At 47.9% G+C, this 62,060-nt stretch overlaps 1 protein-coding gene and 1 long non-coding RNA gene across 3 annotated transcripts; one reads left to right on the top strand and one right to left on the bottom strand.

The window, feature by feature from the left end:
• Positions 1-1,589: 1,589 nt before the first annotated feature.
• Positions 1,590-13,531, bottom strand: LOC134732617 (uncharacterized). The gene is made up of 5 exons (XR_010115945.1): positions 13,350-13,531; positions 11,448-11,614; positions 10,499-10,588; positions 3,593-4,210; positions 1,590-3,403 (listed from the first exon to the last, which is right to left on the bottom strand). It is a non-coding gene; the product is annotated as an uncharacterized lncRNA (long non-coding RNA).
• Positions 13,532-13,743: 212 nt separating this feature from the next.
• On the top strand, positions 13,744-28,123 carry LOC129463991 (lymphocyte-specific protein 1-like). 2 transcript variants are annotated; one of them, XM_055244772.2, is made up of 9 exons: positions 13,744-13,799; positions 19,425-19,549; positions 20,600-20,764; positions 22,537-22,675; positions 23,052-23,144; positions 23,400-23,443; positions 23,611-23,692; positions 25,896-26,030; positions 26,401-28,123. In XM_055244772.2, exons 2-9 carry the CDS (start codon positions 19,443-19,445, stop codon positions 26,551-26,553), a joined length of 918 nt encoding a protein of 305 aa, XP_055100747.2. In that variant the 5' UTR covers positions 13,744-13,799; positions 19,425-19,442; the 3' UTR covers positions 26,554-28,123. The 2 variants fall into 2 exon arrangements, with proteins under 2 accessions (XP_055100747.2, XP_063474915.1); XM_063618845.1 differs by lacking the exon at positions 20,600-20,764.
• The last annotated feature ends 33,937 nt before the right edge of the window (positions 28,124-62,060 follow it).

Here is a 62,060-nt window from a genome sequence, read left to right as displayed (position 1 = left end):
ATGGAACCAAAAATGAGCCCACATCGCCAAGTTAATCCTAAGCCAAAAGAACAAAGCTGGAGGCATCATGCTACCTGACTTCAAACTATACTACAAGGCTACAGTAACCAAAACAGCATGGTACTGGTACCACAACAGAGACATAGATCAATGGAACAGAACAGAGCCCTCAGAAATAATGCCACATATCTACAACTATCTGCTCTTTGACAAACCTGACAAAAACAAGCAATGGGGAAAGGAGTTCCTATTTAATAAATGTGCTGGGAAAACTGGCTAACCATATGTAGAAAGCTGAAACTGGATCCCTTCCTTACACCTTATACAAAAATTAATTCAAGATGGATTAAAGACTTACATGTTAGAGCTAAAACCATAAAAACCCTAGAAGAAAACCTAGGCAATACCATTCAGGACACAGGCATGGGCAAGGACTTCATGTCTAAAACACCAAAGGCAATGGCAACAAAAGCCAAAATTGACAAATGGGATCTCATTAAACTAAAGAGCTTCTGCACAGCAAAAGAAACTACCATCAGAGTGAACAGGCAACCTACAGAATGGGAGAAAATTTTTGCAACCTACTCATCTAACAAAGGGCTAATATCCAGAATCTACAATGAACTCAAACAAATTTACAAGAAAAAAACAAACAACTCCATCAAAAAGTGGGCGAAGGATATGAACAGACACTTCTCAAAAGAAGACATTTATGCAGCCAAAAAACACATAAAAAAGTGCTCATCATCACTGGCCATCAGAGAAATGCAAATCAAAACCACAATGAGATACCATCTCACACCAGTTAGAATGGCCATCATTAAAAAGTCAGGAAACAACAGGTGCTGGAGATGATGTGGAGAAATAGGAACACTGTTACACTGTTGGTGGGACTGTAAACTAATTCAACCATTCTGGAAGTCAGTGTGGCAATTCCTCAGGGATCTAGAACTAGAAATACCATTTGACCCAGCCATCCCATTACTGGGTATATACCCAAAGGACTATAAATCATGCTGCTATAAAGACACATGCACACGTATGTTTATTGCGGCACTATTCACAATAGCAAAGACTTGGAACCAACCCAAATGTCCAACAACGATAGACTAGATTAAGAAAATGTGGCACATATACACCATGGAATACTATGCAGCCATAAAAAATGGTGAGTTCATGTCCTTTGTAGGGACATGGATGAAACTGGAAACCATCATTCTCAGTTAATTATCACAAGGACAAAAAACCAAACACCATATGTTCTCACTCATAGGTGGGAATTGAACAATGAGAACACATGGACACAGGAAGGGGAACTTCACACTCCGGTGACTGTTGTGGGGTGGGGGGAGAGGGGCGGGACAGCATTAGGAGATATACCTAATGCTACAATGACGAGGTAATGGGTGCAGCACACCAACATGGCACATGGAAACATATGTAACAAACCTGCATATTGTGCACATGTACCCTAAAACTTAAAGTATAATAATAAAAAAAAAACCCAGCAGCAGTGTTCTGGAATCCTTTGTGAGTGACAAACACTCAGAACCCTGCCAATTTGTTATGGAATCCTATCTGAGGGACAAACATTCAGACACTCACGGTATCATTTCATCTCATCTCATTTCAATTTTATTTCAATTTCATTTCATTATTTCATTTCATCTCATTATTTCATTTCATTTCATCTCATCATTTCATCTCATCATTCATCTCATCATTTCATATCATTTTATCTCACCATTTCATTTCATCTCATCTCATTTCATCTCATCATTACATCTTACTTCATCTCATTTTATGTCATTTCATGTCATCATTTCATCACATCTCGTCTCATCTCATCATTTCATCTCATCTCATCATTTCAACTCATTGCATCTCATCTCATTTCCATTTCATTATTCCATTTCTTTATTCCATTTCATCATTTCATTTCATTATGTCATTTCATCTCATCACATTTCATCTCATCTCATTTCTTCTCATCTCATCATTTCATCTCATTATTTCATCTGATTTCATGTCATCATATCATGTCATGTCATCATTTCATCTCATGATTTCATCACATCTCATCTCATTTAATCTCATCATTTAATCTCATTTCATCTCATCATTTCGTCTCATCTCGTAGCTTCTCAATTTCATTTCTTCATTATTTCATCTCATTTCATTATTTCATGTCATGTCATCTCATGTCATCATTTCATCTAATCACATCTCATCATTTCATCATTTTATTTTATCATTTCATCTTATTTCATCTCATCATTTCATCTCATCTGATTTCAATTTATTTCAATTTCATTTCATTATTTCATTTCATCTCATTATTTCATTTCATTTCATTTCATCTCATCATTTCATCTCATCATTCACCTCATTTCGTATCATCATTTTATCTCACCATTCCATTTCATCTCATCTCATTTCATCATTACACCTTATTTCATCTCATTTTATGTCATCATTTCATCACATCTCGTCTCATCTCATCATTTCATCTCATTTCATCTCATCATTTCAACTCATTGCATCTCATCTCATCATTTCCATTTCATTTCCATTTCATTATTCCATTTCATCATTTCATTTCATTATGTCATTTCATCTCATCACATTGCATCTCATTTCTTCTCATCTCATCATTTAATCTCATTATTTCATCTGATTTCATGTCATCATATCATGTCATCATTTCATCTCATCATTTCATCACATCTCATCTCATCATTTAATCTCATCATTTAATCTCATTTCATCTCATCATTTCATCACATCTCATCTCATCATTTCATCTCATCATTTAATCTCATTTCATCTCATCATTTCATCTCATTTCATCATTTCATCTCATCATTTCTTCTCATCTCATCATTTCCATTTCATTTCCATTTCATTATTTCATCATTTCATTATTTCATTTCATCTCATTTCATTATTTCATTTCATTAGGTCATTTCATTTCATCATGTCATTTCATTTCATCTCATTTCATGACATCTCAGTTCATTTCATCTCATTTCATTTCATCTCACCATTTCATCTCATCATTTCATCTTATCTCATCATCTCATTTCATCTCATCATTTCATCTCATTTCATCTCATCTCATTACATCATTTCATCTCATTGCATCTCATCTCATTTCAATTTCATCATTACATTTCATAATTTCCTTTCATCATTTCATTTAATTTAATCTCATTTCATTATTTCATTTCATCTCATTTTTCATCTCATTTCATCTCATCATTTCATCTTATCATCTCATCTCATCATTTCATCTCATCGTTCACCTCATTTCATCTCATCATTTTATCTCATTATTTCATGTCATCTCATCTCATTTCAATTTCATTATTTCATATCATTTCATTATTTCATTTCATTTCATCTCATTTCATCTCGTTTCATCTCATCATTTCATCCATCATCTCATCATTTAATCTCATCTCATCTCCTTTCAATTTCTTTTCAATTTTGTCATTTTGTCTCATCATTTCATCTCATCATTTCTACTCATCATTTCGTCTCAAAATTTCATCTCATCATTTCATCTCATCTCATCATTTTGTCATTTCACCTCATCATTTCATCTCATCTCAAGTCATCTTATCATTTCATCTAAGTGAAATGATGTAATGGAATCATGAAATGAAATGGATAGGATGCCCTCAGTGATGTTAAATTTAAAAATTGTTTTCATGTATTCATTTTTATATTTATATGTATTTACGTTTATATTTACTTATATTTCTTTTTACTTATTTTTATTTATATTTTTACTTATTTCTTTATTTATAGACAAGGTCCTGTTCTGTGGCCTAGGCTGGAATGCGGTGGTGCATTCACAGTTCACTGCAGCCTCGAGCAAACCTCCCACCTTAGCCTCCCAGGTAGCTGGGACCCCAGGTGCGCACCACCGCACCTGGTTAATATTTTATTATTTGTAGAGAGGGACGCTTGCTATGCTGCCCAGGCTGGTCTCAAACTCCTGGGCTCAAGCAATCCTCCTGCCTTGGCAACCCAAAATGCTGGGATTACAGACATGAGCCACAGTGCCCAACCTATTTATTTATTTATTTAATAAAGACAAGGTCTCACTATGTTGCCCAGGCTGGTCAACTCCTGGCCTCAAATGATTCTCCAAACTTGGCCTCTCAAAATGTTGGGATTACAGGTAGGAGCCACCATGCCTGGCCTAAAAATAGTATTATATTTTTGTATTATATAATTTTCAATTAGGTAATATGAATATTCTGTACAGGAAATATGCCCTTAATTACATAGGAATAAACATTTGTTACACAGAGAAAAATCTAATAGAGCTAAAAATAAAAATTAATTTGGAAAGGTCATTAGATACTCATACATTCTTATGTTTATACATTCTTTCATATATTCATATATTCTTTTAACAGTATCAATGGTTTGGAGTTATTTGTACAAAACCATGACCTATATGTAATACAACTAACAGGCACTTACAATTCAAGGCATATATATTATATACAAAGCTTCAACTTCTCATTATTTTTTTTGTTTCTTTTTCTTTCTGTTTTGGCAGATACTATGAACACAACATTCAACTCACAGACACTATGGAGCCCTTACTAAGCATAAAGTACTGTGAAAGGCCAGGGCTAGGACAGAACTGAGACAGGGCCAGGGATACGACAGAACTGGGGCAGGGTCATGGCCAGAGAAAAACCAGGGGCAGGGTCACAGCCAGGGACACGACAGGACCAAGGCCAGGGCCAGAAGCAGGGCAGAACCAGGGCCAGGGCAGGGACATGGCAGGGCCAGGGCCATGGCAGGATCAGGGCCAGCAGAAGGCCAGGCCAGGGCTAGGGTAGCACAGGGCCAAGGCAGGGCAGGGTCAGTGTAGAGCAAGGAACGGTCCAGGGTACGGCAGGGCAGGGACAGGGAGGTCCAACGCCAGAGTCAGGTCCAGGACATGGACAGGGCAGGGCCAGAAACACGGCAGGACCAGAAAGGGGACAGGGCAAGGGCAAGGCCAGAGAAGGACCATGGAAAAAACATGGCTAGGGAGGGTCCAGGGCAAGGGCAAGGCCAGGGCAGAACCAGAACCAGGGCAGGCCAAAGGCAGGGCCAGGGCAGGGCAAGGCCAGGGTAGGGCAGGGCCAGTGTAGGGTGAGGGTAGGACCAGGGCAAGTTCAGGGCCAGGGCAGGACTAAGATAGCACAGGGCCAAGGCAGGGCCAGGGCAAGGCCAAAGGAGGGGCCAGGGCCAAGCATGGCCAGTGTGGGGCCTGGGGATTGTCAGGGCCAGGGCCAGGGTCAAGTCTGGGCCAGGGACAGGGCCAGAGCAAGGGAAGGGTCAGGGAGAAGGCAGAACCAGAGAGGATCCAGAACAAGGGCAGGGCCAGGGAAGGACAAGGCAAAGCCAAGGCCAGGGCAGGGCAAGACCAGGGAAGGGCAAGGCCAGGGCAGGGCAAGACCAGGGAAGGGCAGGGCCAGGGTAGGAGAAGGCCATGTTAGGGCCAAGCCGAAGGCAGGGCAGGACTAGGGTAGTACAGGGCATGGCCCAAAACAGGGCAGGGCCATAGCAGTGGCAGGACTAGCAACAGAGCCAGGACCAGAGCATGGTGGGGACAATAGAGGGCCAGGACAGACGATGGCAAGGCAGGTCCAGGGCCATTTCATGGACTCGGTAGCCCTGGGGTCAGGCCAGGGCAGGGCAAGGGCAAGGCCAGGGAGAAGGCAGGGCCGGGGCCAAGGCAGTGCCAGGGCAGGGCAGGACCAGTGCAGGGCCAATGCAGGGTGAGGGCATGGCCAGGCATGGAAGGGCAGGGCAGGACCAAGGAAGGGCCAGGAGAGGGCCACGGCAGGGTCAGGGCCAGAACAAGGGTACAGCTGGGGCCAGGAATATGGTAGCATAAGGGCTGGGCCCAGGCTGGGACACGCAGGGCAGAGCATCGCTCGTGCAAGGCAGGGCCAGAGCCAGGCCATAGAGATGGGAGGGCAACACCAAGGCAGGGTCAGGGCAGGTCCAGAGTCGAGGCAGAGCTAGGGCCCAGGCAGGGCCATGGAAGCGCCAGGGCAGAGGAGGGCAGGGCAATGCAGGACTGGGCCATGGCAGTGCCTGGTCAACTCCAGGGCAGGGCCAGAAGCAGGACAGGGCCAGGGCCAATGCTCAGGCCAGGGACATGGCATGACAGGAAGTGCCAGAGCAGGGCTGGGCCAACATTGGGGCAGGGTAAATCAGGCCAGGACACCTCCAAGTCCAGCTCTGGCCCTGCCTTGGCCCTGGCCCCTTCCTGGCCTGACCTTGTCCCTGGCCCTGCCCTATCCATGCCCTGTGTGTTTGACCAGTGTTTTATAACACCAGAATCCTACAAGAAACTTAAATCAGCTCTTTTTGTGCATTTTTAGTAGAGATGGGGTTTTACAATGTAGCCCAGGCTGGTTCCAAACTCCTCAGCTCAAGCCATCTGCCTGCCTTGGCCTCCCAAAGTGCCGGGATTATAGGAGTAATCTGGCCAAGTATTTAACTTCTGTATGCCTGTTTCCTAAATTTGGAAAATGGGGATGCTTTAAGTACCTAGCACATAGAATTATTGTGAGAATCAATGCCTCACATATTTACATATTGATAAAATTATACTCATAGAACACTACTGGAAGCAAAGATAGTATTAGTTAAAATTTAGTGATTATTTACTGCAAATATTATTACTATTACAAACAACATAGTATAGACATTATTAATGCTACTATAGTTATCTTAAAAATCTAAAATAAAAAGTTTTACATAATAGCCTAATGTAATCTCTCCTGCTCTGCCCTGGCTCAGCCCTAGTGCCAGCTCTGCCCCTAGTCCTACCATATCCCTGGCCCTGACCCTTCCCTGGTCCTGCCACTGCCCTGGCCCTTCCCATCTTCAGGCCTTACCATGGCCCTACCCTGGTCCTGACCCTGCCCTGGTCTGGTCCTGACCCTGGCCCTACCCCAGAGAAGGGGTATGGCAGAGCCAGGGAAGGGCCGGGGCAAATAAGGGACAGGACACATCCAAATCCAGGAAAGGGCCAGGGCCATGACAGAGCCAGGGCGAGTCCTTGGCAGGGCCAGGTTCCAGGCCAGGGCCAGGAAAGGGTCATGGCAGGGTCACTGTATGGCCAAGGTCCAGGCCAAAGCCAAGGCAGGGGCAGGGTCAGGCCTGCATAAGGGCAGGACCAGAGCCAGTGATATGGCAGGGCCAGGGCCAGGGCCAGGGCTGTGCCAGGACAGAACAACAGCAGAGCAGGGCAGGAGCAGAGCCAGGCCATAGAGAGAGTAGGGCAAATGCCAAGGCAAGGCCAGGGTAGTGCCAGGGCTGAGGCAAGGTCAGGGAAGGTCCAGGACTGAGTCAAGGCTAGAACCAAGACAGGGGCAAAGGCCGGGGCAGATCTAGGGCACAAGCAGGGCAGGCTAGGGCAGGGCAATGGCAAGACCAGGCCATGGCAGGGCCAGTCCAGGATAGAACAGGGCACAGGCAGGGCAGGGCCAGGGCCACGGCTGGGGCAGGACAAGGACCAGGACCAGGGTCCAGGCCAGGGCAAGGGTATGGCCAGGGCAGAGGTAGGGCCAGAGCCAGGGTCTGGGCAGGACCAAGGCAGGTCCATTGCAGGGCCAGGGTTCAGACCAGGGCCAGAGCAGGGCCGGGGCAGGGCCAGGGCCAGGACAAGGAAAGGGCAATGTCAGGACAAGGGCCATGGCAGGAACAGCAACGGGGCTAGGGCCAGGACAGGGACAGGGACAAGGTCAGGGCTAGGGCCAGAATAGCATGCCAGGGTAGAGCCAGGCCAAATTAGGGCCAGGACAGGGTCAGGACCAGGGCTGGGACAGGGAATGGCCTTAAGTAGCGAAGGGCCGGGGCCAGGGTCCATGCCAGTGCCAGTGCCAGTCCAGGGCAGAGGCAGGGCCATGGCCAGGTCTAGGACAAGGCTGGGGCAGGGCCAAGGTCTGGGTCAGGGTCAGCACAAGACCAGGGCAGAGCCAGGGGAGGGGCAGAGCCAGGGGAGGGAAAAGGCCATGGTAGGGCCAGGTTAAATCAGGGACAAGACACCTGCAAATCCACTTCAGGGCCAGGGTCAGGGCAGGGCCAGTTCAGGGCCAGGGCCAAGACAGGGCCAGGGCCAGGGCTGTCAGGATCATCGGCAGGGCCAGGGCCATGGCAGGACCAGGGTCAGGAGCAGGGGTCAATGCCAGGCCAAGGACAAAGATAGGACCAGGTCTGTGCTAGGGCCAGTGTGAGGGCCAAGGCGGGGTCAGGGCAGGGCAAAAGGGAGGGCAGGGCCAGGGCAGGGTGGAGCAGGCCCAGGGTAGCACATGGTTAAGGTAGGGCACGACCAACCAGGGCAGGTCTATGGCTGGGGCTGGGGCAGAGCCAGGGCCGGGGCAGGGCCAAGACAGTGGCAGCTCCAGGGCAGGGCCAGGGTTAGGACCATGGACATGTCCAAGGCCAGTGCCAGGGCAAGGGCAAGGGCAAGGGCAGGGGCAGGGCCAGGGTCATCTAAGAACCAGGGACAAAGCCAGGCCCAGAGCAGGGCCAGAACAGGTACCTGGCAGGGCTAGGGTCTGGGACAGGGCCATGGCAGGGCCAGGGCCACAACCAGGTCTGTGCTGTGGCCAGGTCCAACACGGTGCCCAGGTGAGGCTAGGGTGAAGGCCAAGGTAGGGCCAGGGCAGGGTCAAAGCCAGGATAGGGCCAAGGCAGGGCCAGGGCAGGCAAGGCAGGGCCAGGAAAGCATAGGGCCAAGACAGGGCAGGGCCAGGCCAGTGCCAAGACCTGGGCAGGGCCAGGGAACAGCCAGGGCAGGGCCAGGGCCAGGGCAGGACCAGGTTTGGGGCAGGAGCAAAACAAAGGCAAGGACAGTGCAGGATCTTGGCACAGCCAGGGTCCAGGACAGTGTCAGGGCAGGGCCAAAGCAGGGTCTGGGCCATGGTAAGACCAGCAACAGGTCTGGGGCTAGGCCAGTGACAGGACCAGAGTCAGGGCAAGGGCCAGAGCAGTGCAAGGCCAGGGTGGGGCCAGGCATTTCAGGGTCAGGGCCAGGGGAGAACCAGGGCAAGGTCTCAAGCAGGGAAGGGCCAGGGCCATGACAGGGCCAGGGGCTGTGTTAGGGCAAGGGCAGAGCCAGAGCAAGGTAAGGGTCAGGGCCAAGGCCAGGGTAGGGACAGGGAAAGAAATATGGCAGGACCAGGGGCAATGCCAAGGCCAAGGCTGGGCCAGGGCTGAGCCAGGGATGAGTCAGGGCAGGGCAGGGCAGGGCAGGAAGGCGCTGGTAGGGGCAGGGCAGGGACAGGCCAATGGAGAGCCATGTCACGCCGGGGCCAGGACACCTCCAAGTCCACTTCAGGGCCAGGGCTATGGCAGGACCAAGACCAGGGCCAGGGTTAGGGCCAGGTCTGGGCTAGGGCCAGCTCCAGAGCAGGGCCTAGCGAAGACTAGGGTGAGGGCCAAGGTAAGGCCAGGGCAGGGTCAAAGGCAGAGTAGGGCCAGGGCAGGGTGATGACACATCCAGAGCACAGCACGGCAGGCTGATGGCAAGACCAGGGGCAGACCGCTGCCAGCTCAGGGCCAGGAAAAGGCCAGGGAAGAGCCAGGAAAGGGTCTGGGTCAGGGCCAGGACCAAGGCAGAACAGGGCCAGGGCCATGGCAGAGTCAGGGCAGGTCCTTGACAGGACCAGGTTCCAGGCCAGGGCCAGGGCAGCAGCAGGGGCAGGGCCTGGATAAGGGCAGGGCCAGGGATATGGCAGGACCAGGGCTAGAGCCAGGGCCAGGCCATAGTGAAGGCAGGGCAAAAGCCAAGGCAGGGTCAGGGCAGGTCCAGGAAGCGGCTAGCACCAAGCAGGGCCAAGGCACAACCAGCGCAGGGTAAGGCAGGGCAATGGCACCACTGGGCCATGACAGGGCAAGGTCAGTGCCAGGAGAGGGCAGAACAGGCAGGCCCATGGTGGGGCCAGGGTAGGGATGGCCAAAGCAGGGCCAGAATATGTCCAAGGCCAGGTCAGGGCCAGAACAGGAACAGGACCATGACCATTGGCAGGGCCAGTGCCATGACAGGACCAGGGTCAGGACAAGGGGCAGGGCCAGAGCCAGGGCCAGAGCCAAGCCCAGGCCAGTGCAGGTTCAGGGCAGGGCCAGTGCCAAGGCAAGACCAGGGCAGGGACAGGGTAGCACAGGGCCAAGACAGGGTCAGGATGGGACCAGAGCAGGACAGAGCTGAGACAGTCCAAGTAACAGTAGGGCAGGTACAGGGCAAGGCAGGGCAGTACAGGGCCAGATCCATGGCAGGGGCAAGGCAAGGCCAGGCCCACTGCCAATGCACCAGCCCTCCCTACAAGGCTCCTACACCTGGCCACTGCTGCAGCCCATCCATCGCTGTAAGCCTGACCCCCAACCCTGGCTGCAGCCGCCTGCCCTCCTAGCGCGGCCGCTCTCCTACCGCTCTGGCACACTTACAGTCTCCGTCGCTGCCACCCACCCGCAGCGAGGCGAGCCGTGGTGTCGCAGGCTCTAGGTGTCTTCTCCTCCTCCTGGCATGGAGCAGCTGGGTGGGCAAAGCCAGAAAAGCCTAGAGGAAGATGTGAGGGGTGGGAGGGTTAGAGCCTCAACTTGTCATGCCAGCCACTGGGTGGCAGGGGCCAGTTTCAGCAAAGGCACTCACACCCACCCTCCAAAGTCCAGCCTCTCCTTTTGGCCCAAGCTAGCCGGGAACTGGGGTCTGGGGTGGGTGCTGGAGTCACCACAGCACCCAGCTCCCCACTCCACAGGAAACATTGGGCCCACTGGGGCTGCAATCCTTGGGGAGCAGGAGAAGCAGAAAAATTCAGACCCAGCCAGCCCTCCGCACCCAGGTGCCAATTCCTGTTCCAGACGCCTCCACGCACAGGGCCCTGTCCCCCGTGGTGTCCCCAGGGGTGCCTGGCAGCCTCTGAGGCACAGACTCAGAGTGCACAGGCCCAGGAACAGGTGGGTGTGGGGGCTCTGCCATGCTCAGGATTCCCATGCAAACACTGCACGCTTGCACTCCAGTATGACCAAGAGTAGGTCGCCCTCTGGAGTGTGGAGTCACGGAGAGGAGAACCACTCCTTCTGTGGATGCCAACTCTGCTGACCACCACCAGCGGTGCAGCCCCTGATAGCATCGAACTCGCTCCCCCTCCACGGCTAGTCCTGCCCTCGATAGCTCCCCCTACCTCCATCCTCCAATGCCGCCAGTAGCGTATACCCGATAGTGCCCTAACCTGTCCTCCTCCATGGGCATTGCAGCCCCAGAAAGCGCCCATAAACCCACCCTCCCTGCCTTGGGCAGTGCAGCCCTGTACAGTGCTACCAACCAGTACCCCTAATGCAGGCAATGACACCCTGGATAGTGCCCCCAACCCACCCCACACTGCGAAAGGTGCAGCCCTGGATAGCCCCTGTCCTACCACTCTGGTCGTGCTGCAGTCTTTGTCACCGCCACCACCAACCACAGTGAGGCAAGCCAGTGGGCCGCAGGCTCTAGCACCCAGCAGCCAGGCACGGAGCAGCTCTCGCTGATGGCTGGCTCCTACCACTCTGACCACACTGCTGTCTCCGTGGCCATCTTCTTTGACTACAAAGGAATAAAACTAGGTATCAGTAAGAAAAGTAATTTTGGAAACAATACAATCACATGGAAGTTAAACACTACCCTCCTGAATAAATGACTAGTGGGTCAATGAAGATACTAAGACAGAAATTAAAAAATTTCATGAAACAAAGGGTAATGAAAACACAGCATACCAAAACTTTTTACGCAGAAAGCAGTACAAAGGCAGAGATTTATAGCTATAAGTGCCTACCATCCAAACAAAAGAAAAACTTCAAATAAACAATACATCTTATAGAACTAGTAAAGTAAGAACAAACTAAACCGAAAATAAGAAAAGAAATAAGATCGTAGCAGAAATAAAATTGAAATAAAAAACACACAAGATTAAATGAAAAGTTGGTTTTCTGGAAAGCTGAACAAAATCGACAAACTTTTAACCAGGCTAACTAAGAAAAAAGAGACAAGACTCAAATAAATAAAATCAACAGATTAAAAAAAAAGGAGACATTACAACTAATACTTCAGAAATTCAAAGGATCATAACTGGCTATTATATGCCAATAAATTGGAAAGCCTAGTAGAAATTGGCAAATTCCTAGATGCATACAACCTACTTAGGCTGAACAATGAAAACATCCAAGACCAGAACAGATTGGTAACAAGTAATGAGATCGAACCCATCAGAAAAAGTCTCCCAGTAAAGAAAAGCCCAGGAACTGATGTCTTCACTGCTGATGGCTTCACACCAAACAATTTAAAGACCTAGTACGAATCCTACTCAAACTATTTTGAAAAACAGGAGGGAATACTTCCAAACTTATTCCATGAGACCATTATTACTGTGATACCAAAATCAGACAAAGCCATCAAAGAAGGAAACTACAGGCCAGTATCTCTAATATTGATGCAAAAATCCTCAACAAAATACCAGTGAATCAAATTCAGTAATACATTAAAAAGAAAATTCATCATGATCAAGTGGGATGTATCCCTGGGATGCAAGGGTCACTCAACATACAATGTGATACATCATATCAACCAAATAAATGACAAAAACTGTACGATCATGTCAACTGAAATTGAAAAAGCATTTGATGAAATTCAACATCCCTTCATGCTATAAATCCTCAAAGAAACGGGTACAGAAGAAACATACCGCAACGTAATAAAAACTTCAGGAAAGACACCCACAGCTAGGATCATATGGAATGGGGAAAAATGGAAAGCTTTTCCTCTAAGATCTCGAACATGATAAGGATGCCCACTGTCACCACTGTTGTTTAACATAGTACTGGAAATCCCAGCTAAAGCAATCAGCGCAGCCCCTGATATGGCCCCCAACCCACCCTGCCCCCTACCACCAGCAGTGTCGCCCCCCCCCCACAATAGCACACCCAACACACCCAAACCGCCCCGCCTCCCCACACCATGGGTATTGCAGCACCCCATAGCGCCCTCAACCCAAAACCGCCACCCCCCCCCCCCCCCACAGCCACGCAGTGCAGCCCCGGATAGCACACTTAGCCCACCTCACTGTTGCCAGCAATATAGTCTGGGATAGTGCCCCCAACCGGCTCCCCGCCAAGCGCAGTGCAGCCCCCGTTTGGGCCCCCAAACCGCCCCCCCCGACCCCGTGCAGGCAGCACAGCCCCAGATAGCACACCCAACCAGCCACCCAAGGCGGGCAGTGACGCCTGAGATAGGGCCCCCAACCCGTCCCAGGCCACCCGCAGTGCAGCCTGGATAGCGCACTTACCCCGACGCCTTTCTACGCTCTGGCTGGCTGCAGTGCAGGAAGAATTTTATTCACCGTCGATGCGGCCCCGAGTTGTCCCAAAGCGAGGCAGTGCCCCAAGGTCTGTGCTGAGCAGAATGCAGCTCCGCCCTCGCGGTGCCCCCGGCCCACCCGGGTTTGTGCTGAGGAGAACACTGCTCTGCCTTCGCTTTATCTCCGAAGTCTGTGCAGAGAACTGAGCTCCGCCCCGGCGATGCTCTCCATGTGTGTGCTGAGGAGAACGCAGCGCCGGCGCAGGCGCAGAGAGGCCCACAGCGCCGGCGCAGGCGCAGAGAGGCCCACAGCGCCGGCGCAGGCGCAGAGAGGCCCACAGCGCCGGCGCAGGCGCAGAGAGGCCCACAGCGCCGGCGCAGGCGCAGAGAGGCGCACAGGAGACCTCAAGCCCAGGCTCCGCTTCCCAGCTGTGAAAGGGTAAGAACTGAGGGTGGCTGAGGCTCGGGGTTGTTCAGGGCGGGGTGGGCTCTGGACCCAGCAGGCCCAGCACCCAGGCCAGGGCTCCAGGGGAGGCCAGGTGGATCGAAGGCAAGAAGGAGCCGGGGCTGGTCAGGAAGGGCTCCTGGTGACCAGAGCACTTTGCCTGAGCCAGCGTGGGAAGGAGGTGGGCTGGATGAGCCAGGGAGGCACCGGGAGGGGCCTTGGCAGAGGCGACCCCCTCCGTCAGCCCCCAGGCCACTGAACCCTGGGTAGCAAGAACCGGCAGGGGAGGCTGCAGACAGAGGAGTGGAGGCTCCTTGGCTTTGGGGGCTCTGAGTAGAAGCATCTAGGGGGTCCCTCAAGAGGCCCCCAAATGCTGCCCCGTGGTGAGAAAACAAGGAGAGGCCCTGCAGGGACCCCCCGGGTTACAAAGGGCTGCCACTCTGAGAAGGCAACGCTGCTGGCTGGGGCTGGGCTTTCTACCTCACCAAGCCTCTTCCCTCCCAAAGGGCCCAGAGAGGGGCAGCTGCCCCCCCAGCGGGCACAGCACCTCCTCCCTGTGTGATGGGGTGGGGCCCACAGTCTCCTTTCTCACGGCCTGCCTGGGCTGACCCTGGGTCCCAGCTCGGCCAGGGGTGCTTCGGGATGTAAAGCCCTTGGGGGGCAGAGCCTCCTGTCCCCGCCAGCTTCTGGCACTCTGTGTCGCCCCCAGCACTGGGCTGGTGCCTTGGAGGGAGGCTCCGCCCTCCCCCACATCAACCCGCTGAGGAGTTCTGTCTTCCCAGGGTTGTGAGGGAAGCCTGCTCTGCAGGCCGATGTCCAAGTCCAGGCGCTGCCTCCTCCAGGGAGCCTTCCAGACCTGATCTGTGCAGCAGAGGCCCAGAAGGAGCTGGGTGTGGGGATCCTAGCGGGAGGCAGGGGACCCAGCGTGAGCAGAGAGGGTCCCACTGCTTCCTCCTGAGTGAGGTTCACCCATCTGGCTCCGGCTGCACAGAGCCACTCCCTCTAAGCGCTCCTGCTCTCTGCCTTCCTGCATTAGCTCTTGCCTGCACCCGGCCCAGCAAACCCCTGCTCATCTTTCAGACCCAAGTTCAAGGCCTCCTTCCTCTCCGGGTGGCTCATCACCTGGCCTCTCCAGGCAGAGAGGCTAGGGTCCTGCTCACTGGGGCGTCTCTCTCGCCCACTGGCACGGGACTACAAGGAAAGGGGTTGACCCCCATCCTCCCCCGCCATGTCCAGGAGGGTGCAGACACAACTGGGAAGGTGCTAGAGGCCCTGGGGGGAGGCTGGGACAGCACCAGGCATTGTGGGGCAGGTTTCCGTCTCTACACCCCAGCCCCAGGCAGACGGCGTGTGCCCCTCCTGCTGCCCCACCTGTAACCCACCTGCTGGTCCCAGGCTGTCTCTGCTCCTGGCTCCCCTCCCAGCTGCATCCCCAGCTGCCTCTCCAGGGAGGAGTGACAGCTGGCCTGTGCCACACCCTCGAGCCCCTCCCTGGACTACCCCCTCCCTGGGGCAGGACCCCTGCGTGTGGGCACAACCAAGGGGCCTGCTGATGGGGGCTCATGTGAGCAGTGCCCCAGCTGTGGGTATGGGTGCTGCCAGCTGCCACCGCCTTTGCCCTGGCTTCCCAGATAGACCCTGACCCACACTCTGAAGCTGTATCATGAACGCTGTGGTAGGCGGCTGGCGGGGAGCAGGGTTGCTGTCCCACTACCCTCTGGAAGCCTCAGCCATGAAGGGCCCCTGTGGGCACCTTTTCCCGGCACACGGTGCTGTGTCTCTCCACTCTTGGGCTCTGCAGTGACTTGAGGGGTCAAGTGTATGACCCCAGGGGAGGCTGGGCTCATGAGGGGACCAGAGACCTCAGTGCTGTGCAGGGAGTCCCGAGCCACCCTGGTGGGAGGCCCAGCCCAACTCCCCAGGCCTCCTGCCAGCTCCCTGTGGTGTCCAGGAGACCTGTGGTCAGGCCTGGAGGAGAAGCTCCTCCTCCCCTTGACATCCTGCATCCCTTGCTCTTCACCAGAGCCTCCTCACTCCCCAGGACCCCAGAGAGGACTGACCCTCTCCAGCCGACCTCTGGGCTCAGGACAGCCAGGTGGGGCAGCCACAGGAGCTGCCTGCAGGGGGCAGAGTCGGGACAGGGACCGAGCCGGACACCCATTCTGGAAGTGTCTGCACTTCCAGGCAGGGGGAGGACGGTGGTGGGTAGCTGGGAGTGCTGGGCCGAAGATGGGCGTTGTCAGGCCCTCAGTGGGGACTGGGAGGTAGAGGTGGGGGGGTCTGTGGAGGAAGGAGAAGAAGGGCCAGTGTCCTGAGTCGGGGGTGGTTGGCAGTGGACGAGGCCGACAGGAACAGACCTGAGCTTGGGGAGCTCCACTCAGAACGAGGCATTCGTCAGGGTTCTGTGCATACTGGTGTCCCTGGCTGAGGGCCAGGCCCCGAAGTGGAGCCTGGGACTGTGAGGGTGCAGGGGTGTGCTGGGGTGGGAGGTGGATGGAGCCCCCCCCACCGCCTGGCCCCTTGGGCTGAACCTTGGGCTTCGGAGCCAGAACAGACACAGGAAATTGCCTAATTGCATTTGCGCAGGAACACCAAATCCCTCCCAGCTGCACGGGGTTGAGCCAGGGCTACGGGCGGGGTCGGCCATCCCAGAGTCCTGACAGCTTCGCAGTGCATGCCAAGGGGCCTGGGCCGCTGGCCGTGGGGGGCGCCTTTCCCAGGCCAGAGGCCCCCACTCCACCCCAGGAGAGCTGCCCCCCTTTCAGTTCCCAGAACGGAGCCCAGCTGTGGAATAGTGAGGAGGTGAGGTCATGGGGAGGGGGCCCGAATGACTCATATCCTGGGGTAGGGGAAAGGGAGGAGACGGAGAAGGGGCCCAGAGGCCTCCACGTCCTCAGCTCTGCTGGGTCAGAGGCCAGGGGCCGGCGGGGCTTCTCTCCAGTGCTGGGTTTTAGGGGAGACACCAGGAGATGCTTACTCTGCACCCCCACTCTCTCCCACAGGCCCCTAGCCAGGGAGAGCTCAGTCAGAGTGATCCTCCAGGGGCCCAGCTCTGCAGAGATGATGTTCCCAGAGTACACACCTGGGCCTTGTGCCAGGGCCGGCACCGCCGTTGTCGGCGCAATGGCAAGGCAAACGGTCAATGTTTGCCTCACTAAAGTGAGGCTGCAGCACCCTGAAGGGATCCCTGGAGGGGGACGTGGTCCCCTTGTTCCCAAGCCTGTCTGCACATGCACGTGGATGTCAGGGGTTCCCGTGTGTGAGCACGTTCATACTTGTGTGTGCATGGGGTGCGGGCATGTGTGCCTGTGTGACCGGAGCATGGGCTCGTGGAGAACGTGTGTGAGTTGGGTGCACACCTGCGTGTGCCCCAGGCCTAGGGAGTCCCATGCCCAGCCGCACTCCATGTGTTGGGCATGAGCTGTGAGCAGAGCGAGGGCCTTTATGGGGCTGTTGGGGCCCGGACTCGTTGCCCTTAGGGGTGGACCTGAGGAAACGTGTGCACACGAGCTTCTGGGGTCTCTGCACCAATGTGTGCTTCCAAGCCTCGCCTCCCCTATGGCTTGGTGGAGGGGGTCTGTGGAGCTGGAGTGAGGGCCCTGGACCCATCGGAAGCCCAGGTCCAAGGAGGAGCTTGGGCTCCATCTCATGCCCCAGGCCCAGGGACACACACCTCAGCTGAGACGTTGCTCACATGGAGGGGCTGGGACATGGGAACACGGGGAGCAACATGGCCAGGCTTCTCCTGCATGGAACCCCTCCACCTCCTCAACACCCTGCCCCAGCTCTGCGCCGCCCTTCGTTTGGAGGGGCTGCGGTGTGAGTGGGGGTGTGAGTGAGCACGAGGGCCCCTGCACCCCAGGCTCTGCTTCCCCAGGTGGAACGAGGCCGGCAGAAGCGGGAAGCTGGGCCTCATCTGCCCAGATGATGGGAGCCAGGTGTGGGGAATTAAGTGGCTTCCTCGGGGGCCTGGAGCTGAAGGCACTTCTGAGGAGCAGGACAGGCAGGTGGATTCGGGGGGTGGGGTGCACAGGCGGCTGGGTTTGAGTGGCTGGAGTCCCCTGTGGCTTTGGTGGGGGGAGTGGGCCTTGAACTCAGGTCTGTGGAATGGCCTGGCTTTTGTCTGAGAGGCTTAGGGGAGACCTAGGAGAGATTAGATCACACGCTGACGGGGCTGTCTGGCCAGGGGACTGGGGCCCAGTGGGGATGAGGCTCCAGGGTCAGGCAGCGGCCACTGGCCGGGAAGAACTGAGACCCCAGCAGGGAGACCCCAGCCCTGCTCCCTGTTCTGGCCTGGGCTCCCTCCCTGGGTCTGGGATAATAAGCCCTGTAGGAGCATAGAAACCCTGGACCTCCCCTCAGGCTCTAGGAGGGTGATGGGAGGCAGGGCTGTGACAGCTGAGTCAGCGGTGTCTGCAGGACCTGGACCATCTGAGAGCTGCTGGGCCGGGGCTCTGATGCCCAGGTCCAGGCCAGCCTGCGTCTACCTCTGTCCCCGAGGGGGGCGTGTGGGACCCCAAGAAGCCATGGTTTCAGGCTCTGAGAGCAGAAGCACTCCCTTACCTCAGTTTCCCCATTTTTGAAATGGCTCAATCGGCTGGGTGCGGTGGCTCATCCCTGTAATCCTAGCACTTTGGGAGGCCGAGGCGGGTGGATCACCTGAGGTCGGGAGTTTGGGACCAGCCTGACCAACATGGAGAAACCCTGTCTCTACTAAAAAATACAAAATTAGCCGGGCATGGTGGTGCATGCCTGTAATCCCAGCTACTCAGGAGGCTGAGGCAGGAGAATCACTTGAACCCAGGAGGCGGAGGTTGCCGTGAGCCGAGATCACACCATTGCACTCCAGCCTGGACAACAAGAGTGAAACTCCGTCTGAAACAAAAGAAACAGCTCAGAGAGACTCCGCAGAGGGCTCTGAAATAAGGATGGGGTGGGGTTGGGTGAGCCGACCCTGTAAGGTGCCCCCAGCTATGGGGTTAGGCCCAGGCAGGAGCCCATGGGTCTGCAGGGCTTCTGTGAGCAGGGCTGGTGGTGGGACAGGAGGTGTCCTGCCTGGACATGCTCAGGCCCTCGTTTCCTCAGCCTTGGACCTCATGCGGGGTCCCCTTTCTCCAACACGCCCTGCCTTTGGGGTGCAGGAGGGAGCACCCGCAGGTGGGGTGGAGGTGCCGCCTGGTGGTGCGCTGCGGCCAGTCTCCCTGGACTCCAGTATCTTCTTCCTGGGCCCTCCAGGGTCACCTGGGTCTAGGTCCTGGTTCTATTTAGAGAGAGAGGCAGGCTGGGAGAGGGGGCAGAGGGTCTTTTGTCCTGTCCTTGAGTTTCTTCAGGCTTGAATGGGCCTTGGAGTCCCACCTTCATCCCCACAGGGCACAGGTGTGCCCAGATCCTCACAGGGCCCCAGGACCCTCTCCTGGGCCAGAGGGCACCTCATGACCATGTGGGCAGCCTCTATTTAAAGATGGACAAGGTGAGGCCTGAGGGCCAGCCTGGGACTGCCTTCGTGGAAAGGGCTGCCTACACCGTGTGGCCCCAGAAAGGCCTGTGTAGATGGGAAGAATGGGTGCAAAACAGCACCTGTGTTGGCTATGGCGTGACTCCCTCTGTGTCCCCCACCAGGCCCACTGCTCCTGGAGCATGGAGGCCGTCCACGAGCAATGCCAGCATGAGAGAGACAGGCAGCTTCCGGCCCAGGACGAGGACGGAGGTGGCCTTGTCCCTGAGAGGTCGGAGCAGGAGATGCTGTGAGCAGCCCCCTACTGCATGCCTGGGCTCTAGCCCCTATTCGTGTACCCTGGGGCCTGGGCAGAGGGGGAGGTCAAGGGCCTGGGCTTGGGGGTTCCAGTGCAGGATGAGAGCGAGGAAGGGCCCCCGGGAGCATGCGCGGGAGTGGGTGAGTGCTCCTGGGGTGAGGGTGGCCACAGCCCTGGATGAGGGTTTGCTAATACCTGGCAGCCTCCTCGGCACTGACCCAGGCTCTGTGCCCATGCCCTGGCTCTTGCTCGGACCGCCTCTGACCCCAGCCACGCAGCCTGGCCCGAGCCCCCCACCAGACTCCCCCGCCAGTGACTCACAGAGGCACGTCCAACTTGGCGGCCAGGCTGGCTTGCTTCCTCCTTGGGCCCAGGAGGCCTCCGCGGCTGGGCTGGGCTGGGCTGTTTTTCCAATAATGCTTCCCTTCCTCCTGGCCTCTTTTGTTCCATTTTCTCCAAGTCAGCAGCCTTGGGCAGAGGGGGGTTCAGCGGTCACCATAGTCAGGCCCTTGGCCACCCCCACCAAGGGCCCCAGCTATCCCGAGGCTCTCCCTGCCACATAGGAGGCCTGAGAAGTCGGGGCTTAGGAGGACCTCATGTAGGGTCCTCATGTGGGGACCAGGGCAGCCCTTGGGGAGCCCCAGGATGATGGGAGAAGCACAGCCCTGCTCTTAGGGAGCCACAGGCTGACGGGGGAGGCCCAGCCCTGCCCTAGCGAGTCCCAGAGTGATGGGGGAGGCACAGCCTTGCCCTCAGGTAGCCCCAGACTGATGGAGGAGGCATAGCCCTGCTGCGCCTCAAGGAATCCTGGACTGATGGAGGAAGCACAGTTCTCAGGCTGCCCCAGAACCGACAGGGGAGACACAGCCCTGCCCTCAGGGATTCTGACCACAGGAGACACAGCCCAGAGCCAGCTCTGTGGCAGACAGGGTCTCCCACACTTGGAGTCCAGGGCCTGAGCAGGCGCTGTGAGGTGAGTGTGGGCCCTGGGCAGAGGAGGCAGCAGCCTCCCAGTCCTAAGCTCCCTGCTGCTACCCTCAGCCTCAGCCTGAAGCCCTTGGAGGCCCCTGAACTGGATGTGGACGAGGGCTTTGGCAACTGGTCCCAGAGGCCAGAGCAGTGGCAGCAGCATGAGGGGGTGCAGGGCGCCTCGGACAGCGGAGAGCCCCCCCGGTGCAGGAGTCCTGACGGGGAGCAAGAGGACAGGTGAGTGAGGGCCTCGAGGGCGGGTGCTGGGCAGAGCGGGGCTCCCTCTGGACCTCGAGGGCAGGCGCTGGGCGGATTGGGGCACAGCAGAGCTCCCTTCAGGCCCTCGACCTGCGCCTGAGCAGCCACCCCATCCTCCCCTTTCCAAGCAGCCCCTGAAATGCCCCCATGGCCAGGAAAGGGGGAGAAAGGAGGGAAGGGAGGAAGAGGGCGAGACAGCATGGTGGCCAGCGAGGGGCCGCGAGGAAACCTCATTCCGGGGCTCCCCAGGGCCCCTGGGCCTCATCCAGGCAGCTGTGAGGCCAGGCCAGGTGCTGCCACATCAGCACACAGCTGCGGCCACTTCTGTAATGGAGGCTGAGAGCCCACCGCCACCCCTTCCTCCCTCGGGGCTGGCAGATCTCCATTCCCACAGAGGGGAGCAGGTATTTCCAGATGTGCACGCCGGAGAGTCGGCCGGGAGGACGCACTTTCCAGATGTGGGGATGTGTGTGCCTGTCTCAACCCCAACAGGCCCGACGGGCTGCTCCCGAGCCCCACCTCACTACCCCTGCTCAGGCTCCTTGCCACTCTGTCATCTGCGGCCATGATGGGGCTGACCCCACCTGCCCTGCGGGGCCCGGGCCATCTGGGACCCCAGCCCTGTTCAGGACCCCCTTGCCTTGAGTGGGACCAGAGTTCATGGTTGGGCTGACAGTTCTCCCTGGTCAGGGTTCTTCCTGGCCCCTCTGAGGCCCTAAACCAGCCTGGAGCTCTAGGGACCAGTGTTGCTGAGCGACACTCCCTTGTCCTCCTACAACCAGGCTCCCACTCCCCAAGAGCCACTGGTCCTGGCCTGGCGCAGTGCCCACCGCCCCCCTCCCCAGGCCTCAGTCTCCCCCTACGCGCTTAGGAGTCAGCGGCCCTGCTTTTCTGAGATTGGGCAGCTCCCTTCTCCCTGGCCTCAGGCCTAGGTGGGCAAGGCTGCTCCCACCAGCAGGGGGCGCTTTGACTCTTCCGTGGAGCCCAGCTCTGTGGCTGCCACCCCACACCCTGCACCTGCCTGGCTGCACAGACCTGCTCCTGAATGGCCCCTCTGTGTGGCTGCTGCTGGCTCAGACCCCTGCCCACCTTGGGCGGGTGGGTCTGGGTCTTGGCTGGCACGCATACCCAGGGGCCTGAAATCATGGAAAATTCGAGAATTTCCCATCTTCTCCAGGTTCAGTCCTGCTCAAATGCAGAGCCGCTGGAAGCTGCCAGCTGGCTGGCCTCCCCTCCCCCACAGCCGGCAGCCCCTTGGCCCTGCTCCTCAGTGACGTGGCCCCTACCCCTGCCTAGCCCTCCAAATGACCCAGCCTCCAGTCCCCCAAACACCCAAGGGCCCCCACAGGGAGCAGAACAGGAGTGGTGGCCCCGGCAGCCCGACCCTGCAGGGACCCCGCCAGACCAACTGAGTGGCGAGCAGCTGCCAAGCTGAGGCCCAGCCAGAAAGCTGGGGGGTTGAACCCAGCCTCAGTGCCTGGGGGACCCTCAGTCTGTAGAGCCCTGCCTAGCGGGGACTGGGCAGTTCCCCAAGGGCCTCAGGCCCTGACACAGGGGCCCAAGCAGACTGTGCTGGCTCTGAGGCCACTCGACCTTGTTTCCCAATGGGCTTGGGTCTCAGAACCCTTGGCACTCAAGTAGCCTGACTACCTTGATTTTACAGATGGGGAAACTGAGGCTTGGAAAAAGGAAGGGGTCAACCAAGCAATCCAACGGCCCTAGAACGGCTTTGCCTCCCTTTCCACCCACAGGCCCAGCCTGCATGCCTGCGAAAAGGACAGTGATGAAGTCCACCTGGAGGAGTTGAGTCTGAGCAAGGAGGGGCCAGACCCAGAGGACACTGTCCAGGACAACCTGGGGGCTGCAGGGGTTGAGGAGGAACAGGAGGAGGTGATGGCTCCACCTCAGAGGGTCTGGGTGTACCCCCACCCCAGGGATGAGCCAGCCTTTGCTGTCTGCACCACTCTGTGGGCCCTGTGGGTCTAGGCCAGAGTGGGTCAGCACCCCACACCCCTAGACCTTGCAGCCCCTTCTGGGCCCACATTCTCAGAGAGGGCGAGGCTCAGTGATCCTCTTGCAAGATCCGGAGTCATTTCCCCAGACTCCTTGGTCCCTCCCCGCCAGCCCCAAAACGAGCATGTCAGGGCCACAGAGAACCTGGGGTTCAGGGAGGAACAGTATTTTTTCCCACAGGTGCTGGGCAGGGCAGGAGGGGTACAAGCAGGGGATCACCTGGGATGTCTGTTTTTGTTTTTTTTTTTTCTAGCACCAGAAATATCAGCAGCCCAGGACACCCAGCCCCTTGGTCTTGGAGGGGACCATAGAACAGAGCTCACCTCCCTTGAGCCCTCCCATCAAAGTAGGTCAAGCTGCAAAGCCTGCCATCTTCTCCCCTCTCCCAGACTCATACCCAAAAGGCCAATCCCACATGCCAGCCACAGGAAGACCGGGCCCAGGCCTGGCTTTTGTCTGCTATCCCCCCATTGCCCAGCCCTCAGCAAACCCCTGTGATATAAGGGTTGGAGGTTGGATTAGTGGATGGAGTAGCTGGGGAGATGGAGGGTGGGCTTTACCTTAGCTGCTGCAGGCCTGTGTCGCTCTCCACCCTCTGCAGCTCATCGACAGGACCGAGTTCCTAAACTGCTCCATAGAGAAGAGGTCTGTCTGTCTGCTTTCTGGGCTCAGATCTTAGGTTTCCCCAAGAGGGGGTTGAAAGGAGTCACAGGGTAAAGATCTGGAGACCGAGGGGGCTCTGGGAGAGGCTTGGGCAGGTTGGGAGAAGCCTTGTGGGAGACATGGGGCCTGACACATCTTCTACCCTCCAGTAACAGTGTGAAGAAATCCCAACCAGACTTGCCCATCTCCAAGATTGACCACTGGCTGGAAAAATACACCCAGGCCATCAAGGTATGACCTGGCTCCCCTCTGCTGTCAGGTCCCTCCTGCATCCTGGCACCATTCCTTAATCCAACCAACGCCCTTCCATCCAATCAATGCCACCTTATTCAACCTACACCCTGTCCAACCAATGCTTCTCCATCCAATCAGTGCCCCTCTACCCAATCAATGCCCCTCCATCTAATCAATGTCCCTCCATGTAATCAATGCCCCTCCTTTCAATCAATGCTACTCCGTCCAACCAATAATCTCCCATCCTATCAATGCTCCTGCATCCAATTAATGTTCCTTTATACAACCAATACTCCTGCAACCAATACTCCTCCAATTATTCAGTGTTCCTCCATTCAATCAATGCCCCCGTCGGAACAATACTCCACCATCCAATCAATGCTCTTTCATCCTATCAGTGCCCCTCTATCCAGCCAATATTCCTTCAGTCAATCAATGACCCTTTATCCAACCAGTACTCCTTAATCCAATCAATACCCCTCCATCCAATCAAGATTCCTCCATCCATCCAATACTACTCCATCCAATCAGTGCCTCTCTGTCCAATCAATGCCCCTCCATCCAATGTCCCTCCCATCCAATCAATTCTCCTCCATCCATCAATGCTTCTCCATCTGACCAATACCCTCCATCCAACCAATACTCGTCTATCCAATTAATGGCTCACCATGTAACCAATGCCAATCCCACATGCCAGCCCCTCCATTCAATCAGTACCTCTCCATCCAATCATCCAATACTCCTCTATCCAGTTGGTGTCCCTGCATCCAACCAATATTCCTTCATCCACCAACTCCCTTCAATCCAACCAATACACCTTCATCCAATCAATACCCCTATTCATTCAGTGCTCCTCCATTCAGTCAATTCCCCTCCAGCTAACCAAACAACTTCATCCAATCATTGCCCCTCCCTCCAATAATGCCTTGCATCCAATCAGTGGCCTTCTATCCTATCAATTTCCCTCCATCCAACCAAAATAGTTTCACCCAATCAGTGCCTCTGCTTCCAATCAGTGCCCTTCTATTCAACCAATACTTCTTTATCTAATCAGGACATCTCCATCTAACCAGTATCCTTCCATCCAACCTATACTCCTCTACTAAATCAGTGCCCCTCCATCCACCCAGTGCCCCTCCATAAAACCAATACTACTCTGCTAAATCAGCATGCCTCCATCCACCCAGTACCCCTCCATCCACCCAGTACTCACTTATCCAAGAAGCACTCCTCTATCTTACCAGTATTCCTCCGTCCAATCAGTGCTCTTCTGTTCAATTAATGCCCCTCCATCCATACATTACTCCTTCACCCAATCAGTGCCCTTCTATTCAACCAATACTTCTGATTTCAATTAATCCCCCTTCAACCAACCAGTACTCCTCCATGCAACCAGTACTCCTCCATGCAATCAATGTTCCTCTATCCAACCAACATCCTTCTATCAAACCAATATTCCTCCATCCAATTAATGCCTCTCCATCCAACAAGTACTCCTCCATCCTATCAATGCTCCTGTATCCTATCAATATTCCTCCATCCAAGTAATACTTCCCCATCCAATCAATACTCCTTCATTCATTCACTGCTCCTCCATCCAGTCAGTACCTTTCCATCCTACCAGTGCCCTTCCATCCAACCAATACTCCTTTGCCGATCAATGTCCTTGCATGCAATCAGTGCCCCTTCATTGAATCGATATGGCTCTATCCAACCAATACTACTCCATTCAATCAATGCCCCTCCATCTAACAAATACTCCCTCATATAATCAGTACTCCTCCATCCAATCAATATTCCTTCATCAACACCTTTCTATAAAACCAATACTCCTCCATCTAATCAATGCTCCTCCATCCAACCAATACTCTGCAATTTAACCACGTCCCTCCATCCATTCAATGTCCCTCCATCCATCCCATGGTCCCCCAGCCCTACCCCATGAGCAGCATGGAGGCAGACCCACATCTGTCCTGTGCGCCATCATCTCCTTGATGCTCTTCAGGACAGGGAGGTGTCTCACAATTGCATCAAATGGAGGAAGGCACATTTTTCCAGTGATCCCCACTATAGGGCCTCATTGGGAAAGCGCTCCCAGGGAAAAAACAAACACAAAGCAGAGGGTTGCCCAGTGTGACCCTCTGATGTGACCACGGTGGCTGCCCACTAAGGTAACCCTGATGCTTTTCCTCCTCTGCAGACCGCTGGCTGGACCCCCAAGCTAGCCCACCAGGCCTCCATAGAGCTGCCCAGCATGGCCGTGGCCAGTACCAAGAGTCAGTGGGAGACGGGTGAGGTACAGGCTCAGTCTGCGGCCAAGACTCCGTCCTGCAAGGTAAGGTCCCCTCCAGGGGCAAGGCTGGGCTGCAGAGCCAGCACCTGGGAGTTTAGTAGCAGGCCAGGTTTCCTTGTTAAGACAAGTGTGGGACTGTCCAGGATGAATGTGGACAGACAGAACCCTGAGGTATTGCCGTAGGGTTGGGTTCACCCTTGCTGGTGTAGAAGGCTGTGTTGTCCGAGTGGAGGTGAATGGCACCTTTATTCCTTTCCCTGCCTCTTCCACTGAGATCACACAGAAAAAGTTTTGGTAGGCAGATCCCAGGCTCCCTGGCCAGGTAAGGCAAGGCAGGAGAGAAGGGCCCAGGGCTTCTACTCCCCGAGATCCAGGGGTCTGCCCTTGTGACATACCCTTGTGCTGCCCCCAGGATATTGTGGCTGGAGACATGACCAAGAAAAGCCTCTGGGAGCAGAAGGGAGGCTCCAAGACCTCATCAACAATTAAGGTAGAGCCTAAATGTGGTTGGTGCAGGCAGGAAATATTAACTGATTTCATTGTCACACAAAAACAGAAGACATAAAACAGTTAAAATAGGCCAGGCACAGTGGCTCACACCTGTAATCCCAGCACTTTGGGAGGCCGAGGCGGGTGGCTCACGAGGTCAGGAGATCGAGACCATCCTGGCCAACATGGTGAAACCCCGTCTATACTAAAAATGCAAAAAAAAAAAAAATTAGCCGAGTGTAGGGGCACATGCCTGTAATTCCAGCTACTTGGGAGGCTGAGGCAGGAGAATCACTTGAACCAGCAAGTTGGAGGTTGCAGTGAGCCGAGCTCACACACTGCACTCCAGCCTGGCAACAGAGGGAGACTCAGTCTCAAAAAACAAACAAACAAACAAAAAAAAAGAAAACAACTTGACACACTTAGAAAATGAAGGTTTGTGCTATTGGTTTTCTTTTATTTTAGAAAAATAAAGCATTGTTTAAATATTTCTTACAAGTACAAATATAATTTAAATTTAATAAATGTTCAAAGTTATCTGTAATTAAATTTCATTCAGTAGACATATATTATGTCTAATAGAGAACTTGCTAAGTAAGATATAAAGGATGATTACATGAAAAATCACAAAATTGTCAGTAAGAGTCTTAAAAGTCAATGATAGGACAGTAGTTAAAAGATATCAAATAGTTATTTATTCTTAAACATTAAACAGGCTATTAATAGTTTTAATAACCTTGAAGTTTGACAACACTGTAAAAACATTACAGACCACTTTTATTTATGAAAATACATGCAAATAGCAAACAACAGTTGGGCTTAAGGCTGCTACTTACTTACCCAGTAAGTGACAAAGCTGGAATTCAAACCAAGTTTGAGCTATACCAGTACTACCCTTGAAAAGACTTCCTTACACTCAGCTTTCCTTTATTTCTTAAACTCATTTTTTTTTTAATTGAGACAGAATCTTGCTCTATTGCCCAGGCGGGAGTGCAGTGACATGATCTTGGCTCGCTGCAACCTCTGCCTCCCAGATTCAAGCAATTCTCATGCCTCAGCCTCCCAAGTAGCTGTGATTACCGGTGTGCGTCACCACACCTGGCTAATTTTTGTGCTTTTAGCAGAGGCGGTGTTTTGCCGTGTCACCCAGGCTGATCTTCAACTCCTGACCTCAGGTGATCCGCCTGCCTCGGCCTCCCCAAATGCTGATATAACTAGTGTGAGCCACCACGCCTGGCCAATTTCTTAAACTTTTGATTATACTAAATATGTTCCTTCTGCATGATAACAGTGTCTTTCCTTTTATAAAATTAATCTCTTAAAATACTTTAAAATTCAAAGTACACTTTTTAGATTCTTTAAAATACTCATTGCCATGTTCATGGCCTTTAGATGTGTGATCATAGCCTATTTGCTTTTCATTGACTTAGTTTCATATTTCTTTGCCTTTTTCCCCCTACTTTTCCTTATAGAACTATTTACTAGTAATGAAATCATTTTAAAGAATACACTTTTTCTTCCTCCTGCTAACTGTTAAGAGAATGTTTTATAATCACTCTGGTCATAGCCTGTAAGTTTCTTTTCTAAATTATCTTTTCAGGATACATATTTATTAACTTGCTTTCAAATGAATATGGTCATGTCTATGCAGCAAGTTTCTTTTCTTTCTTTTCTTCTTCTCTTTTTTCTTTTCTTTCTTTTTTAAGGCAAGATTTTGCTCTGTAGCCCAGGTTGAAGTGCAGTTGTAGAAACATGACTCACTGTAGCCTCAACCTCTCTGGCTCAAGTGATCCACCAACTTCAGCCTCCCAACCAAGTAGCTGGGACTACAGGTGTGCACCACCATGCTCCGCTAAGTTATTTAGTTTTTTGTACACATGGATTCTCAGTGTGTTGCCCAGGCTAGTCTTGAACTCCTGGGCTCAAGCCATCTTCCTGCCTTGACCTCCCAAAGTGATAAGATTACAGGCTTTGAGCCATTATGCCCGACCTCTTTTTCTTTCTCTTTCTTTTTTTGAGACGGTCTCACTCTCGTTGCCCAGGCTGGAGTGCAGTGGCATGATCTTGGCTCACCGCAACCTCCACTTCCTGGGTTCATGCAATTCTCCTACCTCAGCCTCCCGAGTAGCTGGGATTACAGGCATGCACCACCACGCCCGGCTAATTTTATATTTTTTAGTAGAGACAGGGTTTTTCCATGTTGGTCAGGCTGGTCTGGAACTCCCGACCTCAGGTGATCTGCCCGCCTTGGCCTCCCAAAGTGCTGGGATTACAGGCGTGAGCCACAGTTCCTGGCCCTCTTTATCTTTTTAACTGAGCTTATTTATCTCTTCCCCAGCTTGAGTCTGGGTCCTACTGTCTTGGTCAGAGTATTTTACTATATTGACCTAGACAATTCTGCCATCATGAACCATATTCCAAACCTAAATATGTAAGAACATAGAAAGATTATTTTAGAAGGAGAATTTTAACACACACACACTTTATTCTGAAAATTGAGCAACAAAATGAAAGGTGAGTTGTGATAGTTGATGTATCAACAAATAGAAAGAAGAAAGCCTGTAATCTGTTTCAGAATGCTATTTCTGGGGCTGGTAACATCAAAAATAATCAAATTAAATGTTAACTTGCTGACTCATAAGATTTTCTCTAATTTAGAAGTTGGCCTGCCTGCCTGCCCTCCCACCCGCCTGCCTGCCTGCCTCTGTCTTGTCCTGTGCTGTCCTGTCCCCGTCCCCCTCCCCTCCCGTCTTGTCCCGTCCTGTCCTGTCCTACCTCTGTGGCCCAGGCTGGAGTGTAGTCGGCTCGCTGCAGGCTCCCTGCCTCCGGCTCCCGTGATTCTCCCTGGCCTGCAGGCTGCCTGGGATTGCTGGCGCGTGCCGCCACCCCTCCCTGGCTTTTCTCCTTGGGCTGGAGGCGCGGTTTCGCCATGTCGGCCAGGCTGCTCTCCAGCTCCTGACCTCGAGTGCTCTGCACGCCTCGGCCTCCCGACCTGCTGGGACTGCAGACGGAGTCTCGCTCACCCGGTGCTCGGTGTTGCCCGGGCTGGAGTGCGGTGGCGTGGTCTTGGCTCGCTGCAGCCTCCGCCTCCCAGCCGCCTGCCTTGGCCTCCCAGGGTGCTGGGATTGCAGCCTCTGCCCGGCCGCCACCCCGTCTGGGAGGTGGGGAGCGTCTCTGGCTGGCCGCCCATCCTCTGGGATGTGAGGAGCGCCTCTGCCTGGCTGCCCCATCTGGGATGTGAGGAGCGCCTCTGCCCGGCCGCCCATCATCTGGGATGTGAGGGGCTCCTCTGCCCTGCCGCCACCCTGTCTAGGAAGTGAGGAGCGCCTCTGCCCGGCCGCCCCGTCTGGGAGGAAGTGAGGAGTGCCTCTGCCCAGCCACCCCGTCTGGGAAGAAGTGAGGAGCGTCTCTGCCCGGCCGCCCCGTCTGGGATGTGAGGAGCACCTCTGCCCGGCTGCCCCGTCTGGGATGTGAGGAGCGCCTCTGCCCCACTCTCCCGTCTGGGAAGTGAGGAGCGCCTCTGCCCGGCCGCCCCGTCTGGGAAGTGAGCGCCTCTGCCTGGCCGCCCCGTCTGGGAAGAAGTGAGGAGTGCGTCTGCCTGGCCGCCCCATCTGGGAAGTGAGGAGCACGTCTGCCCTGCCACCCCGTCTGGGATGTGAGGAGCGCCTCTGCCTGGCCGCCCCGTCTGGGATGTGAGGGGCGCCTCTGCCCGGCCGCCCCGTCTGGGATGTGAGGGGTGCCTCTGCCCGGCCGCCCCGTCTGGGATGTGGGGGGTGCCTCTGCCCAGCCACCCCGTCTGGGATGTGGGGGGCGCCTCTGCCCGGCCTCCCCATCTGGGAGGTGAGGAGCGCGTCTGCCTGGCCACCCCGTCTGGGAGGTGAGGAGCGCCTCTGCCCGGCCACCCCATCTGGGAAGTGAGGAGCGCCTCTGCCCGGCCGCCCATCGTCTGGGATGTGAGGAGCGCTTCTGCCCGGCCGCCCGTCGTCTGGGATGTGAGGAGCGCCTCTGCCAGGCCGCCCATCGTCTGGGATGTGAGGAGCGCCTCTGCCTGGCCGCCCATCGTCTGGGATGTGAGGAGCACCTCTGCCTGGCCGCCCTGTCTGGGAGGTCTACCACAGAGGCCAGAAGCAATGTGGGGGCTGGACATGGTGGCTCACGCCTGTAGTTCCAGTACTCTGGGAGGCCGAGGCGGGTTGATCACTTGAGGCTGGGAGTTCGGAACCAGCCTGGCCAACATGGCGAAACATATGAAGAATACAACAGACAGACCAACCAACCAACCCAGCGACAACAAGGCAGGTCTACCCTGGAGTCATACTCTGATTTTTTCTATTTTCCTCTCTTTCTGATCCTTTGTCCCACTTTCTTTTTCTTCCTCTTCCTTCTCCTTCTTCTTTGTCAAATAGAGGATTGAGTTATTATAATTGAGCCATACAAAGTCCCTCTCTCATTTATTTTCTTTGATTCCCACCTCCCATTTCTATTCCCCGTCTTCCCATGTGCAACCTTCCTAGTATGTTTGATGTGCATCTTTTTGTTTGTATGTATTTTTGGAAAATGTTTGTTGTTTTGTATGCAAAAAGGTTAATAAAAAAAAGAAAAAAAAAGTTGGAGAACATATATACTCCTATTACCACTTTCCATCTTTCTCAAATACTGTTTTTATAGTTTTCTGTTGGCTTCATCATCGTATTGAAAGATTATTAATCACTTACATATATGTAGTTTTCTGTTAAGTCTTGTTCAATATATTACAAAATTTTGATCTATGTATGTAATATCAATTAATAAGATGGTGTTAGTTAAGTCAGATTATGTGTTCATTCACTTAGTCATTGTTAATACTTCACAGAATATAAGTTGTGTTCTATGAGCATGAATTTCTCTCTTAATTCCACATAATTTTCTTAAAATTATGCACCATTTATCGTTAAGAGTGAAAGATTGTGTCATTTATTGTAGTGGTAGAAGAAAATAAAACCAAAACAGAATCCAATCCAAAAGCTTAGGTTTTTGTTGTTACTACAGTAATTACATCTTCATATGCTAACGACAGCACACTATTACTGTCCAAGAATGGTGCCTCGAGCAACTGGTTGCTTACACTGTTTTCAGAGATGAAATAGGAACATAAGCAAGCAGGAAGATTTTTGTCTAAATATGAAGCAAGAAAGCCTTAAATGTCTTTATTCAGGGGATTAGGCATCATAAGTTTTTTTTTAGAGAAATTGTTTTCATGATATTTCCTATCTGCTTCTGTCACTTTGCTTTTGTCTAAGTACATAATATTTATAATATTTATAAATTTATTATTTACACGTTAATACCAACATTTTTGATTTATTTTGTTTTATTTATAGGAGCTCTAATTCACTTTTCATAGCCACCTTTGTATAGGCAAAAGAACTGAGAATTAAAAAAAATTTCAAAGGTTAAGGAAAAGAAAACTTTCTAGTTTGTGGTAATTATTGTTTACACTTCTACTTTGTACGTTCTTGCCTGTTTTTTTCCATTTACTGTGATTGAAATTTTATCTTTTAGATCAAATAACATTGAATAACCACAGTATTGCAAGGCACTTTGGGATGGAACAGTTGAGTCTATTTTTATTTAGCCGTTAACCTCAGCAGATTTATAATCTAGTAGAATGCAAAAATCCCCTTTTTGTGTGTCCTCAATACAAGTGGGAAGCACTTAGTAGGCACTTAATTATTTTATGTTGTGTGCGTGAATGAAGGCTTCTGCCTTTAGAGGGCTTATCTGGTTTGGGATGAGATAAATTATGAACATTTTGAAAATTAAAAGAGAACAAGACAATAATTATGTCATAGTCCTAATTAAATGAGATTAATTATAGAAGATGTTTGGTAGAGTACGTGATACATATTAAGTATGCCAATGTCCTTATTTTCTTGCCTTTTTGCTGAACATTAATATAAGCCTCATAAAGTGTTAAAAATATGTACATACAGAGGTTTTTTTGTTTTGTTTTTAAATAGAAAATAAATGCTCTTGGAATTCGGGGAAGGGATTACTGTGGTGTGTGTAGGCTCAGACTTGGACATTGGTAGAATCTGAAAATGAAAGGGCATTTGGAGAGGTAGGAGAGAGAAGAGCATAAGCCAAGGCATGGAGCTGGGAAAGTTCAGGTAGTATCTGAAGACTAATTGTCTACTTATTTTTTTTAAAATATAAAATTGTGAGTTTCGTTCCCTCCTTTGCCCACCATCCTCCCCTCTGTTGCCCAGGCTAGAGCGCAGTGGCGTAGTCTCAGTTCACTGCAACCTCTGCCCCCCAAGTTCAAGTGATTCTTGTGCCTCAGCCTCCCGAGTAGCTGGGGCTACAGTTTTGAGCCACCACACCTGGCTAATTTTTGTATTTTTAGTAGAGACGGGGTTTCACCATGTTGCCCATGGCTGGACTCAAACTCCTGAGTTCAAGCGATCCATCCATCTAGGCTTCTCAAAGTGCTGGGGTTACAGGCATGAGCCACCGCGCCTAGCCTAATTGTCTACTTTGACTGGAGCATAGGATGTGTGAGTAGGAATGTGGAAGACAAAGCTAGATAGAGGGGATGGGAACAGATTGTCGATAGCCTTGTTCCATTGGGAAGAGTTTGGGCTTTATGTAGTTCCTTAAGATTTATGGATTCATAATTTATACATAAAGACTGAATGTTTTAAATATGAGAAGTGTTGCCTATTGAAGAATACTCCTTTAGAGATTATATACCTATCAACAGATAATCATGTTGGTTTAAAACATGTTAAAAACTCTTTTGGAGCTAACCATAAACAAAATCATACATTATAGAAGACTTATCATTTGCAAGTAATACTTTCTGAGAGCTCTGTAAATCGTCAGATTTTAAGATTAAGACATCTTTTTGTGGAATTCTTTATCTGAATTATATTTCCATTGAGAGTAATATGTTATGTTTCTTACATGTACGCATATTCTACAAGTTAATATCCTTTTCAGCTTTAGTGAAGGTTTTATTTCACTTGAATCCTTTTTGCTCAGGTTACAGCATTTGCTGAATTAGTTCAGTGATTTTTGGTGGGGGAGGTATAGAACATTTCTGTTCTTTTTCTGGTTAAGAGCTGCCATTTTCTTAGTCCTTACATTTTTCTTTCTTTGTGGGGGCAGGGAGCATTTTACATCAATAGATTTAGTTTTTTTTCTTTTTTCTTTCGAGACGGAGTCTCCCTCTGTCACCCAGGCTATAGTGCAGTGGTGTGATCTCTGCTCACTGCGAGCTCTGCCTCCCAGGTTCACGCCATTCTTCTGCCTCACCCTCCCGAGTAGCTGGGAATACAGGTGCCCGCCACCACACCCAGCTAATTTTTTTGTATTTTTAGTAGAGACAGGGTTTCGCTGTGTTAGCCACGATGGTCTTGATCTCCTGACCTTGTGATCTGCCCGCCTCGGCCTCCCAAAGTGCAGGGATTACAAGGTTGAGCCACCGTGCCCAGCCCAGTTTTTTTTCTTAAACTGTTTAGAGTCATTGCCTTTTAACTTTAATACAAATGCTTGGCTGGGCATGGTGGCACACACCTGTGGGCCCAGCTCCTCGAGAGGCTGAAGCAGGAGAATCGCCTGAGCCCAGGAGGTCAAGACTACAGTGAGCTGTGATTGTGCCATGGCACTCCAACCGTCTCAAAAAAACTTCCAAAAAAAATTTGCTTGGTGTTAGGCTAGACTCATGCATTTAGCCCCTAGATTGGGCCTCTAGCTTCTCTATTTTCTTAACAAAGTATCTTCTGGGTAGCTCTCAAAACAGTGGTAACCATGAATGTTAAATCTACGAATGTCATATTGTCTCATACCATAAATCTGCAGAATTCCTCCCTTGATTGATATCTTATTCTCTCTTTTCTTCTACATATGTGTATATGTACATATACAGTTATCTTTCAATGTCTGTAGGGGATTGGTTCCAGGAACTCCCCCATCCAATACAAAAAACTGGATGTTCAAGTTCCAATTTTCTTATATAAGGTGGCATAGTATTTGCATATAAACTATGCACACCCTCCCATATACTTTAAATCATCTCTAGATTATTTATAATACTTAATGTAAATGCTATGAAAATAGTTGTTATATTTTTAAAATTTTGTATTTATTGTTTATTGAATGTTTTTGATAGATGGTTGATTGAATCTGCAGATGTAGAACTCATGGATATGAAGGGCTAACTGCATATATATGTGTGTGTGTGTGTGTGTGTGTAAGTTAAAAAAAACGGAATTTCTAGCCCTTTGAGCAAACATAAGGAACATTTATAAAGAGTTGAAAGATAGGAAGACGTGCTGAGGGAATTTAACTGACTGATTCGAGTTCTGAGGGAGCCTTTGGGATCTCAAGAAATCTACTGACGTACATTTATTTATAAGCTGCCATAAGGTGATAATGTGGGTGTAATTAATTTAGTGCTTTAAGTGAGAATTTGAGCAGTTGAGGGTTTTCTGTATACGAAAATCTATATTTGTAATCTTGCATTTAGGGATGGAGAGATTGCTTTTGAAAGAATATACCAGTATCTCCTATAGCATTTCAGAAGTAAAATGTTATCTAGAAGGATCACTTGAGCCCAGGAGTTCAAGGCTGTAGTGAACTATGATTATGCCACTGCACTCCTAACCTGGCAGCAAAGAGAGACCCTCATCTCTAAAAAACATAAAATGAAATTTATCTTTATTTTCAATATAATCCATAAGTTCACATCTTACCTTTTTTGAAATGTAACAATAGATAAATAAATGGTACAGTAATTTTATTTATTAGGAAAATTTCAGGAGACTCACTAGTTTGTTAAAATGTAAAACTAGGCGGGTGCGGTGGCTCACACCTGTAATCCCAGCACTCTGGGAGGCCGAGGCAGGCAGATCACCCGAGGTCAGGAGTTTGAGACCAGCCTGGCCAACATGGTGAAACCCCGTCTCTACTAAAATACAAAAATTAGCCAGATGCAGTGGCGGGTGACTGTAATCCCAGCTACTCTGGAGGCTGACATAGGAGAATTGCTTGAACCTGGGAGGCGGAGTTTGCAGTGAGCCGAGATTGCACCACTGTACTCCAGCCTGGGCAACAGAGAGAGAGTGTCTCAAAAAAAAAGTAAAACTAGCTGTAGAATAAATACCAGATTAGAATACAGTTTTTAGGCTTGGTGCAGTGGCTTATGCATGTAGTTCCAGCACTTTGGGAGGTCAAGGTGAGAGGATTGCTTGAGGCTAGGAGTTCCAGACCAGCCTGGCAACATAGCAAGACCCTGTCTCTACCAAAAAGATTAAAATTAGCTGCATGTGGTGGTGTGCGCCTATAGTCCCAGCAACTTGGGAGGCTGAGGTGGGAGAATTGCTTGAGTTCAGGATTTCGAGGCTGCAGTGAGCTATGATTGCACTCCAGCATGGGCAACAGAGTGAGACCCTGTCTCAAATAAATAAACAAATAAATGAATAAGCAAGCAAGCAATTTTTAAGTTGAACATCAGTTCTCTACTTGACTCCAGAGTTAAATAGGCATCCAGTTGCTTTTTGTGTTTATTTTTATATTCACTGCTTTTGCCTGCAACTGTGTTTCTGGTTCTAAGTAAATATAACATATGCTACTGGTACACATACGTCTTAGGCAACATGTGTTTCATTCACTGGATTGTTAGCTCTGCTTTGTTTTGTCACTACTTTAGTCCCAGTACCAATAACTGTGCCAGGTACAAAGTAGGTGTTTAGTTAATATTGTTAAATGAACAAATACAAATATTTGATTTTATCATTTGAATCCTCATTTATTAGTGCTGCACTATCTTTTCTTAGCTGTTTTTGTGAACATATGTGTGCTGGTCTTGTACCCTAAGTAGATTGGAAGTACATTGTGGGTAGAAACTTGGTTTTATTTGTTTTTCCTATATTCTCCTTCACAGCAGTTTAGACCTGACGGGAAGTAGGTATTTCCCAAACATGTGATTGAACTGAAATACATTGGTAGATTTCATTTTATCAGGAGACTGCCAAAAGTATAGTCACAAATAAGGAATTTGGAAGAGAATCAAAAAGCCAGTATGTACTCGTTTGTCAGCTTGAAGGCCTGTATAAGACTCCATACTTCTGTGGAGTAAAAAGGGTAGGGTTCTGGGGCTGGACACAGTAGGTCACACCTGTAATCCCAACATTTTGGAAAAAAAAAGAGGGTTCTGGGACTATTTGCCTCTTCTTCTTCTTTTTTTTTTTTTTTTTTTTGAGACAGTTTTGCTCTGTCATTCAGGCTGGAGTGCAGTGGCATGATTTCAACTCACCACAACCTCTACCGCTCGGGTTCAAGCAGTTCTCCTGCCTGAGCCTCCTGAGTAGCTGGGATTACAGGTGCTTGCCACCACACCTGGCTAATGTTTTAATATTTTTAGTAGAGATGGGGGTTTTACCATGTTGGTCAGGCTGGTTAAGAACTCCTGACCTCAAGTGATCCGCCCGTCTCGGCCTCCCAAAATGCCAGGATTACAGGTGTGAGCCACTGCGCCCGGCCTCTGGGACTGTTCTTTTCCTTGCTCCTTAACAGACTATTTCCTGCTTTTTGTTTTGTTTTGTTTTGTTTTGCTTTGTTTTTTGTTTTTGGCCTTCTAACTATGTTAAAAATGGTGTAAGTCAGTGGTTCTCCAAGGCTGGTCCCAGATCAGCAGCATTATCACCTGGGTACTTACTAGAAATGCAAATTCTTGGGCCCCACTCCAGACCTACTGAATGAGCAACTCTGAGGGTAGAACCTAAAAAATTGTGTTTTAACAAGTCATCTGGGTGATTCTGATGGTAAAGTTTGATGTCACCAAATGATAATGACAATTTTTTTTTTGAGATGGAGTCTCACTCTGTCACCCAGTCTGGAGTGCAGTGGCATGATCTTAGCTCACTGCAACTTCCACCTCCCAGGTTCAAGCAATTCTCCTGTCTCAGCCTCCTGAGTAGCTGGGACTACAGGCACAGGCCACCATGCCTGGCTAATTTTTGTATTTTTAGTAGAGATGGGGTTTCATCATACTGGTCAGGCTGGTCTCGAACTCCTGACCTCAGGTGATCCACCTGCCTCAGTCTCCCAAAGTGCTGGGATTACAGGCATGAACCACCGCGCCTAGCCTGATAAAGACACTGTCTTTAAGAGAGAGGGCTAGAGGCAGTGATTATGTGCCAGAGAAAACTAGCAGCCTAGATTTAAGAGGATAATATAATCCAAAGCTTTTCAGTGGGAATAGATATAGTTTATAGAAGGCATTAAGACATAAAGCAGATTATTGAAACTTCATTGTACACTGTAACCATATAATTGACTTTTACTTATATATTTCCTCTTTTACTTTGAAGTTTGTGTTCAAATCAAAAGATGAGAACCTTAATCAAGCTTTATAATATTTTATTTTAGATTTTTGTAAAAGTGAATGCTCTTTATATTCCATAGCAAGTAACTGAAAAGCTACTGAAAAGTGTCCAACCCAAGAATTGTGTGTATTTTTCATTTTGAATATACTTCTCAGTGATTTCAATTTTGAATCCTAGCCCTTTTAAATTTTAGTATACAAGGTAGTTTAAAATGGCTTCAATAAGGCTGGGTGCGGTGGCTCGCACCTGTAATCCCAGCGCTTAGGGAGACCGAGGTGGGTGGATCACAAGGTCAGGAGTTTGAGAACAGCCTGACCAACATGGTAAAACCCTGTCTCTACTAAAAATACAATAATTAGCTGGGCGTGGTGGTGCGCACCTGTAATCCCAGCTGCTCAGGAGGCTGAAGTAGGAGAATTACTTCGTCTCCGGGAGGCTGAAGTTGCAGTGAGCCGAAATCGCACCACTGCACTCCAGCCTGGGCGACAGAGCGAGACTCCATCTCAAAAGAAAAAAAAAAGGGGGGGGGGCTTTAATAAATTAAGTGGTACATTTTAAATATTTTAATTGTTTATTAGATATTACATATGCAGATAAACCTGTTTAAATATAGAAGATTTATTTTCCTATTTACATATATCCTTTTGACAAATTAGAATTGAAAATAATATAAAAATAAATTTTCAGCCGGGCACGGTGGCTCATGCCTGTAATCCCAGCACTTTGGGAGGCCAGGGCGGGCGGATCACGAAGTCAGGAGATCGAGACCATGGTGAAACCCCGTCTCTAATAAAAATACAAAAAATTAGCGGGGCATGGTGGCGGGCACCTGTAGTCCCAGCTACTCAGGAGGCTGAGGCAAGAGAATGGCGTGAACCTGGGAAGCTGAGTTGCAGTGAGCTGACATGGTGCCACTGCACTCCAACCTGGGCAACAGAGTGAGACTGTTTCAAAATAAATAAATAAATAAAATAAAATAAAAAATTAAATAAAAAAATTATCTTTCTGTCATGCAGACTTAGTAAAATATCTTCCTTCTATTATTTTTATCTTTTTTGTTTATAATGGTTAGGAAGTGAATATCTAATTTTCTATACTGCGAAAAATACTTATAAAGTATCATGGAAGTTCAACATTCATTTTCCTTAAGATAATTCCAAAGTTTTCTTCTCCAGAAATATATCCTGTTATCATTAGGTTTAGTTGTACTGATAAATGGCAGTTGATGATTTGTAATTTTTTTTTTTTTTTTTTTTTTTTTTTTTTTGAGACGGAGTCTTTCTCTGTCCCCTAGGCTGGAGTGCAGTGGCGCGATCTCGGCTCACTGCAAGCTCCGCCTCCCGGGTTCACGCCATTCTCCTGCCTCAGCCTCCCAAGTAGCTGGGACTACAGGCACCCGCCAACACGCCCGGCTAATTTTTTGTATTTTTAGTAGAGACGAGGTTTCACTGTGTTAGCCAGGATGGTCTCGATCTCCTGACCTCGTGATCCGCCCGCCTCGGCCTCCCAAAGTGCTGGGATTACAGGCGTGAGCCACCGCGCCCGGCGATTTGTAATTTTTTAAACACATTTTATTCATAACACTTTTTTTTTTTGAGACGGAGTCTCACTCTGTTGCCCAGGCTGGAGTGTAGTGGTATGGTCTCGGTTCATTGCAGCCTCCACCTCCTGGGTTCAAGCAGTTCTCTGCCTCAGCCTCCAAAGTAGCTGGGATTACAGGCACCTGCCACCACGCTCGGCTAATTTTTTTTTTTGTATTTTTAGTAGAGATGGGGTTTCACCATCTTGGCCAGGCTGGTCTTGAACTCCTGACCTCATGATCCGCCCCCCTCGGCCTCCCAAAGTGCTGGGATTACAAGCGTGAGCCACCGCGCCCAGCCCACGGAGATAAATTTTTAATTTTTTAGAGAGACAGGGTCTCGCCCTGTTGCCAGGCCTGGTCTGGAACTCCTGGGCTCAAGCAGGCCTCCTGCTGTAGCCTCTCAAAGTGCCATGATTATAGGTGTGAGTCACCATGCCCAGCCCAAAAAGTTTTATCTAAAATGATCTCAAAGTAATAGAGGAGTTGCAAGAATCTTGTATACCCTTTACTCAGCTTCACCAATTGAAAATGTTTTGCTATATTTGCTTTATTGTGTTTGCTGTCTGTATAGGTATCATTTTTTCCCCTAAATCATTTGCTAGTTTGTCCCTGACTACCTCTGTGTATATTTCCTAAGAGCAAGGACATTTCCTTATGTGATTATAGTACATTACCAAATTAAAGAAATGTAACATTGATATTCTATTATCTGATATAGTCTATATTCAGATGTTTTAAAAATGATCTTTATAGCATTTTTTTTCCTGGTCCAGGATCAAATCTGGAAATATATACTGCATTTAGTTGTTAAGCACTTGAAAGTTTTAAGCAAGATAGAGTATGAAATACATTTTAGAAAGATCTCCTGACCTCAGTGTGGGGGTGGACTGGAAAGATCTGTAAACACAGGCAGAAAGATTGTAATAGCCTAAGATGAGAAATGATAACACAGTAGCTGCTGAAATAGAGACACATCAACTATAAAAAATTTTAAGTAGAGTCCATGAAATCCGAAGCTTATATAAAAATTTGGAGATGGAACAGTGGGTGAGTGAGAAAGATAATTTGAGAACGACTCCCAGGTTCCTGGCTTGAAGGACTATCTGAATTATGAGAGACTTTTAGAAGGTATCAAATGAATTAAAAAGAAGAATTAAAGAGCAGATATGTGAGGGGGACGCATGATGAGAGATATATGCTTGGGAATCATCAGTATTATTGTGAATGAAGTGAAAGGAGTAGTTGATAGAACAAGTATTGTGGAAACAGAAGAGAGAACTAGAAGGAGTGACAGGAACTAGAAATATTTGAAGAGAAGGCAGAGGAAGAAGAGCCAACAAAGAAATAGAGAAGGAAGGAGGAGAGAGTCGTATTTTGGAAGTCAGTTAAAGGAGGAAGTTCAATAACTGAAGATGCTAAGTAGACTCCAAGTAAGTTGTATACTGAAAATAGTCATTTGGAGTTGCCAGTTGGAAGCTTACTGGTACCCTTACTAAAGCAGCCTCAGTAAGGCAGCAGGAACATGAGCCAGGTCACAGAGGATCGAGGGCTGAGAAGGATGAAGTGGGGAGAGATGGAGTTGCTTATTATTATTATTATTTTTCTTTGACACAGAGTCTTGCTCTGTCACCAGGCTGGAGTGCAGTGGTGTGATCTCGGCTCACTGCAACCTCCGCCTCCTGGGTTCAAGCCATTCTCCTGCCTCAGTCTCCTGAGTAGCTGGGACCTCAGGCATGTGCCACCACACCGGGCTAATTTTTGTATTTTTAGTAGAGATGGGGTGTCACCATCTTGGCCAGGATGGTCTCGATCCCTTGACCTTGTGATCCATCCGCCTTGGCCTCCCAAAGTGTTAGGATTACAGACGCCAGCCACTGTGCCTTGGCAGAGTTACTTATTTTTTTAAGAAATTTGACTCTGAAGGACAGTAGAGATAAGAAACTGGCTGAATCTAGGGAAGATTTTTTTCTTCCCTTTCTTAACTAAATGGGATTGCTCCTGGAAAAGAGTTCCTGCTTTTGTGTCCTTTTTTTTTTTTTTTGAGATGGAGTTTTGCTCTTGTTGCCCAGGCTGGAGTGCAATGGCACGATCTCGGCTCACTGCAACCTCCACCTCCCGAGTTAAAGTGATTCTCCTGCCTCAGCCTCCCCAGTAGCTGGGATTACAGGCATGCACCACCACACCCGGCTAATTTTCTATTTTTGGTAGAGACGGGGTTTCTTCATGTTGGTCAGACTGGTTTCAAATTCCCAACCTCAGGTGATCCGCCCACCTCGGCCTCCCAAAGTGTTGGGATTACAGGCGTGAGCCACCGCGCCCAGCCTGGTTTTGTATCTTTTGAAGTATATGGAATGATTTGGGATTATTCTTGATGTTATGGCACTATTTGTATAATCTAAGAAATTTTTAAAAAGCATTTATTTGTGGCTTGAATTTTAAATTGAATTTTAAAAAAATTTATTGAGGAAAATTTGAAATATAGAGAAACTAATGTCTTTTATATACAGCCCCAAGTTTTAACAGTTAATGTTTTTGTCAGTCTTTTTCACCTTGATCTATTTTAATGCAATTCCAGATACCTTGTCATTTCACCTGTAAATGCCTAAGTAAAGATCATGATTTTACATGATTTTCTTTCCATGATTTTTACAGATTTTCTAAGTAGTCCCACTTTAGGATCCAAAAGTAAAACTGAATTATTAATGTTACAGAAGAATTACTTACCTAGCAGTGGATTTATCAAAGCATTCCTTAATGTGTGATAAAATTTAATATAAATTTTCAAGATTACATAGTGTATAATCTGAGGTTGACTTACGAACATCTATGCTGAGGAACCTCAAATACTATATAAATACAATTCTGAAAAATTTCTACCATTTTTAAAATTTCTCTCTATTCACTGCTACTTTTATCTACCCTACTGTAGTAACTTAACTGTCCTCCTTGCTTCTCGTATTTCCATATTTTAGTTCATCTTCCATATCCATAGAATTCGTTTTCTAAAACACAAATATGATAATTCTATTATATCCCTGTTTAAAAATATCTAGCTAATTTCAGGTTCTTAGTAAAGTTCTTCACAACCAGGTCCTTTCTGTCCATTCTCTGTCTCCATTCCTTCCATACCTTCTGGGTGTAATTATTCTGTTTGCTGTTTTTTGACCCACTGTGTGTTTTTTTTTTCTTCCACTTAAGATGTCCCTTCTGACAGAAATGCCCTCTCCATCAATCCATTTTCTGATTGGAAAACTCCCACTGGTATTTTGAGATTTAGCTAAAATCTCACGTGTTACCTTCTTTTTGGTAGCTTTCTTTGACACCAATTTTGACCGAATTAGATAATCCCTTATGTGCATTCTTGTAATACTTGCTAGTAGCCCTTATAGCTCTTAAACAGTATGCTGTAGTTATTTACATTCCTGTCTCTTACACATACCCTCACCTTCCACCCTTACCTAACTACAAGTTGTAGGTTGTCCCAGCAGCCAGCACAGTGCCTGTAAATCATAGGAATTCAGTAATAGTTCATTGAAATTAATCAAATTATTTTTAGCATCCACATTTAAGATACAATTGAGATGCTATTATACTCCTATCATAATATATATAATAATAGGCTTTGAAACAAAGCTAAAATTACTCTTCTTTAGTGTATTATAGTTATTAAACAATTTTTATGCTATTTTTATCCAATAAAGGTCATTTATGGAGGGCCTACCTGTGTAACAAACATGGAGTTGATAGATATAAGATCTGCTTTTTTATCTTACAGGCAGAATTAGAAAAAGAATAGCAAACAAGAAAGAAAGATTGATTAACACAGTGAGCTGAGTTTTAAAACAGTGGAAAATGGTATGAATGAGAAGGTATTTTCACATATTGACTTAAAAAGGAATGCTATTAAGCATAAGGAGGGTTCTGTGAGAAAAATATACTGTAGTGAATGTAACAATTCAGTAGGGAGACCTTCATTTAAGGGACCATAGCTTGTGATAAACACAGAAGCTCTTTACATATTTTGCCTTTGTCTAATTTTTAAAATAAAATGTTCATAATGTGTCACAATTTTTGTTACATTTATTTTTGTAAAATATTTTCTGTTCCCTTTTTGTAGATTCTGTTGTAGTTCTTCCTGAGACCACTAGAGTGCACTATAATGCAGTATTTTGTGTTTGAAAATTTTTTCTTTTTAATTATATTTTAGGTTTTAGGGTACATGTGCACAATGTGCAGGTTTGTTACATATGTATCCATGTGCCGTGTTGGTTTGCTGCACCCATTAACTCGTCATTTAGCATTAGGTATATCTCCTAATGCTGTCACTCCCCCATCCCCCCAACCCACAACAGTCCCCGGAGTGTGATGTTCCCCTTCCTGTGTCCATGAGTTCACATTGTTCAATTCCCACTTATGAGTGAGAACATGCGGTGTTTGGTTTTTTGTCCTTGTGATAGTTTACTGAGAATGATGTTTTCCAGTTTCATCCATGTCCCTACCAAGGACATGAACTCATCATTTTTTATGGCTGCATAGTATTCCATGGTGTATATGTGCCACATTTTCTTAATCCAGTCTATCGTTGTTGGACATTTGGGTTGGTTCCAAGTCTTTGCTATTGTGAATAGTGCCGCGATAAACATACGTGTGCATGTGTCTTTATAGCAGCATGATTTATAGACCTTTGGGTATATACCCAGTAATGGGATGGCTGAGTCAAATGGTATTTCTAGTTCTAGATCCCTGAGGAATCGCCATACTGACTTCCACAATGGTTGAACTAGTTAACAGTCCCACCAACAGTGTAAAAGTGTTCCTATTTCTCCACATCCTCTCCAGCACCTGTTGTTTCCTGACTTTTTAATGATGGCCATTCTAACTGGTGTGAGATGGTATCTCATTGCGGTTTTGATTTGCATTTCTCTGATGGCCAGTGATGATGAGCATTTTTTCATGTGTTTTTTGGCTGCATAAATGTCTTCTTTTGAGAAGTGTCTGTTCATGTCCTTTGCCCACTTTTTGATGGGGTTATTTGTTTTTTTCTTGTAAATTTGTTTGAGTTCATTGTAGATTCTGGATATTAGCTCTTTGTCAGATGAGTAGGTTGCAAAAATTTTCTCCCATTCTGTAGGTTGCCTGTTCACTCTGATGGTAGTTTCTTTTGCTGTGCAGAAGCTCTTTAGTTTAATTAGGTCCCATTTGTCAATTTTGGCTTTTGTTGCCATTGCTTCCGGTGTTTTAGACATGAAGTCTTTGCCCGTGCCTATGTCCTGAATGGTATTGCCTAGGTTTTCTTCTAGGGTTTTTATGGTTTTAGCTCTAACATGTAAGTCTTTAATCTATCTTGAATTAATTTTTTTATAAGGTGTAAGGAAGGGATCCAGTTTCAGCTTTCTACATATGGCTAGCCAGTTTTCCAAACACCATTTATTAAATAGGAAATCCTTTTCCCATGGCTTGTGTCAGGTTTGTCAAAGATCAGATGATTGTAGGTGTGTGGCGTTACTTCTGAGGCCTCTGTTCTGTTCCATTGGTCTATATATCTGTTTTGGTACCAGTACCATGCTGTTTTGGTTACTGTAGCCTTGTAGTATAGTTTGAAGTCAGGTAGTGTGATGCCTCCAGCTTTGTTCTTTTAATATATGTGCTTAATTTACATTTAATGAAATTATTCACATGGTTGCAATTATTCACATGGCATGAAGTCAGGCAGTCGGCGGGTCTGTGGCTCCACCCCAGGAAACCACCCCTCTGCCCCATGCGTGTGGCTGCAGAGTGCCCAGTGCCAAGGTCCATGCTCCAGGCAAGGGTCGAGTAGGAGTGGATTTTTAAGCCAGGTTGACAGTACACTCAGCGACCCGGAGACCATCCGAGGGGAGCTCTGCTAGCCCACTCTTGCACCTATTGTGTGGCTGCCACCTGCATGTCTCCCTTGGGCTGCAGTGGCCAGGCAACCCCCATCTGCCCACCCCTTTCCCCAACCAGGACCCTAACCGCGGACTCTGGTGCCAGACACTACCACCACTGTCAACCAGGCCCTGCAAAGGCAGGAAAGCTGAACTGGCTGCTGAGCCCCTTCTGGTTGGCCACACAGTACCCATGCCTGTAGCCCCTGGACTCCTAGTGTGGGCTAAAGTGGAGTGGACCCTCTGGCTTGGTCACGGTGCAATGGGCCACCTGGAAACCATCCAAAAGAGAAGACCAACCAGCCCGTGCCCTAGGTGCAGCTGCCACCTGCACGTCAGGCACCAGCAGCAATGGCCAGACCATCCCTGATTCTCCATGCCCTCCCCATAACTGCCCCAACAGCAAGGACTCCCTGACAGGATGCTGCGGTAGTGGCTGTCAGGAAGTTGGCTGGGCAGGTGCATAAGGATATAGATAGATTCTCAGCCCCATCCCGATGGCCATGACATGCTCATCCCCTGGTGGCTCCTTAGCCCTATCCTAGTGGCCACGGAGTGGCATGCAGGCAGCAGCCTTGGGAACCCCAATTGCCCCTCCTCACACGTGCCCATCACACAACTTGGGCGACGGGGAAGTGAAGTCAGGTTGTGGCCCCAGTGGAGCCACGAGGCCGAGAACCAGCGCTCAGCCTCATCTCCGTGGCTGCAGAGTGCCAACCGCCAGGTTCTGTGCTCTGGGCATGGGTCAGGAGCAGCTGGCAAGGGCAGTGCAGCCTGTGGGGCCCTTGGGTGTCGCCGGCCGCACCTCCGGGAAGCCACGTCAGCCCATGGGCGCTGCAGCTGCAGCCGCCACCAGCACATGGAGCAGGGGTCGCTGAGGATTGGGAATCCCCGACCAGGCGGGCGCCTCCAGCCGCAGGGACCCCGGCAAGTCAGGCAGTCTGCGGCAGGAGCGCCGGGCATGGGCTTCGGCCCCAGGGTGCAGGAGGCGCACACCCTCTGGCCGGATGGGCGGCGCACTCAGGGCCCAGGAGGCCATCCCAGGGGAGCCCCGCCAGCCCCCGCCGGAGCCCGAGCTGCAGCTGCCACCTGCAAGTGGTGCGCTGGCTGCAGCAGTGGCAACCCCGGATCCCGTCCTCCTGCCTCGCGCCCATCAGCGCGGACCCTGGGGGCGACTCAGTGGCAAAGTCGGGCTGTGGGCCCAGCGGCGGCACCAGGTGGAGAAGCACCACTCAGCCCCATCCCTGGGCTGCAGAGGGCCCCGCGCGGGGGAGCTCCGAGCATCGGGAGCCGGTGGAAGAGAAGAGCGTGCGGGCGACAGTCAAACAGGCCCTGGGACAGGGTGTGCCTCGCGCTCCAGGGAGCCCCGCCAGCCCGCAGCACCTGAGCAGCAACCGCCGCCTGCACTGGGCGCCGTGAGAGAGCTGCTAGGGCGGTTTCTCGACCTCGGGCCTGCCGGGCGGGGCCGGCTAAGGTGCGCGTGCTCGCTGGTCCTAATGGTTCTGTTGTGCGTTTCTGCTGAGAGGCGGGAGGCGCTGAGAGTCTGTGCGAAGGTCCACAGACAGACTGCATGGCTTGTCGTTTCGGAGGCGGCGATCCCTGAAGGCGAGCTGAAATATGGCTGGAGCGTTCCCAGGCTACAATTTGCAGCTGACGATTATGGAAGACTACAAGCCAGAATGGTGGCCCACCCTCAGGGAGCACTTGTGCTTGAATGGCTTCTCATTTCCCCAATACCACATTAAATCATCTCATCTGAGGAGGATCCACAGAGCTGTCTTCTATGGTAATCTGGAGAAACTGAACTACCTTCTGTTCACCTATCATGACGCCAATAAGAGAGACAATAAGGGAAGGCCATAGATAAGCTGGTTTTACTCAACAGTTACTTCCTCATTCATTGATAAAATGACACCTTTACTCGGAAGAGTAGATTATGGGTCCTTTGAAGTTTTTGGAAATAACTCTTGGATAGCTCATTATGAAACCTTTTTTTGTTTAAAAAAGATTAACATTCTAATAACACATCTATTTTAAAAAGGAAGATGTGTAAGTCATATTTAAGGTCAAAGTGTGGGCATTAGTAAAAATTCACTTATTAAATATCAGAAAATATCTCGTTTTCTTGTAACTATCTAGATTAAAAAATACATATACAAAGACATTTTAAGATTCTCTTTCCGTGGTCAAAAGTAATAGCTGCTATACATCCACTTTGGAAACCCTGGGTTTAAACAACTTATAATCAACCTCCAAAAAACCAGGTAGTAAATTTCATTTTACTGAGGCACACATCTGAATATGAGTTTCAAAGGTGGTATTCAAGAACCAGGCACTGAGCTGGTGAGTCTAGTCTACCTCTTGATATCAGAACCTCAACCCATCTTTGTTTACTCTTTATTGTCTCAAATACATTATTATTTTATGGAAGAAAGTTGACCAGGCGTGGTGGCTCACACCTGTAATCCCAGCACTTTGGGAGGCCAAGGTGGGGAGATCATTCGAAGTCAGGAGTTCGAGCAGCCTGGCCAACATGGCAAAACCCCATCTCTACAAAAATACAAAAAAATTAGGCGTAGAGGCACACACCTGTAGTCCCAGCTACCCAGGAGGCTGAGGCAAGAGAATCACTTGAGCCCAGGAGGCAGCAGTTGCTGTAAGCCAAGATTGTGCCAATGGACTCCAGCCTGGGTGACAGAGTGAGACTCCATCTCAAATAAATGAATGAATAAATGAATGAATGAACTATATGTTAGGCAATATTTGCAAATTTGGAGAATTCAAAAACTTCTCCAATTATTTAAAAGTTTAAAAACATAACAAAATTGCATGTAGACACCAATTGCACATTTTTTTTTTTGAGATGAAGTTTCACTCTTGTTGCCCAGGCTGGAGTGCAATGGCGTGATCTGGGCTCACTGCAAACTCCACCTCCCGGGTTCAAGCAATTCTCCTGCCTCAGCCTCCCAAGTAGCTGGGATTACAGGCATGTGCTACCACGCCTGGCTAATTTTGTATTTTTAGTAGAGATGGGGTTTCACCATGTTGGTGAGGCTGGTCTCAAACTCCTGACTTCAAGTGATCCATCCACTTTGACCTCCCAAAGTGCTGGGACTACAGGCCTGAGCTACTGCACCTGGCCAACTGCACATATATTAAAATGTTATATATTCAGGGGGGTGGAGCCAAGATGGCCGAATAGGAACAGCTCCGGTCTACAGCTCCCAGCGTGAGTGGCACAGAAGACAGGTGATTTCTGCATTTCCGTTTGAGGTACTGGGTTCATCTCACTAGGGAGTGCCAAACAGTTGGTGCAGGACAGTTGGTGCAGCGCACTGTGCGCGAGCCGAAGCAGGGCGAGGCATTGCCTCACTCTGGAAGCACAAGGGGTCAGAGAGTTCCCTTTCCTAGTCAAAGAAGGGGGTAACAGATGGCACCTGGAAAATTGGGTCAGTCCCACCGTAATACTGCGCTTTTCCAACGGGCTTGGAAAACGGCACACCAGGAGACTGTGTCCCGCACCTGGCTCGGCGGGTCCTATGCCCAGAGAATCTCGCTGATTGCTAGCAGAGCAGTCTGAGATCAAACTGAAAGGTGGCAGCAAGGCTGGGGAAGGGCACCCGCCATTGCCCAGGCTTGCTTAGGTAAACAAAGCAGCCAGGAAGCTCAAACTGGGTGGAACCCACCACAGATCAAGGAGGCCTGCCTGCCTCTGTAGGCTCCACCTCTGGGGGCAGGGCACAGACAAACAAAAATTCAGCAGGAACCTCTGCAGACTTAAATGTCCCTGTCTGACAGCTTTGAAGAGAGTAGTGGTTCTCCCAGCACGCAGCTGGAGATCTGAGAACGGACAGACTGCCTCCTAAAGTGGGTCCCTGACCCCCTAGCAGCCTAACTGGGAGGCACCCCACAGTAGGGACAGACTCACTCAGCCAGGTACTCCTCTGAGACAAAACTTCCAGGGGAACTATCAGACAACTGAATTTGTGGTCTCACGAAAATCCACTGTTCTGCGGCCACCGCTGCTGACACTCAGCCAAACAGGGACTGGAGTGGACCTCTAGCAAACTCCAACAGACCTGCAGCTGAGAGTCCTGTCTGGTAGAAGGAAAACTAACAAACAGAAAGGACATCCACACCAAAAACCCATCTGTACATCACCATCATCAAAGACCAAAAGTAGACAAAACCACAAAGATGGGGATAAAACAGAACAGAAAAACTGGAAACTCTAAAAAGCAGAGCATCTCTCCTCCTCCAAAGGAACATAGTTCCTCACCAGCAACGGAACAAAACTGGACAGAGAATGACTTTGACGAGTTGAGAGAAGAAGGCTTGAGATGATCAAACTATTCCAAGCTACAGGAGGAAATTCAAAACAATAGCAAAGAAGTTAAAAACTTTGAAAAAAAATTAGACGAATGGATAACTAGAATAACCAATGGAGAGAACGGCTTAAAGGAGCTGATGGAGCTGAAAGCCAAGTTTCGAGAACTACGTGAAGATTGCAGAAGCCTCAGGACTTGATGCGATCAACTGGAAGAAAGGGTATCAGTGATGGAAGATGAAATGAATGAAATGAAGCGAGAAGGGAAGTTTAGAGAAAAAAGAATAGAAAGAAACGAACAAAGCCTCCAAGAAATTTGGGACTATGTGAAAAGACCAAACCTACGTCTGATTGGTGTACCTGGAAATGATGGGGAGAATGGAACCAAGTTGGAAACTACTCTGCAAGATATTATCCAGGAGAACTTCCCCAATCTAGCAAGGCAGGCCAACATTCAGATTCAGGAAATACAGAGAACGCCACAAAGATACTCCTCGAGAAGAGCAACTCCAAGACACATAATTGTCAGATTCACCAAAGTTGAAATAAAGGAAAAAATGTTAAGGGCAGCCAGAGAGAAAGGTCGGGTTACCCACAAAGGGAAGCCCATCAGACTAACAGCTGATCTCTTGGCAGAAACCCTACAAGCCAGAAGAGAGTGGGGGCCAATATTCAACATTCTTAAAGAAAAGAATTTTCAAACCAGAATTTCATATCCAGCCAAACTAAGCTTCATAAGTGAAGGAGAAATAAAATACTTTACAGACAAGCAAATGCTGAGTGATTTTCTCACCACCAGGCCTGCCCTAAAAGAGCTCCTGAAGGAAGCACTAAACATGGAAAGGAACAACCGGTACCAGCCACTGCAAAAACATGCCAAATTGTAAAGACCATCGAGGCTAGGAAGAAACTGCATCAACTAAAAAGCAAAATAACCAACTAACATCATAAAGACAGGATCAAATTCACACATAACAATATTAACTTTAGGAGTCAGTTGGGAGGAGCCAAGATGGCGGAATAGGAACAGCTCCGGTCTCCAGCTCCCAGCCCCAGTGACACAGAAGACGGGTGATTTCTGCATTTCTGCTTGAGGTACCGGTTTCATCTCACTAGGGAGTGCCTAACAGTGGGTGCAGGACAGTCGGTGAAGGGCACTGTGCGCGAGCCAAAGCAGAGCGAGGCATTGCCTCACTTGGGAAGCACAAGGGGTCAGGGAGTTCCCTTTCCTAGTCAAAGAAAGGGGAAACAGACGGCACCTGGAATATCGGGTCAGTCCCATCCTAATACTGTGCTTTTCCAACGGGCCTGGAAAACGGCACATTAGGAGATTGTATCCCGCACCTGGCTCGGAGGGTCCTATGCCCACGGAGTCTCGCTGATTGCTAGCACAGCAGTCTGAGATCAAGCTGCAAGGCGGCAGCGAGGCTGGGGGAGGGGCGTCCGCCATTGCCCATGCTTGCTTAGGTAAACAAAGCAGCCAGGAAGCTCGAACTGGGTGGAGCCCACCACAGCTCAAGGAGGCCTGCCTGCCTCTGTAGGCTTCACCTCTGGGGGCAGGGCACAGACAAACAAAAACTCAGCAAGAACCTCCACAGACTAAAATGTCCCTGTCTGACGGACAGCTTTGAAGAGAGTAGTGGTTCTCCCAGCACGCAGCTGGAGATCTGAGAACGGACAGACTGCCTCCTAAAGTGGGTCCCTCACCCCTGAGCAGCCTAACTGGGAGGCACCCCCCCAGTAGGGGCAGACTGACACCTCATTCAACCGGGTACTCCTCTGAGACAAAACTTTCAGAGGAACTATCAGACAGCTGAATTTGTGGTCTCATGAAAATCCGCTGTTCTGCAGCCACTGCTGCTGACACCCAGCCAAACAGGGTCTGGAGTGGACCTCTAGTAAACTCCAACAGACCTGCAGCTGAGGGTCCTGTCTGGTAGAAGGAAAACTAACAAACAGAAAGGACATCCACACCAAAAACCCATCTGTACATCACCATCATCAAAGACAAAAAGTAGATAAAACCACAAAGATGGGGAAAAAACAGAGCAAAAAAACTGGAAACTCTAAAAAGCAGAGCACCTCTCCTCCTCCAAAGGAGCGCAGTTCCTCACCAGCAACGGAACAAAGCTGGATGGAGGATGACTTTGATGAGTTGAGAGAAGAAGGCTTCAGACGATCAAACTACTCTGAGCTACGAGAGGAAATTGAAAACAATAGCAAAGAAGTTAAAAACTTTGAAAAAAAATTAGAAGGATGGATAACTAGAATAACCAATGGAGAGAAGGGCTTAAAGGAGCTGATGGAGCTGAAAGCCAAGTTTCGAGAACTACGTGAAGATTGCAGAAGCCTCAGTAGCAGATGCGATCAACTGGAAGAAAGGGTATCGCTGATGGAAGATGAAATGAATGAAATGAAGAGAGAAGGGAAGTTTAGAGAAAAAAGAATAAAGAGAAATGAACAAAGCCTCCAAGGAATTTGGGACTATGTGAAAAGACCAAACCTACGTCTGATTGGTGTACCTGAAAATGATGGGGAGAATGGAACCAAGTTGGAAAACACTCTGCAAGATATTATCCAGGAGAACTTCCCCAATCTAGCAAGGCAGGCCAGCATTCAGATTCAGGAAATACAGAGAACGCCACAAAGATACTCCTCGAGAAGGGCAACTCCAAGACACATAATTGTCAGATTCACCAAAGTTGAAATGAAGGAAAAAATGTTAAGGGCAGCCAGAGAGAAAGGTCGGGTTACCCACAAAGGGAAGCCCATCAGACTAACAGCTGATCTCTCAGCAGAAACTCTACAAGCCAGAAGAGAGTGGGGGCCGATATTCAACATTCTTAAAGAAAAGAATTTTCAAACCAGAATTTCCTATCCCGCCAAACTAAGCTTCATAAGTGAAGGAGAAATAAAATACTTTACAGACAAGCAAACGCTGAGTGATTTTGTCACCACAAGGCCTGCCCTAAAAGAGCTCCTGAAGGAAGCACTAAACATGGAAAGGAACAACCGGTACCAGCCACTGCAAAAACATGCCAAATTGTAAAGACCATCAGGCTAGGAAGAAACTATAGCAACTAACGAGCAAAATAACCAACTAACATCATAATGACAGGATCAGATTCACACATAACAATATTAACGTTAAATGTAAATGGGCTAAATGCTCCAATCAAAAGACACAGACTGGCAAACTGGATAAGGAGTCAGGACCCATCAGTGTGCTGTATTCAGGAAACCCATCTCACGTGCAGAGACACACATAGACTCAAAATAAAGGGATGGAGGAAGATCTATCAAGCAAATGGAAAACAAAAAAAGGCAGGGGTTGCAATCCTAGTCTCTGATAAAATAGACTTTAAACCAACAAAGATCAAAAGAGACAAAGAAGGCCATTACATAATGGTAAAGTGATCAATTCAACAAGAAGAGCTAACTATCCTAAATATATATGCACCCAACACAGGAGCACCCAGATTCATAAAGCAAGTCCTCAGTGACCTACAAAGGGACTTAAACTCCCTCACAATAATAATGGGAGATTTTAACACCCCACTGTCAGCATTAGACAGATCAACGAGACAGAAAGTTAACAAGGATATCCAGGAATTGAACTCAGCTCTACATAAAGTGGACCTAATAGACATCTACAGAACTCTCCAACCCAAGTCAACAGAATATACATTTTTTTCAGCACCACACCACACCTATTCCAAAATTGACCACATAGTTGGAAGTAAAGCTCTCCTCAGCAAATGTAAAAGAACAGAAATTATAACAAACTGTCTCTCAGACCACAGTGCAATCAAACTAGAACTCAGGATTAAGAAACTCACTCAAAACCGCTCAACTACATGGAAACTGAACAACCTGCTCCTGAATGACTATTGGGTACATAATGAAATGAAGGCAGAAATAAAGATGTTCTTTGAAACCAACGAGAACAAAGACACAACATACCAGAATCTCTGGGACACATTCAAAGCAGTCTGTAGAGGGAAATTTATAGCACTAAATGCCCACAAAAGAAAGCAGGAAAGATCCAAAATTGACACCCTAACATCACAATTAAAAGAACTAGAAAAGCAAGAGCAAACACATTCAAAAGCTAGCAGAAGGCTAGAAATAACTAAAATCAGAGCAGAACTGAAGGAAATAGAGACACAAAAAACCCTTCAAAAAATTAATGAATCCGGGAGGTGGTTTTTTGAAAAGATCAACAAAATTGATGGACCGCTAGCAAGACTAATAAAGAAGAAAAGAGAGAAGAATCAAATAGATGCAATAAAAAACGAAAAAGGGGATATGACCACCGATCCCACAGAAATACAATCTACCATCAGAGAATACTACAAACACCTCTATGCAAATAAACTAGAAAATCTAGAAGAAATGGATAAATTCCTCGACAAATACACCCTCCCAAGACTAAACCAGGAAGAAGTTGAATCTCTGAATAGATCAATAACAGGTTCTGAAATTGTGGCAATAATCAATAGCTTACCAACCAAAAAGAGTCCAGGACCTGATGGATTCACAGCTGAATTCTACCAGAGGTACAAGGAGGAACTGGTACCATTCCTTCTGAAACTATTCCAATCGATAGAAAAAGAGGGAATCCTCCCTAACACATTTTATGAAGCCAGCATCGTCCTGATACCAAAACCTGGCAGAGACATAACCAAAAAAGAGAATTTCAGACCAATATCCTTGATGAACATTGATGCAAAAATCCTCAATAAAATACTGGCAAACCGAATCCAGCAGCACATCAAAAAGCTTATCCACCATGATCAAGTGGGCTTCATCCCTGGGATGCAAGGCTGGTTCAACATACGCAAATCAATAAATGTAAACCAGCATATAAACAGAACCAAAGACAAAAACCACATGATTATCTCAATAGATGCAGAAAAGGCCTTTGACAAAATTCAACAACCCTTCATGCTAAAAACTCAATAAATTAGGTATTGATGGGACGTATCTCAAAATAATAAGAGCTATCTATGACAAACCCACAGCCAATATCATACTGAATGGGCAAAAACTGGAAGCATTCCCTCTGAAAACTGGCACAAGACAGGGATGCCCTCTCTCACCACTCCTATTCAACATAGTGCTGGAAGTTCTGGCCAGAGCAATCAGCAGGAGAAGGAAATAAAGGGTATTCAATTAGGAAAAGAGGAAGTCAAACTGTCCCTGTTTGCAGATGACATGATTGTATATCTAGAAAACCCCATTGTCTCAGCCCAAAATCTCCTTAAGCTGATTAGCAACTTCAGCAAAGTCTCAGGATACAAAATTAATGTACAAAAATCACAAGCATTCTTGTACACCAATAACAGACAAACCGAGAGCCAAATCATGAGTGAACTCCCATTCACAATTGCTTCGAAGAGAATCAAATACCTAGGAATCCAACTTACAAGGGATGTGAAGGACCTCTTCAAGGAGAACTACAAACCACTGCTCAATAAAATAAAAGAGGATACAAACAAATGGAAGAACATTCCATGCTCATGGGTTGGAAGAATCAATATCGTGAAAATGGCCATACTGCCCAAGGTAATTTATAGATTCAATGCCATCCTCATCAAGCTACCAATGACTTTCTTCACAGAATTGGAAAAAACTACTTTAAAGTTCATATGGAACCAAAAAAGAGCCCACATCGCCAAGTCAATCCTAAGCCAAAAGAACAAAGCTGGAGGCATCACGCTACCTGACTTTAAACTATACTACAAGGCCACAGTAACCAAAACAGCATGGTACTGGTACCACAACAGAGATATAGATCAATGGAACAGAACAGAGCCCTCAGAAATGATGCCGCATAGCTACAACTATCTGATCTTTGACACACCTGACAAAAACAAGAAATGGGGAAAGGATTCCCTATTTAATAAATGGTGCTGGGAAAACTGGATAGCCATATGTAGAAAGCTGAAACTGGATCCCTTCCTTACACCTTGTACAAAAATTAATTCAAGATGGATTAAAGACTTATATGTTAGACCTAAAACCATTAAAATCCTACAAGAAAACCTAGGCAATACCATTCAGGACGTAGGCGTGGGGAAGGACTTCATGTCTAAAACACCAAAAGCAATGGCAACAAAAGCCAAAATCGACAAATGGGATCTCATTAAACTAAAGAGCTTCTGCACAGCAAAAGAAACTACCATCAGAGTGAACAGGCATCCTACAGAATGGGAGAAAATTTTTGCAACCTACTCATCTGACAAAGGGCTAATATCCAGAATCTACAATGAACTCAAACAAATTTACAAGAAAAAAACAAACAACCCCGTCAAAAAGTGGGCAAAGGACATGAACAGACACTTCTCAAAAGAAGACATTTATGCAGCCAAAAAACACATGAAGAAATGCTCATCATCACTGGCCATCAGAGAAATGCAAATCAAAACCACAGTGAGATACCATCTCACACCAGTTAGAATGGCCATCATTAAAAAATCAGGAAACAACAGGTGCTGGAGAGGATGTGGAGAAATAGGAACACTTTTACACTGTTGGTGGGATTGTAAACTAGTTCAACCATTGTGGAAGTCAGTGTGGCGATTCCTCAGGGACCTCGAACTAGAAATACCATTTGACCCAGCCATCCCATTACTGGGTATATACCCAAAGGTCTATAAATCATGCTGCTATAAAGACACATGCACACGTATGTTTATTGCGGCACTATTCACAATAGCAAAGACTTGGAACCAACCCAAATGTCCAACAACGATAGACTGGATTAAGAAAATGTGGCACATATACACCATGGAATACTATGCAGCCATAAAAAATGATGAGTTCATGTCCTTGGTAGGGACATGGATGAAACTGGAAAACATCATTCTCAGTAAACTATCACAAGGACAAAAAACCAAACACCGCATGTTCTCACTCATAAGTGGGAATTGAACAATGTGAACTCATGGACACAGGAAGGGGAACATCACACTCCGGGGACTGTTGTGGGTTGGGGGGATGGGGGAGTGACAGCATTAGGAGATATACCTAATGCTAAATGACGAGTTAATGGGTGCAGCAAACCAACACGGCACATGGATACATATGTAACAAACCTGCACATTGTGCACATGTACCCTAAAACCTAAAATATAATTAAAAAGAAAAAATTTTCAAACACAAAATACTGCATTATAGTGCACTCTAGTGGTCTCAGGAAGAACTACAACAGAATCTACAAAAAGGGAACAGAAAATATTTTACAAAAATAAATGTAACAAAAATTGTGACACATTATGAACATTTTATTTTAAAAATTAGACAAAGGCAAAATATGTAAAGAGCTTCTGTGTTTATCACAAGCTATGGTCCCTTAAATGAAGGTCTCCCTACTGAATTGTTACATTCACTACAGTATATTTTTCTCACAGAACCCTCCTTATGCTTAATAGCATTCCTTTTTAAGTCAATATGTGAAAATACCTTCTCATTCATACCATTTTCCACTGTTTTAAAACTCAGCTCACTGTGTTAATCAATCTTTCTTTCTTGTTTGCTATTCTTTTTCTAATTCTGCCTGTAAGATAAAAAAGCAGATCTTATATCTATCAACTCCATGTTTGTTACACAGGTAGGCCCTCCATAAATGACCTTTATTGGATAAAAATAGCATAAAAATTGTTTAATAACTATAATACACTAAAGAAGAGTAATTTTAGCTTTGTTTCAAAGCCTATTATTATATATATTATGATAGGAGTATAATAGCATCTCAATTGTATCTTAAATGTGGATGCTAAAAATAATTTGATTAATTTCAATGAACTATTACTGAATTCCTATGATTTACAGGCACTGTGCTGGCTGCTGGGACAACCTACAACTTGTAGTTAGGTAAGGGTGGAAGGTGAGGGTATGTGTAAGAGACAGGAATGTAAATAACTACAGCATACTGTTTAAGAGCTATAAGGGCTACTAGCAAGTATTACAAGAATGCACATAAGGGATTATCTAATTCGGTCAAAATTGGTGTCAAAGAAAGCTACCAAAAAGAAGGTAACACGTGAGATTTTAGCTAAATCTCAAAATACCAGTGGGAGTTTTCCAATCAGAAAATGGATTGATGGAGAGGGCATTTCTGTCAGAAGGGACATCTTAAGTGGAAGAAAAAAAAAACACACAGTGGGTCAAAAAACAGCAAACAGAATAATTACACCCAGAAGGTATGGAAGGAATGGAGACAGAGAATGGACAGAAAGGACCTGGTTGTGAAGAACTTTACTAAGAACCTGAATTAGCTAGATATTTTTAAACAGGGATATAATAGAATTATCATATTTGTGTTTTAGAAAACGAATTCTATGGATATGGAAGATGAACTAAAATATGGAAATACGAGAAGCAAGGAGGACAGTTAAGTTACTACAGTAGGGTAGATAAAAGTAGCAGTGAATAGAGAGAAATTTTAAAAATGGTAGAAATTTTTCAGAATTGTATTTATATAGTATTTGAGGTTCCTCAGCATAGATGTTCGTAAGTCAACCTCAGATTATACACTATGTAATCTTGAAAATTTATATTAAATTTTATCACACATTAAGGAATGCTTTGATAAATCCACTGCTAGGTAAGTAATTCTTCTGTAACATTAATAATTCAGTTTTACTTTTGGATCCTAAAGTGGGACTACTTAGAAAATCTGTAAAAATCATGGAAAGAAAATCATGTAAAATCATGATCTTTACTTAGGCATTTACAGGTGAAATGACAAGGTATCTGGAATTGCATTAAAATAGATCAAGGTGAAAAAGACTGACAAAAACATTAACTGTTAAAACTTGGGGCTGTATATAAAAGACATTAGTTTCTCTATATTTCAAATTTTCCTCAATAAATTTTTTTAAAATTCAATTTAAAATTCAAGCCACAAATAAATGCTTTTTAAAAATTTCTTAGATTATACAAATAGTGCCATAACATCAAGAATAATCCCAAATCATTCCATATACTTCAAAAGATACAAAACCAGGCTGGGCGCGGTGGCTCACGCCTGTAATCCCAACACTTTGGGAGGCCGAGGTGGGCGGATCACCTGAGGTTGGGAATTTGAAACCAGTCTGACCAACATGAAGAAACCCCGTCTCTACCAAAAATAGAAAATTAGCCGGGTGTGGTGGTGCATGCCTGTAATCCCAGCTACTGGGGAGGCTGAGGCAGGAGAATCACTTTAACTCGGGAGGTGGAGGTTGCAGTGAGCCGAGATCGTGCCATTGCACTCCAGCCTGGGCAACAAGAGCAAAACTCCATCTCAAAAAAAAAAAAAAAGGACACAAAAGCAGGAACTCTTTTCCAGGAGCAATCCCATTTAGTTAAGAAAGGGAAGAAAAAAATCTTCCCTAGATTCAGCCAGTTTCTTATCTCTACTGTCCTTCAGAGTCAAATTTCTTAAAAAAATAAGTAACTCTGCCAAGGCACAGTGGCTGGCGTCTGTAATCCTAACACTTTGGGAGGCCAAGGCGGATGGATCACAAGGTCAAGGGATCGAGACCATCCTGGCCAAGATGGTGACACCCCATCTCTACTAAAAATACAAAAATTAGCCCGGTGTGGTGGCACATGCCTGAGGTCCCAGCTACTCAGGAGACTGAGGCAGGAGAATGGCTTGAACCCAGGAGGCGGAGGTTGCAGTGAGCCGAGATCACACCACTGCACTCCAGCCTGGTGACAGAGCAAGACTCTGTGTCAAAGAAAAATAATAATAATAATAAGCAACTCCATCTCTCCCCACTTCATCCTTCTCAGCCCTCGATCCTCTGTGACCTGGCTCATGTTCCTGCTGCCTTACTGAGGCTGCTTTAGTAAGGGTACCAGTAAGCTTCCAACTGGCAACTCCAAATGACTATTTTCAGTATACAACTTACTTGGAGTCTACTTAGCATCTTCAGTTATTGAACTTCCTCCTTTAACTGACTTCCAAAATACGACTCTCTCCTCCTTCCTTCTCTATTTCTTTGTTGGCTCTTCTTCCTCTGCCTTCTCTTCAAATATTTCTAGTTCCTGTCACTCCTTCTAGTTCTCTCTTCTGTTTCCACAATACTTGTTCTATCAACTACTCCTTTCACTTCATTCACAATAATACTGATGATTCCCAAGCATATATCTCTCATCATGCGTCCCCCTCACATATCTGCTCTTTAATTCTTCTTTTTAATTCATTTGATACCTTCTAAAAGTCTCTCATAATTCAGATAGTCCTTCAAGCCAGGAACCTGGGAGTCGTTCTCAAATTATCTTTCTCACTCACCCACTGTTCCATCTCCAAATTTTTATATAAGCTTCGGATTTCATGGACTCTACTTAAAATTTTTTATAGTTGATGTGTCTCTATTTCAGCAGCTACTGTGTTATCATTTCTCATCTTAGGCTATTACAATCTTTCTGCCTGTGTTTACAGATCTTTCCAGTCCACCCCCACACTGAGGTCAGGAGATCTTTCTAAAATGTATTTCATACTCTATCTTGCTTAAAACTTTCAAGTGCTTAACAACTAAATGCAGTATATATTTCCAGATTTGATCCTGGACCAGGAAAAAAAATGCTATAAAGATCATTTTTAAAACATCTGAATATAGACTATATCAGATAATAGAATATCAATGTTACATTTCTTTAATTTGGTAATGTACTATAATCACATAAGGAAATGTCCTTGCTCTTAGGAAATATACACAGAGGTAGTCAGGGACAAACTAGCAAATGATTTAGGGGAAAAAATGATACCTATACAGACAGCAAACACAATAAAGCAAATATAGCAAAACATTTTCAATTGGTGAAGCTGAGTAAAGGGTATACAAGATTCTTGCAACTCCTCTATTACTTTGAGATCATTTTAGATAAAACTTTTTGGGCTGGGCATGGTGACTCACACCTATAATCATGGCACTTTGAGAGGCTACAGCAGGAGGCCTGCTTGAGCCCAGGAGTTCCAGACCAGGCCTGGCAACAGGGCGAGACCCTGTCTCTCTAAAAAATTAAAAATTTATCTCCGTGGGCTGGGCGCGGTGGCTCACGCTTGTAATCCCAGCACTTTGGGAGGCCGAGGGGGGCGGATCATGAGGTCAGGAGTTCAAGACCAGCCTGGCCAAGATGGTGAAACCCCATCTCTACTAAAAATACAAAAAAAAAAATTAGCCGAGCGTGGTGGCAGGTGCCTGTAATCCCAGCTACTTTGGAGGCTGAGGCAGAGAACTGCTTGAACCCAGGAGGTGGAGGCTGCAATGAACCGAGACCATACCACTACACTCCAGCCTGGGCAACAGAGTGAGACTCCGTCTCAAAAAAAAAAAGTGTTATGAATAAAATGTGTTTAAAAAATTACAAATCGCCGGGCGCGGTGGCTCACGCCTGTAATCCCAGCACTTTGGGAGGCCGAGGCGGGCGGATCACGAGGTCAGGAGATCGAGACCATCCTGGCTAACACAGTGAAACCTCGTCTCTACTAAAAATACAAAAAATTAGCCGGGCGTGTTGGCGGGTGCCTGTAGTCCCAGCTACTTGGGAGGCTGAGGCAGGAGAATGGCGTGAACCCGGGAGGCGGAGCTTGCAGTGAGCCGAGATCGCGCCACTGCACTCCAGCCTAGGGGACAGAGAAAGACTCCGTCTCAAAAAAAAAAAAAAAAAAAAAAAAAAAAAAATTACAAATCATCAACTGCCATTTATCAGTACAACTAAACCTAATGATAACAGGATATATTTCTGGAGAAGAAAACTTTGGAATTATCTTAAGGAAAATGAATGTTGAACTTCCATGATACTTTATAAGTATTTTTCGCAGTATAGAAAATTAGATATTCACTTCCTAACCATTATAAACAAAAAAGATAAAAATAATAGAAGGAAGATATTTTACTAAGTCTGCATGACAGAAAGATAATTTTTTTATTTAATTTTTTATTTTATTTTATTTATTTATTTATTTTGAAACAGTCTCACTCTGTTGCCCAGGTTGGAGTGCAGTGGCACCATGTCAGCTCACTGCAACTCAGCTTCCCAGGTTCACGCCATTCTCTTGCCTCAGCCTCCTGAGTAGCTGGGACTACAGGTGCCCGCCACCATGCCCCGCTAATTTTTTGTATTTTTATTAGAGACGGGGTTTCACCATGGTCTCGATCTCCTGACTTCGTGATCCGCCCGCCCTGGCCTCCCAAAGTGCTGGGATTACAGGCATGAGCCACCGTGCCCGGCTGAAAATTTATTTTTATATTATTTTCAATTCTAATTTGTCAAAAGGATATATGTAAATAGGAAAATAAATCTTCTATATTTAAACAGGTTTATCTGCATATGTAATATCTAATAAACAATTAAAATATTTAAAATGTACCACTTAATTTATTAAAGCCCCCCCCCCTT

The sequence above is a fragment of the Symphalangus syndactylus genome, chromosome 15 (assembly GCF_028878055.3).
Source record: "Symphalangus syndactylus isolate Jambi chromosome 15, NHGRI_mSymSyn1-v2.1_pri, whole genome shotgun sequence".
Taxonomy (NCBI): domain Eukaryota; kingdom Metazoa; phylum Chordata; class Mammalia; order Primates; family Hylobatidae; genus Symphalangus; species Symphalangus syndactylus.
The sequence above is the reverse complement of the archived record's forward strand: the minus strand, read 5'-3'. Positions and strand labels throughout refer to the sequence as shown.

Coding starts and splice junctions, on each gene's coding strand:
- LOC129463991 (XM_055244772.2), top strand. CDS start 19,443: ATGGAGGCCGTCCACGAGCAATGCCAGCATGAGAGAGACAGGCAGCTT. Junction 19,550..20,599: donor AGGTCGGAGCAGGAGATGCT/GTGAGCAGCCCC, acceptor TGCTACCCTCAG/CCTCAGCCTGAAGCCCTTGG. Junction 23,693..25,895: donor AATACACCCAGGCCATCAAG/GTATGACCTGGC, acceptor CCTCCTCTGCAG/ACCGCTGGCTGGACCCCCAA.